Source organism: Panicum virgatum, chromosome 7K (genome assembly GCF_016808335.1).
Source record: "Panicum virgatum strain AP13 chromosome 7K, P.virgatum_v5, whole genome shotgun sequence".
Lineage (NCBI taxonomy): Eukaryota > Viridiplantae > Streptophyta > Magnoliopsida > Poales > Poaceae > Panicum > Panicum virgatum.
The window spans coordinates 43,324,591-43,395,343 of NC_053142.1; the positions used below are offsets into that span (position 1 = coordinate 43,324,591).

The 70,753-nt window shown below is 48.0% G+C and overlaps 4 protein-coding genes and 1 long non-coding RNA gene across 7 annotated transcripts in view; 4 read left to right on the forward strand and 1 right to left on the reverse strand.

Moving 5' to 3' along the window:
* The first annotated feature begins 30,776 nt into the window (after positions 1-30,776).
* LOC120641468 (zinc finger MYM-type protein 1-like) lies at positions 30,777-33,795 on the forward strand. Its single transcript, XM_039917622.1, has 4 exons — positions 30,777-30,915; positions 31,013-31,706; positions 31,796-32,950; positions 33,052-33,795. Exons 2-4 carry the CDS (start codon positions 31,030-31,032, stop codon positions 33,677-33,679), a joined length of 2,460 nt encoding a protein of 819 aa, XP_039773556.1. The 5' UTR covers positions 30,777-30,915; positions 31,013-31,029; the 3' UTR covers positions 33,680-33,795.
* Positions 33,796-42,594: 8,799 nt separating this feature from the next.
* Positions 42,595-48,101, forward strand: LOC120641470 (transcription factor bHLH157-like). Of its 2 annotated transcripts, none has more exons than XM_039917623.1 (10): positions 42,595-42,857; positions 43,659-43,748; positions 44,189-44,294; positions 44,544-44,585; positions 44,725-44,784; positions 45,112-46,701; positions 46,802-46,903; positions 46,988-47,140; positions 47,230-47,355; positions 47,438-48,101. In XM_039917623.1, the coding sequence occupies exons 1-10, from the start codon at positions 42,769-42,771 to the stop codon at positions 47,618-47,620; spliced, it is 2,541 nt and encodes an 846-aa protein (XP_039773557.1). In that variant the 5' UTR covers positions 42,595-42,768; the 3' UTR covers positions 47,621-48,101. The 2 variants fall into 2 exon arrangements, with proteins under 2 accessions (XP_039773557.1, XP_039773558.1); XM_039917624.1 differs by lacking the exon at positions 42,595-42,857 and adding an exon at positions 43,185-43,448 and having other exon boundaries at positions 43,555-43,748; positions 47,438-48,024.
* Positions 48,102-50,631: 2,530 nt separating this feature from the next.
* LOC120641471 (ORM1-like protein 3) lies at positions 50,632-54,233 on the forward strand. The gene is made up of 4 exons (XM_039917625.1): positions 50,632-50,780; positions 50,832-51,132; positions 52,339-52,487; positions 53,770-54,233. The coding sequence occupies exons 2-4, from the start codon at positions 50,947-50,949 to the stop codon at positions 53,906-53,908; spliced, it is 474 nt and encodes a 157-aa protein (XP_039773559.1). The 5' UTR covers positions 50,632-50,780; positions 50,832-50,946; the 3' UTR covers positions 53,909-54,233.
* A 13,369-nt stretch (positions 54,234-67,602) lies between these two features.
* Positions 67,603-70,753, reverse strand: part of LOC120641472 (dof zinc finger protein 1-like) — a 3,162-nt gene continuing 11 nt past the window's right edge. Inside the window, exons 1-2 of one of the 2 annotated variants that reach the window (XM_039917628.1) lie at positions 70,286-70,753; positions 67,603-69,394 (exon numbers count right to left, since the gene is read on the reverse strand). The exon at positions 70,286-70,753 is cut by the window's right edge and continues 11 nt beyond it. In XM_039917628.1, the coding sequence (XP_039773562.1) occupies positions 68,294-69,394; positions 70,286-70,309 (1,125 nt within the window). In that variant the 5' untranslated portion in view covers positions 70,310-70,753 and the 3' untranslated portion in view covers positions 67,603-68,293. Of the gene's footprint in view, positions 69,395-69,728 lie in introns of both variants that reach the window. The other variant, XM_039917627.1, reaches the window with a different exon arrangement.
* LOC120641473 overlaps positions 70,319-70,753 on the forward strand; it is a 774-nt gene continuing 339 nt past the window's right edge. The window contains exons 1-2 of the long non-coding RNA XR_005662278.1: positions 70,319-70,464; positions 70,708-70,753. The exon at positions 70,708-70,753 is cut by the window's right edge and continues 339 nt beyond it. This is a non-coding gene — a long non-coding RNA (uncharacterized LOC120641473). The remainder of the gene's footprint in view (positions 70,465-70,707) is intronic.

Below are 70,753 nucleotides of genomic sequence, written 5' to 3' on the forward strand. Positions count from 1 at the left end.
TCACGTGCGCAGGAGGAGTGGATATGCGAAGCGGTGCAACCCTACGAAGATCAGGTAGCAGATGAAGGCGAGAAGCCAGGGGAGAAGGAGAAGAACCGCCGCCGGGCCATGTGTGGGATCGGATGGCTAATATGCGCGGGATTAGGGGTGGGAATTTTAGACTTGAAATGAAATTATTGGAGGAAGATGGAGGGAAAATATTGGATCCACGGAAAATTAGATTTAGGGGGTCCCACGGTACTGGCTTTAAGAAGATTGCGCTTTTCGTAGCTCTAGAAGGAGGGCTACAGCCGGGTGGCGTAGTGCACCCGCCTAATCCCTGAGGGTGGTTACTCGGGGAAGCGCAAGTAATCCGTCAGATCTACTCATGAAGCAAGAACACAAGAACACTCAGGGATTTAGAGTGGTTCGGGCCACCGGAGCGTAATACCATACGTCCACTGAGAGATGTATTGCTCTTGTGTCTATGGATGAGTCTATCCTCTGCCTCTCAGTCCTCTATTTGGACATGAGTACTTCTCTAACGGGCGTCTCCCTTTTATAGTGCAAGGTAGACGCGTACACAAGCGTTGGACCCCGACAAGTGGGCCCAATGAGGATGTATAGTATACCACGAAAAAGACATTAATGGTGCTACAGTGGTTGAGAATCTCTCCCCGGATATGCTCCATCGCACTGCAGACTCTCTGACCGAGGGGGGTCTTCACTTGTCCCATCGGCGAGGCGCCCATTGAGGCAGTGTAGGTTGCGGCGTAGACTATTGGGTCTACCGCGTAGGCGTCATGATGGGCAAAGATGAGCTATCGTGTCTAACTGGCGTAGCAAACTGACGCGCGTGCCATGGGCGGAGACAGCGGCTGCACTGTGTGCCTTGGTAATGCGCGATCAACAGTACAGCCTGGCAAAAGTCGCCTCGGACTCTGCTGTGGCAAAGCGCACTTACGTCTCCCGCATTGAATGCGGTAGGTGGGCGAGTCTTCCAGTGAAGCCTCATGACCGTGCATGTGTCCATACCTGTGGACACGTGGCGGCTCCGGACCAGCCTCAGGTGGCTCCGTGAGAGGTCCGGGGGCCCCCGGCTGTTTGGACTGAGCGCTCCCTTCTCCGGGGCCGTTGGCCGGGTGAGAAGGGCTCCGGACCACGGGGGGTCCAGTTGCTTAGGTCGCCAGCGCGTAGCCAAGGATAACTACGAGGCTCTTGCCTAGACACAGCAAGAAGGGGTACCCTAGTCCAGGGGTACCGACGGTGGGCCCCGGGCCCACCTCGGGGGAGGTATGAACCAGTAGGTGGGGCCATTATCGTGATGTGTTCTGGCACAACTTGGCTGTGTTGGCGTGCTCTTGTCGCGAGCGGGTGTTCCGGACCCCCTAAAGGCCGGAGCACTTGTTGCCAGATTCAGGTACTAGAGCGCTCTCCGCAGGGGGGCGAAGGTGCAGGCTTAGGGTACGGAACCAAGGTAAGCGGCTGCACGGACCTCGAACCGCCCAGGGAGCGAGCACCACTTCCCCGCACCCGGCTCCAGGCGACCAAGGCGAGTGGTCTCCACCGGAGCGGGCCACCGGAGTGGACATGAGCGACCATGGCGAGCGGTCTCTGCCGGAGCGGGCCACCGGAGTGGACTTGGGCGACCGTGGCGAGCGGTCTCCGCCGGAGCGGGCCACCGGAGTGGACTTGAGCGACCGTGGAGAGCGGTCTCCGCCGGAGCGGGCCACTGGAGTGGACTTGGGCGACCGTGGCGAGCGGTCTCCGCCGGAGCGGGCCACCAGAGTGGACTTGAGCGATCATGGCGAGCGGTCTCCGCCGGAGCGGGCCACCGAAGTGGACTTGGGCGACCGTGGCGAGCGGTCTCCGCCGGAGCGGGCCACCAGAGTGGACTTGAGCGACCGTGGTGAGCAGTCTATGCCGGAGCGGGCCACCGGAGTGGACTTGGGCGACCGTGGCGAGCGGTCTCCGCCGGAGCGGGCCACCGGAGTGGACTTGAGCGACCGTGGCGAGCGGTCTCCGCCGGAGCGGGCCACCGGAGTGGACTTGAGCGACCGTGGCGAGTGGTCTCCGCCGGAGCGGGCCACCGGAGTGGACTTGAGCGACCGTGGAGAGCGGTCTCCGCCGGAGCGGGCCACCGGAGTGGACTTGGGCGACCGTGGCGAGCGGTTTCCGCCGGAGCGGGCCACCGGAGTGGACTTGAGCGATCGTGGTGAGCGGTCTCCGCCGGAGCGGGCCACCAAAGTGGACTTGGGCGACCATGGCGAGCGGTCTCCGCCGGAGCGGGCCACCGGAGTGGACTTGAGCGACCGTGGCGAGCGGTCTATGCCGGAGCGGGCCACCGGAGTGGACTTGGGCGACCGTGGCGAGCGGTCTCCGCCGGAGCGGGCCACCGGAGTGGACTTGAGCGACCGTGGCGAGCGGTCTATGCCGGAGCGGGCCACCGGAGTGGACTTGGGCGACCGTGGCGAGCGGTCTCCGCCGGAGCGGGCCACCGGAGTGGACTTGAGCGACCGTGGCGAGCGGTCTCCGCCGGAGCGGGCCACCGGAGTGGACTTGAGCGACCATGGCGAGGGGTCTCCGCCGGAGCGGGCCACCGGAGTGGACTTGAGCGACCGTGGCGAGCCGTCTCCGCCGGAGCGGGCCACCGGAGTGGACTTGAGCGACTGTGGCGAGCGGTCTCCGCCGGAGCGGCCACCGGAGTGGACTTGGGCTGTCGCCATCGATCCAATGAGATACATCACCGGACCTCGCGGTAAGGCATAGGAAACCACGCCTTATACTAGAAAGGAGTCCGGACCTCTAGGTACGGCAGCCTCGGATACTAGGGTACTCGTTACAGGGCAGTGAAGTGCGTAGGCTTAGGGTACATTACCAGGCTAAGCGGCTACGCAGATCTTCTCTACCCCAGGATACAAGCACCACTTCCCCGGAGCAGGTCCCTAGGAGTTTGGACCGCCTTCCAGCTAGAAGGGGTGTCCCAACCTGACCACCGGCAGCAACTCAATTTGGATCGTTAGCGAAGAGAAGAAAGACTCCGCACGGGAGAAGGAAATAATGCAAGCTGAATGGACGAGTGCAATTAAGTTAATGTAAAGATAAGACTGAGAAGCGAATCTCCTTTATTACTTGATTCGTGGTGTACATCAGAGGTCGGGATTACGAGGGCGGACCTCAACCGCTCTGGACCACTCGCTTGTGTCGCCTGTTTGTGCGATGAAGCCAGAGGTCGGGTTTACAAGGGCGGACCTTTACCGCTCTGGACCACACGTAGGCACCACATCATTACAAAGGAGAAACACGCTCAATCCTATCTAGGAGTAACCTTCAGCCGTCGTCCCGTAAGGCATGCACGTTCCTGGCCGGAGTGGAACTGCCACCTTGGGGGCTCCTCTTAGTTGTTGGAGGCGAACGCGCCCTGGACGTGCCTGTACATCATCATCCAGCATCACCTCGGGACTTTGCAGGGCCCTTCCCAGCACAAGAACTGTTTCATGCTCAGATAGCATGAGAATAATTTCTTTGGCTTTGAATGGGAGTGGCCCAGCCGTCACCGGCCGCCGTCGGAAGCCTGCCTGATGGCCGCTCATAGTGAGTTGAAGCCAGCTTGACACCCTGGCGCAGTGAAAGGACGGGTGCTCGTTTGGACGAGCACAGAGCGTGGAGAAGGGCAGTCGTTCGCCGGCTCCACCTTGGTGCTGGCACAGGGCCCCCGCGCATTGCGGCGGAGGTCGACGCCTGTCTGCAGCAGCTCCAAGGGAGGCTTGAGCCTGGCGAGGGAGAAGGCGACGGACATCCTTCCCGAGTCACAACCGTCGGCTCCAGGCTCCATCTTGAGAGGAAACCTTGAGCCGACGCCATGCCACCGCAGGGGACCCCCGGTGGTTGCTTGAGAGAAAACCTTGAGCCGACGCTAAGGTGTCGTAGGGTGACGCGCAGCATGCGTTGCCGCTACGCGCCACCGCGCCGGCTCTGAGGTGTCGTAGTGGCGACGCACAGCAGGCGCCGCTGCCGTGCGCCACCGCACCGAGGGTACTGCCGCCTCGGTGCCGGGGCATGCGGCGTGGGCGACGCCATGCCTGTCTAAATCTTCTCGTTGTTGTTGCAGAGGATTAGCCCAAACTCAGCAGCCTGGAGGTCAGCGGAGATCTGGCCTACGCCTGCGCGCTCCCCACGGACGGCGCCAAATGTCGTAGCTCTAGAAGGAGGGCTACAGCTAGGTGGCATAGTGCACCCGCCTAATCCCTGAGGGTGGTTACTCAGGGAAGCGCAAGTAATCTGTCAGATCTACTCATGAAGCAAGAACACAAGAACACTTAGGGATTTAGAGTGGTTCGGGCTGCCGGAGCGTAATACCCTACGTCCACTGAGAGATGTATTGCTCTTGTGTCTGTGGATGAGTCTATCCTCTGCCTCTCAGTCCTCTGTTTGGACCTGAGTCCTTCTCTAACGGGTGTCTCCCTTTTATAGCGCAAGGTAGACGCGTACACAGGCATTGGACCCCGACAGGTGGGCCCAACGAGGATGTATAGTATACCACGAAAAAGACATTAATGGTGCTACAGTGGTTGAGAATCTCTCCCCGGATATGCTCCATCGCACTGCAGACTCTCTGACCGAGGGGGGTCTTCACTTGTCCCATCGGCGAGGCGCCCGTTGAGGCAGTATAGGTTGCGGCGTAGACTGTTGGGTCTACCGCGTAGGCGTCATGATGGGCAAAGCTGAGCTGTTATGTCTAACTGGCGTAGCAGACTGACGCGCGTGGCGTGGGCGGCGCCAGCGGCTACACTGTGCGCCTTGGTAATGCGTGATCAATAGTATAGCCTGGCAAAAGTCGCCTCGGGCTCTGCTGTGGCAGAGCGCACTTACGTCTCCCGCATTGAATGTAGTAGGTGGACGAGTCTTCCAGTGAAGCCTCACGACCATGCGTGTGTCCGTACCTGTGGACACATGGCAGCTCCAGACCAGGCTCAGGCGGGGAGTTGGTTCCCTCCCCGCTGAGGGGTCCGGATAGTATATGAGGGTCCGGGGCCCCTGAGGGGGGGGGTCCGGGGCGTCGTAGGACGATCCGGGGCTCCGTGGGAGGACCGGGGCTCCGTGGGAGGTCCGGGGGCTCCCGGCTGTTTGGACTGAGCGCTCCCTTCTCTGGGGCACGTGGAGTCACTGGACCCTTCCCAAGCAAGGAATGGGTCCGGGGCCATTGGCCGGGTGAGAAGGGCTCCGGACCACGGGGGGTCCGGTTGCTTAGGTCGCCAGCGCGTAGTCAAGGATAACTACGAGGCTCTTGCCTAGACACAGTAAGAAGGGGTACCCTTGTCCAGGGGTACCGACAGCGCTTTTATAGGGCGGACACGTAATCACACTGTCGTGGGTCCCGCCTGTCGGTGACAAACAAAATTACGCTTCCATATTGAGAACACGTAAAGCAGCCATTATTATTCAAATGTTTGCCACAGCTTTAATTTTGAACAAGTGTAGTTATAAATTAATTATGTTTTTTGCATCATGCTCCTTAACAAATCCAACCTTATACAACTTAAAACAATTGTTGAGTCCATATTTTCCATGAATGTGTTAGGAAGGATGATTACATCCTTATAGCTCATGTGTTGTTGTGGTACGATACTTGACCATGTATCCAAGTCTTGCTTCTTTGACAAGGTTAATGACAACTAAAATGAGTAGTGGGGTATAAGATGTCCATACTCTCAAAAGGTACTTGTCAATTTTCATCTCTATTGGAGACTATGGTGAGCAAAGATTATGTTTGTCAAAGAATGTTAGAAATCTGACTCATATTCTACTATAAAAACTGGTGCACCTGGTGGATAATGTAATTCTATGAAGTTAGAAAAAAAAACACATGATTTTGGCCTACGTATGGGAAATCTATACTTGTTTAAAGTTTTTACTTTGGATTCAATCCAAAATATAATAAGCGCCGTTAAGAACCAATAAAGAACAGGTGAATAACCGGCGCCGATAGGTGGGACCTGCGTTTCAGTCACAAACACAATATACATTTGTGTCACCGATAGGTAGGACCCACATTTGTGTGCAGAATGTGTATTTTTTAATAGCACATTAAATTAAAATAAATTAAAAACTTGGTGGAGACAGGGTTCGAACCTATATCTCCAAAATGAGAATGTATTGCGCAAACCATTGTGCCACTCGTTGTTTTGATAAACAAGGTCCTATTTTTATCTTTTTATTTGTTGCTTTGCTGATTGGTACTAAAAAAACACGTCTATATTCCGCAATTCTTGACGTAAGTGACACAATGGAAATTCGCAAATGGAGAAAGACACTGGTCCACTGTGGTATAATTCTATTTTCACTCAAAAACTATTGACAGCAATACTTGTATAATTATCACACTCAAGAACACAACCATTCACCAGCGACAAATAGTTAAAAGATATATATTATAACGACAAAAGGAACTAAATTTCATAAGGTGCAACAATAGTGCCAATACAATAGTTGTCCATCAGGCAGAACCACATTTCTAAAATGACGTCTACATCTCCTAGGTATAGAACATAATTATGGACAGTCCATGCACCATCTCGCTTCAAAAGGAGCGGGAGGATGGCGGCGACCCGAAATATTTGCGCTTGAGGAGGACGCAAAGCCTCTCGGCCTCTCGCCTGATCTGTAAATTAACAAAGGGGCAAGTTAGCATATATATAATTGGAATGAAGGGTTTTGTGGTAGGGGCGCCATATCTCACCTCCCTGTTCGACGGCTTCGGCCTTTCGCCAGTCTCCTCATCGCTGTCATGAGAAAATGAGCAATGGACAGTGATGTTTTCATTGAACAGAAAGACATGTTCGTGGTCAGGAATCTTCATTAACAAAATTTGAGTCAGTATTTGAATCTCAAACATAGGATTAATGCAAGTGCTTGTTTAATCTCAAACAGTTCAAAACAGATTTAGAATCCATTTCATGCTACATATAGTCAATATTCAAATAATTTAACATGCAAATGAATGCGAGAGCTAAATTTAACTCGAACAAATCAAAATAGATTTTGAATCCATTTGATGCTATATAAGTCAGTACTCATATAATTGAACATGAATGCTTATATCCACACATTCAACTAGATTGTAATACAAATGCTAATAATTTCCACACAAAAATAAAGAAATCCACTCTGCTAAGTACCATCAACACTAAATTCACTAAAACTGCTACAAACAATAGCATAATATATATAGATCTAAACTACTTCTAGTGATCTGATTTAACAGCAAAACCATAAATCCATAGCTACAGTAGATCCTAACTGGAAGAAGTGGAGGCTGCGCATGGGCGTCGTGTGCCGCGAAGACAGGAGGCATCACATCGAGGATTTCGACGACGACGTACTCGTCATCCTCGGGTCTGGGGATGAGCGGCACCGCCGGTTACTCTGCCGCCTGGCGGCGGCTCTGGTTCGTCATCGTCGTCCTCCTTGGGCGCGCGTTGCTGGTCCTTGAGAACCTTCCTCACCGGTCGCACCTCTGGTGGGTGGAGTGGTGCTCCACTACAGGCGGCGCAACAATAATGTTGGCAGCAGGAGGGGAGGCGGGCACGAGAGGGCGACCCTGGCGCCTGTTGGCCTCTACGCCCGTCGGGGAGTCGGGGTGTAGCTGCGGGAGCAGGTTGCGCCAACCATGTCGCCGATGGAGGAAGCGCGGCGGTGAGAGTGCGACGGCAAGCAGGACTTGATGGGACAGATTGGGGAGAAAGGCGCGGTGAAGGGGCGAGACGTGGGGGTGGATTGGTAGAATCCGCCGGCACCGCTTCTGCAGTGCATGTAAAGGGCCGTGTCTAGTGATCAATCACTGACTCCTTGGGCCCAACATCATTGGACCCACGCGTCATAGAGACACAATTGGGTCTGTTGTGTAACCGGAAGTGGAGGGGGGCAAACTGCGTGCAGGGTTGACCAGTGCCTACCGGCTGTATGACTGACTCATGGATCCCACTTGTGCGTATGCTCGTGTTCATCTCCAATTCATGTCAATTCTTGGCGAAGTTGTTATTTTTGTAATTTGATTCTTAACAAAAACTTTGATCATGATTAAAATGCACATTTTTTGTCCAAATAACGTCATTCTTTTCCATGAATGTGTGAGTCCATATTTTCCATGAATGTATGAGTAAGCATGTGTACATCCTTATGGCTCTTTGTGGTGTTGTGCTAGGATACTTGACCATGCATCCATCCAAGTCTTGCTTCTTTGACAAGGTTAATGACAACTAAAATGTGTAGTGGGATATATAAGATGTCCATATTCCCAAAAGATACTTGTCAATTAACATCTATATTGGAGACTATGGTGAACAAAGATCATGTTTGTCATAGAATGTTAGAAATCAAACTCATATTTTACTATAAAATCTAGTGCACCTGGTGGATAATGTAATTCTATGAAGTTAGAAAAAAACACATGATTTTGGCCTACGTATGGGAAATCTATACTTGTTTAAAGTTTTTGCTTTGGATTCAATCCAAAATATAATAAGCGCCGTTAAGAACTGATAAAGAACCGACGAAGAACAGGTGCAGAACCCGGCGCCGACAGGTGGGACCAGCGTTCAGTCACATAAACGAACGTGCACAGGAGGATTACGCCAATAACCCCGCACCGACAGGTGGGACCAATGTTTCAGTCGCACATATTAACACGCACGCCATGATTACGCCTAGATTCCGGCGCCGACAGGTGGACCCCGCTTTGTAGTCGCACATACCAAAACCGTACGCCAGGATTAGAGTGGGTGGGCGTTCCCACATGTTGGGGACGCAACAGTTTACGTTTTCAAATAGAGAAAACATTTTCAATTGCAAAGTGAAATCTCCATTGTAGCCTCACTGTGTATTTTGCAAACTTTAGGATTTTTCAATCTTATGGTTTGTCATGAAATGAGATTTTAAAAAATTGAGCCTACATACGGCACGTTTAAAATTGAACCTACATTCGTGTAGGATGACTACGTGCATGTGACCTATGCTATATGGTCTTTATAGCCCAAATCCAATGAGAGTGGAGCATGTAGTTTAAATGGTGCATTTAAACAGTCCATCATATAATTCTATATGTACATGTGTGACATATTGGCCTATACACCAAATTTCATTGACAAATACACCTACATTGGAGAGTTATTAGGACTTAGTGTCTGCAATGCTAGTAAGGTACAAAATCAAACTAGAGTTTATGTGCACAGTGGAACCCATGACATAGATATTGATTATATACGAAGTTAGAAAAAAGAACGAACTGAATCGGCCAAGAAATGAGAAATCTAACCACGTTTTAAGTTTTTGTTATGAATCAAAACACAAAATACATTGATCCATGAAGAACTGATGAAGACTTGGCCATGAACCCAGCACCGACAGGTGGGGCCTGCATTTCAGTCACACATACGAAAGCGCACAGGAGGATTACGCCATGAACCTTGCGCCGACAGGTGGGCCCGGCCTGGGACTGTGGGTCCCGTATGTCGGGGACAGAAGGTGTTTCTCTTTTGGATGGAAACAATTAACTGCCGGGGGACGCCTGCCTCTACCTCCTACTCCCCTTTCTCCCCCAAACCATCCCATCACTTCTATTAATTCCCATGCCACGCTTCATCTTCATCGGCAACTTCTCTGCCTTCTCCTCGCTTCGTGTGCACGCTCCACCGCCGTCGACTGACGCCATGGACCCCAAGGGGAAGCGAAAGGAAAGCATCCGTCGGCAAGCTCCCCTCCTCGCTCCTTGTCGTCGGTAATAAGCTTTTGGGAAAAAAAACTGCTGTTAATCTTGATTGGTGAGATCGATTTGGATTTTGTGTTCTTGATTTATGTCCATTGCATGTTGCAGTCAAGCGGTGGTTCTGACGCACCGCCAGTGTCGTCCGTCCGGCGCAGCGGGTATCCCTCGCCGCCGGCGAAGCGGCACTGCCCTGGCATCGACCCGGCGGCCTTGGCGGTTCCACCGCCGCCGCCACCGCCACCGCAGGGTTCCGGTGGCGATGGCCCCAGCCGTCGGGCTCCCTCGCCGCCGCCGCCGCAGGGACATGCCGAGGAGCCCCTGCGGTTCTCTGAAAGGACCGCGGCCAGCGGCAAGGTGTGGTTCCGATGCCCGTTCTGCCCCGACGCCATGGAGACGGACAACATGTATCGCCTGATCGAGCACGCCCTCAACTTCAACCCGGATGACCCCCTCGCCGAGCAGCATCGTAGGCTTGCTCGCCAACACCTTCATGGTGATGAGGAGGAGGCTGCTGAAGCTGAGTACGATGATTTCTCTGATGATACCAGCAAGGAGGGCGACGGCTGATGTTGTTTGGGGTCGTTTCTTCTTCTTTTGGAAATGTTTGAATCTTTTGCTACCCTTTCCTTTGCCACACCGGGCAACAAGAAAGGGTTTGGTTTATGAACTCCTACTTTGGTTTATGTTGTATTGCAGTGACTGTTTATGTTTCAGAATAGCATCCAATTTCCTATGTATATGTATGAACTACTACTTTGGATGGTTCAGAAACTTGTCCCCTTGTCCCCACATCCAATTTCATAAAAGCATCAAACGTAAATTCAGAAATAAATTCACTAATCCCCTTGTCCCCACATCCAATTTTAGAATAGCATCAAACTGCAAAACTTCTAAACGTATGAACACAGTAATACGAGGGACCATATATTTAGTTAATTCAGTAAAGGCGAGGGACAATATATTTACACTGAAGTAATGCCACCTCACAAGGGTCATTACACAAAAGGACTTCCCAATTCATCAAACCTACTTGTTCATTAGTCCATTACACAAAAGCCAGCCATGATTCCTACTTGGTGATTACACAAAAGCTAAAACATGGCTCCTAGCTACGGCTTCAAGCTGACTCGTTTCCTTTGGGCAGAAATAAACCCAACGCTTGATCGCCACGCAAAGGTCCTCCACCATAGCCTCGATCTGACATGTTTTAAGTATGCATTATCAGAGATAAGTACATCAATATGGGCATATGGAACATAGGAAATGAAGCAAATACCTCAGCGTTAGGAGGGGCCCTACGCGTGAGGGGCCGGTAGAGCTCATCATCGCTATCTTCTTTGCATTCAACGAAGAGCCTCACTCGCGGAAAGTTCAGCTCATACGTCACCTTCGACCCACATCCCTGAATTAAGAAATCGAGTCATGAATTAATACTGAATTATGTAATAATTGAAATGAATGAACATAGTTCTACACTGAATAAATGCATAAATTAATTACACTGAATAATCAGGAGAATCAAAAATTGAGTTCTCGATTTGTAAAGGGGGCAATTTGGTAGGAGGAACAAAACTTACCGGACGTAGCCAGTCGAAATCCGGAAATTTCGGCGGGTACTCCTCCTCCTCGTCCGACGAAGCATCCTTGTTCTTGGCCTTCTTGTTGTTGGGGTGCAGAAAACCCTCGTCAGCCTTGCACTTCAGAGCCATCTAGGCGGGGTCAGTGTCCGCTTTCTTGAATCCTGGTGGAACATTGGGGAAGCGCTCCCACTCCGCCGCCGCCACCGCTGGACCCCTCGCAACTGCCGCCGCCACCGTCTCCGGGTGCCTCGATGCTGCCGCCAATGCGGGCTTCGGTGCCCGACTCCTTGCACGACGGCGCGCCGAAACCCTGGACTCCGCCGTCGAGGACGAGTCGGCCATCTTCGATCTGCTGTCCTCCGCTAGATGGGATCACGTGAGGGGCCGGCGGTGGGGTGGTAGTGATCGGAGTCTGCACTGTAGAGAGGCGAATGGGGGAGTGCGAGACGAAGGGGCGGCGGCTGTTCTTTATGTTTTGAGTGGGTTGGGACAGTCCTCCAGAGAATTGAATCCCCTTATGTCCCTGACGCGTGGACCCAGCCACATCTTGGCTCACACATGGCCCACAAATCAGTATACATACGTTGGACAATGGTCAAGCCTTAACGGAAATTTGACAACCGGACCAAGGTTTTCATTATCGGAAATAAAAAATTTATCGGAGGTCATAGATAAATAGGATAAACAAGATATATCGGAAATATCGGACCAAATTCAAAAAAAAATTCAAATTATTTCAAAAAATTTTGTAGAATTTGATTTGAAACTATCACTAAGCTATTAAACATCACTTATTCATAGATAAAAATAAGAATACAATATTATAAGTGCGGATCATTACGCGGCTGAATTTGTGTGGTCACCCTACAACCACATTCATGAACAAAATTTAAAAAATTTGTAGACTCTCTATGAGGACGCCAAACAAATTAAATGGCTCATTGTCTCTTCAGACGCCAAACAAAATCGTGCAATTATCAAATAAAAAAGTCATCATCTTGGCCTTGTAACGCATAAGCAACTGGTGCAACAACTCCATCATCAATGTACGTGTCATCTTCATCATCAACATCAAAGACCGCATCGTCTGGTTCATCAACTGTAACACCCGGTTTATAAAAGAACATAAACCGAGCAATCATATACGTGCCAGGATCAAGTCACACGTATATACAACAGAATGAACAGTATATCATAGCACATATCACGTAAAAAGATATAATAAAGCGAATACGAATGTTATTTATTACAATAATGACAAAATGTCTGATACAGCGGAAGCGAAGTACAAAATACGATAAAGCTCTCCGAAGCTGAAGCAGGGCGCCACAGGGACGTCGACTGGGAGACGAAGCACCTAGAAGTCCTCGTAGTCCTGGTAGCGCTGGACGAACTCCCTCGTGTCGGCAGGAACTGAGCAGCAGTAGCGTAGCCAAGAGGAAAACGTAGAGAAGAGGCAAGAGTGAGTACACAACTTGTACTCAACAAGTATAACACAAACTATGAGGCTCTAGGCTGGCTGACTCAACTGCATTAGCTTTTAAGTGTTGGCAAAATTTTATTAATGCTATTTACTACGAGTTGATGAATTACCATTGACCCAGTTACATAGTAATTAATCAGAATTAATCTTACTATTACTGAGAACCAAACCAAGACCAAGCCACCAAGGTAACCCCGAGAAGCACCTCCCTCGTCGGAAGGAGATAACTTCACTAATCAAAAGGAGGATCTGGGCCGCTCATAACCGTGAGCACGGCTAGTATACCAGTTTTACACTCTGCAGAGGTTGCACATCTTTACCCACAAGCCGTGAGCTATGCCAGTTGTTCATCACACTTCCTTAGGTGAGATGGCCAGCGACTCACTACGAGGCCTTTAAAAAGAATCTCGTTGGTAAGGCGTAACCGCGAGAGTTAGGTCGGCGACGATGGGGCCCACCTCCAGGGGTACAAGCACGTAGCACAGACCAAGCCGGAGGAACAGGGACCATTGAAGCTTACTACTCTTGCCCCGCAGGTAAGTTACTCCAAACCAAAAAGATCTAATTATTACGCCAAGTCTATCCCATTCTAGCCTTGTGGTAGCGCTGTTGTCCTAGGTTGTCGCTCTATGAACCGGTCCTTATGGAGAGTGGCCAACCAAGCACTAAGCACCGTGCTGGCCCCCTAAACCATGTTTCTAACAAAACCAGTTTTAACGAGAAGTGAGTCACTCAAGCCACACAGAGTGCCACTCTCAGAATTAAATTCAAGTAAACCATTAATCAAATTAATTAAAAAGGACCAGAGTGTGTTATAGCGCAGCAACCTAGCACAACTAACCAAAATGCAACCCAAAGGTATATATAAAGGATATAAAGTGGCTAGGAATGTCCTTAAAGGCATACAGTATTAAAATGCAGTATGAAATTGTAATTAAAAGTGATAGGTTGTTCATGTTATACTTGCCTTCCTCGTACTGCTCCTGCTGCTGCTCAAAGTGGTCAGAAGACGGGTGCTCCGGGTACTGGTACTGGGGCTCCTCAGATGGATCAATGTCTACTCACGAACACATGGCCAAAACAATGCACGAAAATAAGCATACAAACAAACACTAACAAAAAGCTAAGAAACAGTACATCAATACATAAAAACAGCACGCTAAACTAGTCTAAAGCTATTCTACGCGTTACAACGATCGCGTGGACATAAAGAACGCTAAAAACGGAGCTAAAACGCATAAACTAGGCCTAAAACAAGGTTCAGGGACTAAACTGCAAGAAATCTAAGGTTCCAGGGGTTTTTCTGCAAAAACCGAGGGCCTAAACATAAATAAACTAAAAATCTAGGGTCTAACTCGCAAAAAGACTAAGTCTGGATGGCGGGTTCTATTCTGAGAAAAGACAGGGGGTCCGTGTAAGTTTCTGGGCCGAACTGTAAAAAGTTTTGAACCTAGCTGGACTGCGGGTTGATTTCCCTAAAACCTAAGGGCTCTTTAGCAAAACTACCAGGGCGAAGCGGTACGGGTGGATCTCAGCCATTGGATCACAATCCGGTGGCTCGGATCTGATCACATCGGGTTCTAATCGGGGGCGTCCACGCGGGATCTAACGGATCAGGAGAGTTTGGGCGCGGGACGGCGGCGGGACTCGCCGGAGCGGCGCTCTCGCGGCGGAGGATCGCCGGAACAGGCCAAAATTGGCGTTCCCGGGCTCGGCTTGGCACGAGATCTGGTCTAGGATGGACTACGCGACACGCTCTACTCACCGGCGATGGGGTACGGCGTGATTCCGGTCGCTGCAGTTGCCGGGGCCGTGCGTGGAGGCGTGGGAGTCGTTCCTGGCGCCAAGGTGAGGCTCCTGCGCGGCTCTGGAGAGGACGCCGTGCAGCGTGGAGGCACGGCCACGGCGGAGCAGGGGAGCGGCGCGGGGCGGAGTTGCGCAGGCGAGGCGAGGTTTCGGGTGGCGGCTAGGGCGGATGACGGGGTACGGGGAATCCGTGGGGTGCTATTTAAAGGCCGGCGGGTGACCTGGGCGTGCGCGCCGGGTAGGGAAAGCGCGGCGAGATCCCAGGCGGGGATCACGTCGTTTAGTTGTGCGGCGGGGGGAAGAAGATGACCCCGACGGGTGGGTCCGGCCGGGCAGTGAGAGAGGAACGGGGCGTGGGCGAGCGGCGCGAGCGCTGACACCTCGGGCCCAGATGGCAGGGAGTCGGCGCGCGTGAGAGAGGGCGCTGGCAGGTGGGCCTGCGGTTCGGGCGCTGATGTGAAGCTGAGCGCGAGACGGGCCGCTGCGGGGGAAAATGCTGCGCCGACAGGTGGGGCCGGGCAGTCGGGGTTGGCGACACGAGCTGGGCCGGGCGCTGGACCGGACTGTCAGCGGGGTGCGCATCGCGCGGGCGAGGCAGGCCGGGCACGGAGGAAATTAGGCCGGCGTGCGTCGGGTGAGGCCGGAGTGGCCGGGCCGGGCTGCTGGCGTGCGAGAGGGAACGGGCTAGCGCGGGCATGAGGAGCGGGCCGTGTGGGCGTGAAAGCGGCGTGCGGGGCAGGCCGTGTGCTGAGGGAGTGGTGGAGCAGGCCCGTGCGGCTTGCTGGGCTGGCAGCGGGGAGAAGAAACGGGCCGGGTGGTGAGGGGAGCGTGCCCACTCGGGAGATGGGGCGCCGACGCGTGGGCCGGGGTGCCACTGGAGTGTGGGGCCGCTGGGTCTGTTGGAGGGCGCTAGCGCGAGCGCGTGACGAGGAGAGGGTGAGGCGGACCGTGCGCGAGGCTAGGCTGAGCGAGCGGACTGAGAGCGGGAAAGGGAGGGAGTGGGAGCGGGCTGGGCCAAGGCGGGGTGAGGGAAGAAGTGGGCCGGGTTGCTAGAGGGTTTGGGCTACTGGGTTGGGCTGGGGTTTCTCCTTTCTCTATTTCTTGTTTTCACTCTTCTTTTTCTTTTCTCTCTTTCTATTTCCAACTTAAACTCAAGCCAAATGAATTCAAATTTGAATTTGAATTCACTCTAGCACTCAAACAAATAAAGAAATGCTCCAGCATGATGCAACAATGAAATTTAACCTAAGATAAAATTTTAATTATTTAAGGAACAAAAATTGGATTAAATGCAAGACTAGCACAAAAATCCCTAGAAAAATTAAATAAACCAATTAAATTTATTATTAAACATTGAAATTTAATTTAGGGTGTTACATCAACTGCTTGGGCCTGCACCTGTGTAATAACTGAGACATCCCCAGTTGTGCCTTCCTTGTCCGATCTTGTCCAATTCGTCAAATCCTGCTGTCCACCGAGTAAATTAATGCCTTCGATACCCACATCAATTGACTCCTCAAGTTCTAATTCAGGCATGCCAAACAAGTCCCTTGGTTTCAACGCAATAACACTGCTCCAACCAGGTTTGTTTACCAGATTCACATAAAACACCAGTTCTGCCTGTGCCGCCAGAATATTGGGTTCATTCTTATACCTGTATCGAGTAGTATCGATATCAATAACCCCAAATTGATCCTTATTGTATCCTCTGCCTCTGTTGGTAGTGGCAGCAGGTGCATCAAACCAGTCACACTGGAACAAAATAACTTCTTTTTGTCCAGGAAATTCTAGTGAGATCATTCTTTTAATCACCCCATACCAGTTCATGTTGCCACTAGTACCGTCTTCCTTGACAAGCACACCACTGTTTTGTGTTACGAGGCTTTTCTCATTGTCAGCGGTTCGAAACAGCCAATTATTGATATGACATCTATGCAATGTACGAGCTCGACTGTCCGGTCCTTGAGCAAGTGCAAACATCTCTGAACTTACTTCCCCTTTCGCATATAGATCTCTGATCTTGCCTTCGGACCATCTTACAAATTGATCCTCGTGCCGCTTATTAAGATTTCGTGATCCATATTTCTTCAGTTCTTCCAAATGCGTACTGCATAGAAATGAATATTACTATTAGTTTAAAATATAAAATTTAAAAGTAATGATGTTGATTAACGTATCTTACTCGATCCATGGTCTAGCTTCATCACAATTTGAAATTATGTAGTGCCTCATCTTCAGCATCTCATTTGCTTCGATGATCTTGATAGTCTGTCCTCTCCTCTTGTAATCCATTTCAGCAAATATGCTCAGACCAGATGGTGGTTCATTCACGGCAATTCTTTCATGTCGATCAACACGATTCAGTTTGGTGCCCATGTGCAAGAATTTTGAGCAGAATGTAAGGCACTCCTCGAGTATGTATCCCTCGGCTATTGAACCTTTAGGGTACGCCTTGTTCCTCACATATCCTTTCGCAGTACGTAGGTACTGCTCCCCTGGATACATCCATCTGTAACACACGGGCCCACCAAGTTTAGCTTCTTCAGCTAGATGAACAGGCAAATGCATCATGATATCAAAAAATGAAGGTGGGAATAGCATCTCAAGTCAACAAACAGCCTCCCTAATTGAACTGCTAAGTCTGTTCAAGTCTGCTTCCACCAGCTCCTTGGAACATAGTGCATCGAAGAAATTACTAAGCTGAATCAATGCGATGACAACAGCTTCTGGCAAAATCCTACACACCACTAAGGGTAACAGTTTCTGTAGAATTAGATGGTAATCATAAGTTTTCAAGCCAGACACCTTACATGACTTTACGTCAACACATCTTCTTATATTGGAGGAAACCCCATCAGGCATCTTCACTCCATATAGAAATGCGCACAAACTTTCCTTGTCCTCCTTATCTAACTTGTACAAGGATGGTGGCAAGGTATACTCATCATTATTAATCACAGGATGCTGATCTGGTCGTATCCTTAGATGCTCCATGTCAAGCCGGGCCTTCTCCCTGTCCTTACATTTACCTTCCAATTCAAGCAGAGTGCCTAATATGCTCTCGTATATATTTTTCTCAATGTGCATGACATCCAAATTATGCCTGATGAGCAAAGAAGACCAGTAAGGGAGCTCAAAAAAATTACTCTTCTTCCTCCAGTTGTGCCATCTTTTGTCTTCGTCGCTCTTCCTTTTTTTTGATGATGTCGTCTTTCCAAATTTCACTTGTTCAAAACTTTCAAACTGCTCAAGTACCTGTGCACCAGTCAGTGGTACTGGTGCCTTCCTGGTTTTGACCTTGTTGTTGAAGCTGACCTTGTTATTGCGCCATGGATGGTCCGGGGGCAAGAAACGTCGATGTCCCATGTAGCAGTGCTTCCTCCCATGTTTCAACCACAAATACTCAGTATCTTTGTGGCAGTATGGACATGCAAACTTTCCTTTCGTACTCCAACCAGAAAGTATAGCATAAGCTGGGAAGTCATTAATTGTCCAAAAAAGAAGAGCATGCAATTTAAAATTCTTCCTAGTCCCTACATCCCATGTTGTAACACCCTTTTCCCAAAGCTCCTTGAGCTCCAATATAAGGGGCCTCAAATATACATCAATATCCATTCCAGGAGATTTTGGACCAGGTATCAGCATTGACAACAACTAGTTAGATTGTTTCTGACACAACCAAGGAGGCAAATTGTAAGGTATTAGGATAACAGGCCATATGGAGTATGTAACATTTTGCATCCCAAAGGGATTGAAGCCATCAGAAGCAAGACCCAGCCTAATATTACGACCTTCCTCTGCAAACCAGCTATATTCTTTATCCATGTGCTTCCATGCCAATGAGTCAGCAGGGTAACGCATTTTTCCATCATTGACTAATTCTTTCTTGTGCCACTGCAATTCCTCTGATGTGCGCTTCGACATATACATTCTCTGCAGCCGAGGAATAAGAGGAAAGTAGCGTAGGATCTTAACTGGTAACTGCTTCTTAACAGTAGTAGCACCACCTGCACTGTCATTATCACAGGTTTTCTCTACAACTCTCCACCTTGACTCCTTATAAATGGGACATATCTCCAGACTTGCGTATTCCTCAAAAAATAACACACAATCATTCTTACATGCGTGTATCTTAACATAGGCCAAGCCTAGGTCTCGAACCACCCTTTGCACTTTATCCAAGGAGTCAGGAAGACAATGGCCTTCAGGGAGAATCTTTGAAAACAGATTAGGTATGGCCTCCAATGCTGCGTTACTAATTCCATATAGGCACTTTATCTGAAAAAGTTCCACGATAAAAGAAACCTTAGTTGCATTTTTACATCCTGGATACAATTCCTTCTTTGCTTGCTCTAATAGTTTCAAAAATATCTCTGCATTCTTATTTGGCTCCTCAGCATCTATGATTTGTCCATGTATAGAGTCACTGATAATGTTTCTAATTAGAGTATTAGTGGCAGCACAGTCATCATATGCGTCTTCTTCGTCGTCTTCTCCAAAATAAGGTGCTGTATCAGCTGTAGGTTGTGCATCTTCAGGTTCAGCATTATTGAGATCGGGACTGACATCATGATTCACACGACCCTCAGCTGATGAACTAGTTTGGCCTTCGATTTCATTATTGATGAAACAATCAGCAAACCCTCTATTCACTAAATGAAGTTGAATCTCAAACAAGTTATGCCTGATCATGCATTGACATGAAGTACATGGGCACGCGATAGATGCAAGACCTCGCGATGATGTGCCAAAGGTTTGAATAAAAGATCGGAAATTCCTCTTCCACACCTCTGAATGTTGAGGCAAGCACATCCAACTCCTATCTTCGTGTGATGCCATTAATCTGCATGCATGTTTGAAACGACCTAGAGATCATGATCTAGCAATATGCATATATATGCAGGGGAGATATATACGAGATCAAGACAACCGTACCGGTGGCACCGCATATGTTGATTGATGTCGTGGGTATACACCTTCCGATCTAGATGGAGATCTAGATGTCGTGGAGGACATGCGCTGCCCCCCGATGAGTCTATGCAATTATATATGACATCTATATGCAATTGTATCAGACTTGGAATTCAATCGGGTCTCGATCAAGGATGAGTCCCGATCTGATCGTTGCTCTCCTATAGGAACAAAAAGCGTGGCGATAGACAAATTTAAGTGCAACCAAGGAAGACCTCGTTGCAATAAGTCTGATACAATTGCAACGACTACGACAGCTAGTGCAACCACAAAATTTCGTGGCAATACGTACATGATATTGCATCTTGAGGCAAGAAAGGAAGCAATAGCCCCCCATGTATTGCAACAACGCACCAAGAAATTTGCAACCCAAATCAGATATTGCTATATTGCCGTTCAAAAGTAACCAATGCTAGTATGGTTGCCATAGCACCTTTCTATTGCAACACACGACATGCTAATGCAACTCAGAAAAGATGTAGCAGAATTTCCAACCAATTGCAACACAAAACCTAAAAATGGCTGCATTAGCGTCACCCTGTTGCAACACAAAAAATAAATATCGCAACACAATTTATGTGTAGTAATAGGCACGCATATTACAACCGAATCACTGTTTCGGTGCCATAGAACCCCCCTATTGCACCCAAATTAGTGGTGATTCCTAAATGTTTCGTGGCTATAGGGGGAAAACCACGTAGTGTGAGGAAGCAGATCGCAGCTCCGAGCTCCTCCTTGTCCCGCCGATCAGCACCACAGCAATGCAGCGTCGCCTCCTCGAAGTCCACACGTACGGGGTGGGAACGCCGATCACCGGCGGCGAATTTCCCGAATTCGGTCTCACCTGCGGCAGCGAATCCGAGATCAATTCTGGCGCATGTGGGGCTGGGGTCGGTGAAGGCATCCTTGGGGAGGTTCCTGTTGCACAGGTGAAGCTCCTGCAAGGTTGGCCAGGGTTGCGGCGTAGCGGAGCAACGAGTCCACGGCGGCGCAGGGGCGGAGCAGAGGCGGAGCAGCATAGGTGTGCGAGCTAGGGTTAGGGCGGCGGCTGTGGTGAAGGTGAGACGCGGGGAGGGTCATGGGGTGTTTAAAGGAGGTGACCGAGGATCTCGGCGTGCGGGAGCGGCGTGATCCCGGCGAGATTAGCGGGCGGGTCGTTGCTGCACGGCCGGGACCGGTGGGTCAGCGAGCGTGGCGGCTAACAAACGCGCGCACGGCTGACGCGTGGGCCGGGGCTGTCAGCGAGAGGGCGGTGAACGCGGCTGCTGGATGGTGGGCGCCGACAGGTGGGGCCCCAAGCGGTCGGTCAGGGGAGAGAGCACGCGGGCAACCAGCTGGCTGAGGGCGCGGGGAGACTGACAAGCGGGGTCTGGGATGTCAGCGGCGGGGCGAGCGCGTTGCGCGGGCAGAGCGGTGCTGGCGCGTGGCGGGAGCTGGGCTTGGGCTGGTCATGGGGTGTGTGGGGCTGGGCCGCGGGAAAAGAAGAAAAAGAAAACGGGCCGCAGGGAAAGGAACGGGCCGGCTGGGTTGGGTCTCCGTTTTACTGTTCTTCCTATTTCTCTTCCCTTTTCTTTTTCAAACTCAACTCAAACTAATTTGAATTCAAACCAAAATTTGAATTCAAACCCTATGCACTCAACCAAATAAAACTTATGCACCAGCATGAATGCACAAACATGTTTAACCTAAATAAATTTTAATTACTTGTGAAAGAAAATTAAATTAAATGCAAGGCTAAGCATATGAAACCTTAGAAAATTAAACAAAGCCAATTAAATTTATTATTAAATACTAAAATTTAAATTAGGGTGTTACAAATCCTACCCCCTTATAGGAATCTCGTCTCGAGATTCTGGGCTGGCTAGCAAAGAGAAACAAGGATGGGATTAAGCTCTACGCACACCCGAGTCGGGTTCTCATACCCACATGCCTTGAGTTGGAAGTATGTCGAATCTCATGTTCAATTTGCTCTCCTGACAAGGTCTGGACCTTTACCACTCTTTCGATAGGCTGCATCACCAGTTTGTATTGAATTGACCAATTTTGACCAAGAATAATGTCGATTCCTGCTGACTCCATCACAATAAGGCTCTCAGGGAAGGTTGCCTCACCTATCCTCATGCCGACTCGAGGACATATGTAACTGGAGATCTGTTCTTTCCCTGATGATTTGATGACCATTTTCTTCCTCATGGGGAGCTTCAATATCCCATGCTTAGCAGCAAACTGCATGCTGATGAATGAATGTGTAGCACGAGGATCTATCAACACAGAGGCTGGAAATGAGTTGGCTAGAAGCATACCAAGAATGACTGGACTATCATCCCGAATGGTTTCTGCTGACACATGGTTAACTCTACCCTGGAGGTACTCTTTTGGTCCCTTCTTGGTTCGCTCACGCTTTGTACGATCATTGCACACTGGTATCACCTACTGCTGATCCTGATCATTCTGGGCACTCTGCTTGGAGCAGTTCCCGGAAACAAGGTGGGTCTCGTCACCACTGGTACGCGGGACTGGTGAAAGGTCCTGGACTGGTGCTACCGGTGACATGCGCTTCTGTGGACAACTTTTGGCATAATGACCTTTTCGCCCGCATTGGAAGCACATGCGGCGGTGGTGAATGGCGCTACTTGGTTGACCTCCCTGTGAACTTAACATCCCATCTTGCATTATTTCTGCTGCTTGCTTTTTGGACTCCTTGCGACCGCGTGGCTGAATCACCTTCATAGTGATAGTCAACCCATCAACATAATCATAGAGGGCTTGGTTCTTGACCTGTGTATCTGTAGAGCACTCAGGATCCTTTCTCTTCTGGATGGTCTGTAGCTCATCGACCGATGGAAAGTCAAGGAAAAGGGAATTCTCTGCTAGCTGCTCTTGATGAGACATCTCTCCCTTTGTACTGGAGAACAACCTCTGGTTCCTCCTAGTTGTGGCTTCATCTTCAGTCGCACGAACTTGACGACAAGGAACGCCATAGAATTGGCAACACGGGCAACCTTTCTCACCATTCTTCGGGTGGTATGTTGTTTGCGAAGACTGATCTTGTACCATTATCGGCAAGCATTCTAGGCGGAGTCAATTGTGGAATAATTCCACATTGTTTCAGATGATCACCGAATTCGTGGCTCAAATATTCACCCCCTCAATCAGATCGCAGAAATTTAATTGTCTTGCCCAATTGATTTTGTACTTCATTCTGAAATTCTTTGAACTTTTCAAATGATTCAGACTTGTGCCTCATTAAGTAGATATATCCATATCTACTAAAGTCATCAGTAAAAGTGATGAAGTACTAAAAACCACCTCTGGCCATTGAGCTTATTGGTCCACATACATCGGTATGTACAAGTCCCAACAAGTCACTTGCCCTCTCACTTTGACCAGTAAAGGGCGCTTTAGTCATCTTCCCAAGTAAACAAGACTCGCACGTGTCAAATGATTCAAAATCAAATGAGCTCAATAAACCATCTTTATGGAGTATTTCTATGTGTTTCTCATTTATATGACCTAAGAGACAATGCCAAATAAAAGTGGGATTCAAATCATTCGATCGAAGCCATTTTGCATTAATGTTATAAATAGGTTTATCCTCAAGATCAAGAACATACAATCCATTCATCAATGGACAATGAGCATAAAGAATACCATTAAAGTAAATGGAACAACGCTTGTTCTTTATTACAATCTCATAACCATCAACTTCCTCCAAACATGAAGATGAGATAATGTTCTTACTCAAAGTAGGAATGCAATAACAATTATTTAATTCCAAAACTAAGCCTGAGGGTAACAACAAGTGATAAGTGCCGACCGCCATGACTGCAACCTTTGCTCCATTGCCGACACGAACATCCAACTCGCCTCTTGCAAATCTTCTAGTCCTTTGAAGGCCATGCAACGATTTGCAAGTGTGAATCATCGACCTAGTATCAAATACCCTTGATTCACTAGAAGACATAGCAATATTAATTTCTGTAATGTTTATAACATTCATACCTGAGGCGGAAGTCTCACTTCCCTTCTTCTTTTTCAGATCCTCCAAATATTTCTTGCAGTTCCTTGACCAGTGCCCCTTGCCCTTGCAGTGGAAGCATTCATCATTGGGAGAAGGGCCAGATTTGGCCTTAGCCTTAGAGCCCTGGGGATCTTTGGAAACCTTTTCCTTGCCCTTGCCTTTTGGAGGCGTCCAACGCTTCCTCTTTTTGCTCTCCTTTTGTACCACCATCACATGATTGGTACTTTTCTTGATGCTTTCTTCTGCGGTTTTAAGCATGCCATGCAATTCAGACAACGATTTATCCATACCATTCATTTGAAAATTCATAATGAAGGGCTCGTAGCTTGGCGGGAGCGACTGGAGAATGACGTCAACAGCAAGATCATCATGGAGCTCAGAGCCAAGTCTATCCAAAGTCTCAATGTAACCAATCATTTTGATCACATGAGGACTAACCGGGCTACCTTCTGCTAGCTTGCATGAGAACAAGGATTTTGAGATGTTGTACCTCTCAACCCTAGCTTGGTTCTAAAACATTCCACGCAATCCTCCAATCATATTGTAAGCATCCGTATGCTCATACTGCTTCTGCAGATCATGTGACATGGTAGCAAGCATGAGACAGCTCACGTTGAATGCATCATCGCAGTGCTTCTCATAAGCAGTGCGATCGACATTAGTGGCATTATCAGGGAGATCGTTGGGGTATGGCTGCTCAAGAACATACTCCTTTCTCTCTTGCCTGAGAACAATTCTCAGGTTGTGGTACCAATCAATAAAGTTGGTTCCATTCAACTTTTCTTTCTCAAGAACAGATCGCAAATTGAATGCAGAATTGTTACTGGCAGACATGATCAACAACATTAAAGTAAAACAAGGTTTCAACACTAAGTTCATATAATTCTTCTATTAAAAATTAATAAAAGACTCCCACTACAACATCGCCTTCCCTCTAATGACATATAGGGGACCAAGATGCATATTCACTAAAATTCTTGTGAGCTTTGGCTTCACTGCTAGAAAACTAGTGACATAGGTAAACAACACTTGTTAATCATATCTCTATATGACTCTTGTTTGTTGGGTGGCATCCAATGCCCCGGCTCCAACTCCATATCCTAAAGCCCAAAACCATTTTGATAGCTTTGTTGAGAAAACCAATACTATGCTAGTGAGTGTCCGACACTCACCCTATTCATGATGATGGTTGAAGGTACTCTACTTTGATAAACCTACCACACAACGATCAAAATTTTAATAGGTGCAACTATTGGTAAAAGGATATCAAAGTTCTCAACTTTACTGAGAGAAGCTATTCTATCATGATAAAAACATATCGCTCATATGAAAAATATGAAAGAACAGTATGATAGGAAAATAAACATCACAGGCATATAATCATATCATATTGTGAATAGAATGGCCTTTTGCATCACAATGGGCTCCACCTCCATGGATCCATGGTGACCTCTGTTATTATCCATCCTGTCTTGTGGTGATCGTCATCGCCATTCATGCTTGAAGCCTCCAAGAATAAGTACTAAGCTATTACATCTAATAGCACTAGTAAAGTAAATTACATGAGAGAATCAAGCATCACATGTCGACACGCAGGTCGTTATACAATAATGGGACAACCTCAACCCGGTTGTTTTAACTGTTGACACGCATGTCACACAACTTTTTACACACATATCATCACATGATTTTGAGGCCATACCATTCGCATCATACCCTGCAAAAATGAGTTAAGCGTAGAACGGATTCTACCTAGGGGTATGAAGAGGCCGCTATCTATAGATTCTCTATGAAAATCTCTTTGGATTGATCCAATCAAGCCGATTCAGGGTCATTCATAATGTCCCTAATTTTCACTAGATCAATCACATTGACCATTGCGACTGGTACATCGGAGAAGACCGCAACACATGACTCGGATCCATCAGTTCAATCTCTTCTCGTTTGCACAGTTAGCCCAGATGGTGATTCCAGCCGGTATGGGCAAGTCGTGCACACAAGAGAAAGACCACGAACCAATCTGCAGTCACCGCGATGCTATCAACTCGTACCGATTCCACGCCATGCACCAAACACTAGACAAAAGTATATCTCTATATGCGCATTCAGACCAAAAGCTAAACATGATCGCTCTGGTACCACTGTAAGGAAATGGGGACACTACGCTAGCTACTGCGATCAACAAGGATCTCATGTAAGCAAGTGATCATGGATCGTTACCACTAGACGCGCAGGTGCAGCGGAAGATGCGTTGGAGTAGACTTGATCCAACGTAGATACGCGTCGGTGATGAGGAAGCAGATCGCATCTCCGAGCTCCTGCTTGTCCTGCCGATCAGCACCACAGCAACACAGCGGCGCCTCCTCGAAGTCCACACGTATGTGCTAGCACCGCGTGCTCGGCTAGGGTTTGGCGGGAAGGAGAGGCAACGACAGCTAGGGTTTCTGGCGCGAGAGAGAATATCCTCCTCCCACAGCCCCGCCCCTCATTATATAGACCCCACTAATGGGCTGTCATACCAGAGGCCCATTGGGGTTCTATTCCTTCTTGGATCATATCCGGCCCAAGCATGATTGCCTCTTAGGCATATTACCAACACTTTTTGATTATGTCAACAAGGAAGCATAAGAGAGATTAGTTGTGATGAAGACCACTAAACTCTCTCTTAACATTAAATTGACAAACATACTGACATGTTCCGCCGGAAATGATGTGTGTGAAGCGAACAAAATTGTAATGACCCGGCCCGGGATAATGGCTAAGATCTACTCTACACTTTGAGTAAACCACACCTGCTAAATAACTCTCTTGCGCTTTCGTCCTCGCTTCGCGCAAAAGGTTCGAACCGGAGTTACAAGCTTCCCAGGAACCGGCTATTTAAGCTGGTTCGGCTCCCTCTCTGTTTTCAGTTCGGGACTAAGGAGCTGAGCCCCGCAGCGCTACAGTAGCCATGTGCTACAGTAACCCACGCGGCCCAATCGGCCCGTGGGCCATGACAATCTCCCCCTGTTAGGATTCGACGTCCTCGTCGAACCAGCTTACCCATACGGGACAAAGGAGCAGGATCTCCTCTCTTGATCACGCGCCATACGCCTAGTGCTAACGATTCCATGTGCCACGTCCGTGAGTTCACTGCCAGCAGCCCATGTGTGTCTGTCCACATGCTGGTGGCATCTGTGTTCCCACGCGCACAACGTGCTCATGTACGTGCACTTCTGCCCGTACGTGGCGTGAAACCGCAAGAGTATGGCTATGATACCCCTGTAACGACCCGGCCCGGGATAACGGCTAAGATCTACTCTATACTTTGAGTAAACCACACCTGCTAAATAACTTTTTTGCGCTTTCGTCCTCGCTTCGCGCAAAAGGGTCGAACCGGAGTTACTAGCTTCCCAGAGACCGGCTATTTAAGCTGGTTCGGCTACCTCTCTGTTTTCAGTTCGGGACTAAGGAGCTGAGACCCGCGGCGCTACAGTAGCCATGCTGCACACTCATTTAGAATCCTCAAGAAATGAGTCCATGCATTAGGTTATCAGATTATCTTAGTTCGGTAAGCGCACAAGCTTTGAATATTTGCGTTTGGCTGTATCGTCATTCAATCTAGAGAAAAGGAAGACCCACGCACACTAATCTTTTAGGTTAGGCACACTACTGACAAAAAACCTTCTTATCATAAACCATATACCCCAACCTAGAGATAACATCACACGTACATGCCGACAGCTCACCGACCTGACACGTGTCATTAGCTCGGGAACTGGACTAGGCCTACGTGGAGCAACACAAGTGACGACACAATGACAAGTCATGTGCCAGTGCCACATCATTTGCTCTTCGCGTACTCAGCATACGTATGTACTCTGCCAGCAAACGGTTAGGACGCATAGACGCCTTGGAGCTTTACAGTAGTGCCGAAAAATGGTTTACCTAGCTTTTCCCCTTTTGATTATGTCATGTTTTTGGTAAGCGCACAACACAGAGAATAGCTAGAAAAGAAAAAGAAGCTTTAGCGCACACATTCATCTGTCTTGGCCTCTTGGGGCTGCTTGGCTTCCTTGTTTAAGAAAATTTTGGTAATCGATCAAATTTGAATGTAGCAAGTCAGTGGGTCGCTTACGTGTCGTGTGTGGTTAGTACAAATTTCATTTTTAAAAATGTGACATTTAGCATGACAAACTTACTAGTTTCTTTTGAACTAATAAGCTTGTTCTAAATATCAATATATTAAAAACTGAGGAATGAAGTAAGAGCACGCGCAACGCTATTAAATGCAATAAGAACAAATGGGACACAAAAAATTGAAACTATGCATTGCATAAGATTAATTGATTCATCAACCATCAATTAGTTGTTACTAGTCTATCAACCCGTGCTCCCGCACGGGCTAATTAGATATATCTAATAATTATCTATCTCACGGTCTCTTTAACCAATTTAATATGCTAATTAGAACTGTAAAAAAATTTATTTATCATTATGTAATTAAACATTAACAATTTTTTCTCACTTTACATCACACATTCATATATGTTTGATATGTATTTAATTAAACATTTTATTTAAGCTATTTAAATAATATGAAAATTGATATTATCATCTCTTCTCTTATACATGAATATACAGTGCCACACACATTATGGTTAATATTTTTATGTAAATAATAACATAAATAATATATTAGTAATGATAGAAATAGTAATTTAGAAATGATAGAAATAGTAATTTAGAATTTATTTTGATGTGCTTTAAGATTTCATTATAATGATATAATTTTGATTTAGATTTCGGTTTATTTTAACTTTTATTATGTTATCATTGGATAATATATATAAAATTTTAGGATGTTATTTGATATTATTTTATCATGGCATAAGTGGGTAATTTACATGAAGATTAGCAGAGGTGGGTAATTTAGATACATATTTAGGGAGTTATTTTAGTCTATTTTTATAATGACAAAGGTGGGTAATTTATTAGAAAAAATAATAAATCCAATGGCTATTATGATTAGAGTTGTCGAATTGATGACCGGATGTTTCTGATTTTTATAAGAATTTATAGAATTTCTCTATTTTTTTAGACTGGCGATTTAGGATCCTAGATGACTTCACCTGGAGGCTTCAAAAGGAGCCTCCAATTAGTAATAGTAAGATTCATTTATGTAGCATTTCTAGAAACTACAAAAATAAACTCTCATTGGACGAGCCTAATCTGTATTTAACCAGGGAACTCCCTGACGCGTTCAGGCTTGACAGAGAAAGAGAAATGTTCGATTCAAAGCACTCCTATAACGAAAAATCGGGGAACAGCACATTAATGAGGTTGCACCTCATTTTAATTTAGAAGAAACTTCCTCCGAATCCCAATGGAACGAGGCACTTCATAGGAATTTGACAAGTTCATTCGTCCGTTCCAAAACAAGCTCTTGTAGGAAAATTTCCTAAGGATTAGGGTCATCCCATAAATTACTGATTGAGAATAATCCTTCGACCCAGAGCTGTCTTAATTCAAATTCTGAACAACGGTTGGGGCCTTTTGGGGCGCACCTCTGCTGTTTTACCTCCCCTGTTTTACTCCAGACTTTGAGGGTCCTCCTCTACTGTCAAATGTCAATCATCTGAAAAATCAAGGATCTGCCAGTTCCGCACGCCGTCTACTCGAAGCCGGGCCGGCGAGGGACACGAGCGAGCGAGCCTCCGCCTCCTGTTGTGCCTGTCTCCTCGTCTATGGCAGTGCTGTTGCAACTGAGAGCAGCACCGTTTTCTGAACGGAACAATACCAGAATTAGGTCATCTGATCGCCATCTCAAAGATCCTGCGCTTTGTTTAAAGAGGCAACGGACTACGACTTCTCCATCGCCTTTTGCCTGCGAATTACCACCAGCAGTAACTTGACTTAGCTATGGTTGGGGTTGAGCTCTGCAAGCACTTATCGACCTATACACTGACACTACATCACGGTGTATCGTGAATTCGTGACGTGAACATGAACACATGCTATAGGCGACCCATCGCCGATCGGCCGGCTCTCAAGCTGAAACGCAAAGCCTCCTATATATATCACTATCAGGTTAAAAAGCGGCAGAGCATAGCTGCTGTGCAAAGCATTTTGTCTGGCCCTATTGGCCCTCCGGCTTGTGATGCGCTCTTAACAGCTAGCTCTGTCCTGCGCAATCAGAAACAAAGATGCTGGTTACATCCACTGGAGAGTGACGTCCAAAAGATCTGGTTGGGCGTGTTTAGGAGCACTCCACTCCCAAAATAGCCACTCCCAAAACAGTCACTCCACTTCAGCAACTCCACTCCACTGGTCCTGGTCCAATCTATTTGTATATTCTATGGCTTCACTCCACAAGTCTAAAAGGCTAGCTCAGCACATTGTCTCGGCCCATCTAAACTCCTCTCACTTCCAAGCGGGCCCCACTTGTCAGGCACTTCTTCTACCTCCACTCCACCTTTCCTCTTCCTCCCCCTAGGAGGCCCTTGCAGGCGGCGGCGCCGGGCGAGTGGCCGCGAGCCCGCGCGGAGGCCTCGAGCCTCGGCGGCGCGGCGGCGCCGGCAATCCCGCAGCGGCAGCAGCGAGCCCGTGGGGGGCGGAGGCCCGGCGGCGAGCTACGGGCCCGCGGGGACGGAAGCGGTGGTCGCAAGCGCCGGCGCGAGCTGCACGTCCGCGGGGCTGGAGGCCCGGCGGCGAGCTCCGCGCCCGCGGGGTGCGTGCTACGCGTCCGCGGGGGCGGAGGCCCGGCGGCGAGCTGCGGGCCAGCGAGGGAGGCGGCGGCCGCGAGCTCGAACCCCGGCGGCGAGCTCCGAGCAGGGGCGGAGACAAGGGGGGGCGGGCAGGGGCCAGGCCCCCCCCAACGTTGGTGCAATTCCACGTAATACCTCTTAATCTCAGTGCTAATATTCTCATTATTAATATGTGGCCCCCCCTGATTTGAAGAGGATCCGTCGCAGCGGCTGCAGTGCACACAAGCCTGGCTGCACATCGCGAGCGACGAGGACAACGCTTCGTAATCGACGTCGAGTTAATTCACTTCCTCGTTTACTGGCTGCCGCTTCGGCTTCGCATAATGGCATCACCAACCACCTGCAGTAAGCCAGCAAGCAGCAAGGACGGGAGCACCTCGCCAAGACGCCAATCGTCACCTCCCTCTCCCTCCTTGCCTCCACTGCTCCAGCCTCCGGCCTGCCGGCCGCTGCAGACCTGCAACAGAAGCGCCGCCGCCGCAAACGCTGAAGCCTCCTGCCGGCTGCCGCTGCGGCGCTGCCGAGTGCCGAAGTGCCGCATCAAGTCGAGACTCGAGAGTCATCAGGTATTAATCTATCCCTAATATAGTCTTGTCCTTTTTAACATTTTAATGTCGTTTTTTATAGCTATTAGCTGAATCTAATAGAGTATATCTCTTATAGTTACCTGCTTAGCCAACATGAAGAGGAAAAAGACCATTGATAGTTTTTTTAAGCCGATTGTTTCCAGCTCTCGTGTCCCTGAAAATCCTAATGCAACAAATGATCAAGCTACGCCAATTGATGTGCAAGTTCCAGAGCAAAATGCTACGCCACCATCAGAAGCTCAACAAGCTAGAAATGTAACCACAGCATTTGAGAGAGACCCTGGTAAACGCACTCAAATTTGGCAGCTCTCGCCTACAGAACAAGATGAAGCTATAAGGTTTTATATATCTGAAGGGCCATATCAACCGAAGTTTGAACCGGATGAATATCCCTATAATGATGCAATTCACCGTCGTCGATTCTGTAGAAATTGGTATGCAGATTTCTGGTGGCTAGAGTATTCACCTCACACCAAACGTGCATATTGCTTCCCTTGTTTTCTCTTTTCAAAAAAGCCAATTGGGAAGGCTGGCTCAGATGCATTCACTGTGAAGGGATTTCAAAATTGGAAGAAGGTCCACAGTTCAGATAAGTGTGCATTTCTAACTCACATGGGTCAGGATCCTAGCTCAGCTCATAACTATTCAGTTCAGTGTTACAACAACCTCAAAAATAGAATTGCTCACATTGACCAAGTGGTTCTTAAACAAAAGGAGAAGAGAGTAGCAGATGCCAGACTTAGACTTAAAACCACAATTGATTCCATTCGGTAATAAGAATTTCCTTTTTATGTTTTTACAAATAAATAATATATCTACACTTGTACTATCTGACAATCTGTTTTGTTGATATTGTTAGGTGGTTAACATTTCAAGCATGTCCATTTAGAGGCCATGATGAGTCTCCAGATTCCATAAATCAAGGCAATTTTTTGGAAATGGTCAAACTTTTGGCCTCTTATAACAAGGAGGTGAATGATGTTGTGTTACAAAATGCTCCAAAAAATGCAAAGTACACATCACCTGATGTCCAGAAGGAAATTCTAAACATATATGCTCGGAAAGTGCAGATTTCAATCAGAGAAGAAATTGGCAATAGCAAGTTTTGCATAATGGTCGATGAATCTCGAGATGAATCAAAAAAAGAGCAAATGGCAATCGTTGTTCGGTTTGTCAACAAAGAAGGTATCATAAAGGAGCGTTTCCTTGACCTCATTCACGTTAAGGACACTGCCGCATTGACTCTTAAGGACTCAATTTGTGCTGTCCTATCAGATAATAACTTGAGTGTGAGAGATATTAGAGGTCAAGGCTATGATGGGGCAAGTAATATGCGAGGAGAGTGGAATGGGTTGAAGGCTTTAATTCTCAGTGAGTGTCCTTATGCATATTACATCCATTGCATGGCTCATCAGCTCCAATTAGCTTTAGTTGCAGCATCAAGGGAGGCACATGAGGTGCACAATTTTTTTCAGCATGCCATTTCCATCATTAATGTCGTTAGTGCTTCTTCTAAGCGTAATGATGAGTTATTAGCAAAGCAAGCTGAACAAATTGCACATGAAATTGAATTGGGAGAGCTTGATACAGGAAGGGGTGCTAATCAGATGGGCTCTTTACAGAGGCCAGGGGACACTAGATGGAGTTCTCATTACAAGTCGATTCAGAGTTTGAAAAAGATGTTTGGTGCCACAATTTCAGTGCTGCGCAACATTGCAAATGATCGTTCCATTAAAAGGTTTTCTCGGGGTGATGCTGCAGGTGCCCTTCACATTATTCTCACATTTGATTTTGTCTTTGTTCTACTGTTGATGGAGAAAATAATGAAAATCACAGAGGTGTTATGCCAAACACTACAAAAGAAATCTATAGATATCTTAAATGCAATGGATTCAGTTTCTAACACAAAGGTGTTACTTCGTGACCTGCGCAATGATGGTTGGGAACCTCTTCTGAATGAGGTCATGGACTTTTGTGGGAAGCATGAGGTTGAAATCCCAGATCTAAATCGCAGGTATGTTCCTTCACCTATACTCGTAACCGTTACTAGTAATATTTTTGTTGTTATTTTTATAGGGATCTCAAACTTATTTCTGTTTAAAATGCAATTTGCAGATATGCTGATGTGACAAAATCTCGGAACAAGCATGACAACACTACAACTCTTCACCATTATAAAATAGATGTGTTTAATGTGGCAATTGATCAACAACTAATTGAATTGGAGGACAGATTTAGCTCTCAAGCTACAGAACTTCTATCACTTTGTGCCTCTTTGGATCCAAGACTGGACAGCTTTGATAGGTCAAAGATATCTACCCTAGTAGAAAAATATTATCCGGCTGATTTTTCTAATCAAGAAAGAGCCCAATTAGAATGCCAACTGCCGCATTTTCAACTTGATGTGTGCAACAATCCAGAGCTAAGTAGTCTCCCATCACTTGCTGATCTGACAAATGGGCTTGTTAAATTGGGCAAAAATTCTCATTATCCAATGGTTGATAGATTGTTAAGATTAGTCATGACTCTTCCGGTGTCAACTGCAACCACGGAGAGAGCATTCTCAGCTATGAAACTTGCCAAGACTCGTCCACGCAACAAAATGGGAGATGATTTTCTACGTAGTTACATGATAATTTATATTGAAAAGGAATTGGCAGCAAAGATTACTTCTGAAGATATCATCAATTCTTATGATCTAGTTGGTTCTCGTAGAGGTAAATTAAAGTTAATAGAGATGTAAATTCAAGGACGCTACCTTCTACCTTATCCTGCTGCCCTGCATTGGATGATTGGAGCTAATTATTAATAGTAAGTAAATTTATTCTTATATATTACATACATGTTTGATTTTTGTTATTTTTTCTCTAGTTAAGTTGGTACAAATGTGTTTGTGTGTGTGTGTCTTACATATTTTTTTTTTCTAAAAACACATGTCGATTGTCGGCATTAGTAAATTGGCCCCCCCTATGTTTCAATCCTGGCTCCGCCCCTGGGAGTAGCCAATAGCCATGGCTATATATCTAGCTGTAGGCGCCGACTGTTCAATGCCTACGGAGGCTGCCAGTTCAGTCGGTGCGTGTAGCTAGTCATGTTCATGTACAGATACATGCCGACCTCTGCTACTTCGTCCAAATGCAACAAGCGACGATCGCGATCATCCCGCCGATCCCTTTCGCCCTCGAGATCTGACATAGCCGGCCTTATCATTGTGTCAGTCAGACGACACGTACGGGCTGATCCGCCGATAAGATCGATGGAGATCTATGGATGGAGCCGACATGTTTGAAACGACTGCTACGAGTTAGCACACATACAGCCACCACACCAACTAGCTTGGTTCGACGTGAGCGGCACGGCACAGGGACACGCAACTAGCCACTAGCTTAGCGCCGGTCGTCGTTCGTGTGTGCCTGCAAGGAGCCGGCGGTCGATGTGTCTAGCTACCTTGCAGCTTGGAGCTGCCTGCCCATCGAGCCGGCCGGCGACAGCTGCAAGCCCTATCGCTGTACACTCCCCCCGCACGGCTACACCACTAGTAGTGCTACGAGCTCTGAATGGATCGGTCGATCACCATTTCACCATCCAGCGGCGGCGGCGGCGGCGGCGTCAGACACCGGAGTCGCGTCGGAGGAGATATTCTGGCGAGTCAGACGAATATTATTCGACTGTATTATTGGCCTACTGTACGACTCAGCCATCAAGATCAGTTTGTTGCTGTCTGTCTGAATGATCACTGTGATGTCACGATTCTATCACGCCTGACGACGATCCAATTGGCACCAGCAGGAATCCACGATTTCAAAAAAAAAAAAGAAGAAACGGCCCTGATCTCTAGTGTTTGTGAAAGCTGGATCTTCAGTAGTGACCATATCAAGGATTGGATTAGTAGGTAGGCATTGTACTAGCTAATGGTGCGCGGTCACTCGGAATATACTAGTTGTATCATGCGATTATTGTATATCCAATCAAGCATGTGTGATTCACCAAAGGGCCGGGATGGAACGGCAGTGGCAGTGTGGCACGTATCTATAAAACATATCTATATATCTTATATAAGTGTAACCCACTAAGAGTCATTAATAGTTATTTCTCTCACTTGTGGTGAAGCCACATCATCATTTTATTTCAACCATTGGATCTGAATGAAAGCTCATATCTTGGTCTTCCGCAACCCACTAAGATTTCTTACCTTTTTACTTGGTTTTATATTGCCATATGAACAATTTTTATGACAGAATTAGCAACAAAATGTTAACAAAATAATGTAAGTGCTGACATCCCTCATGCATTTTTGTCACACCCATTCCTAACATCCTATTATAATACAGTAATACAGATCACGATGGTGGAGAATCCATAACCAATTCAAAATATCTACATTGGTCCAATGAAACATAGGTACTAATAAAACTATTAAACAAAATATATTTTTTTCGATTATCAACATTTCACACAATTGCGTTGCTCACACTTAATTTTTTTAAAAAAAATTCCAGAAACTTCAGTTATCCAAGAGAGTCAATACAAAGTCCAATCTCTTGCTTCACAAAATGATGCAGATATTTCCATTTCCTCCCGGAATAAAATTTATGTATCCTTATCATAACTATTATGGTTCCTCTTTTTATCGGTTTATGCAACTAGAACTTCTTATATGTACATCGACTTCCATATTTAAGCATTTCTTATATACAAACATGCCATATATCTGCAATGCTAAAATTGGCTGCAACTTCATAACTCTATCTTTTCAACACACTCAACTTCAACATTTTTGTCCTGAAATCCCGCAGCAACGCGCGGGGTATTCAACTAGTAAAACATATATAGTAGGTCCCCACTAGAGATTTCTCTCAACATGCAAGATGTCCACCTCAGCAATGCACAATAACATACAATTAAAACCCACTGCACTAGAATTTTGTTATCCACGTCAACATATCATGCAATCCACTAGCATTAATTTATAATAGTTTATTTTTATTTATTTATAAAAGTAATTAAAATATATCTAATTACTTCGTTCAGCTACATCAACATGTGCATCACTATTGGGATCCATAAGGATTTATTACTATTTCTCCGCTCTCTGAATCAGCCACATCACCTTCATTATTATTATAACCATCCAATCAACTTCATGCACGTCTTATATCCATAAAATTTATATCTTATTGGTTTCTTTCTTCTCTAACAAAGAATAACTCAAAAATCTATTATTTTTCATCCAAGAAATTTCTCATATGGCTTTCAACGTATAATCTCTACAAATTCACCATTTATACGACCTTTAAAAAAAATCTATCATTTTTTTAGCAAACTCCATCTAAATGTTTATTTGTATTACTACATGCTCTTCATAACATTTTATTCAAAGAATTATTGTATATTTTATTATAGTTATCAAAAAGTTCTCTCAATCCCGCAGCAACGCGGGTAATCAACTAGTATACAATAAGCGAGTGGACCGGGCAACAAATTCATTGCTGCTACCTGTTTGTACAGGTGCAAGTGTGCCACTGCCACCAAAGTAGTCCCAGCGATGACTTTCTAGGTGGCAGCAGCTACAGAGATACGGCAAACTAAAGCTGCTGCAGCTGTTGAGGGAGTCCCTGAAGTTGCAGTATTCTTTTTTTTTCTTTAACCGATCACCACCATGTCAGCTGCGAAATCATCTTGCTTTCAGTATCCGTCCAATTGTTTCGCTGTGAGGGAAGAATGATCGAAAGCTCAACCGGGAAAGGGTAAACTAGGCTGTGATTGGGACATTGACCTTGCCTGGAAATACTAGGAAAGCTTCCATGAGACAAAATTATAGGCATAATGGCTAGATCTAGCCTGGTTAGTGCCAAAAATGATGGGGGATATGTGTGCTTGGTCCAGGATGGTTGACTGATCAGTACTAGCTGCCCCTAACCACATATACAGAGTTGGTTGGCAGCTACAATTAATCTCCACTGACACTACCATGGAAGAATTGAACTTTTACGAGATCATCACACCCCTTATTACTTGCATTCGAATAGCACATACTCTGATCAAATGTGAAAACAGGTTTAAATTCTGTTGGGGGGAAAGTGAAAAGTTCTGTTTATGTAAATATCACCGTCGTCCACTCGTCGTCCTCCTGTCCTGATCTTCTCCAAGTTGGCAAGTTCTCATCCCTGTTTTGCCATTACCGATGTGCACCAAGAGTTAGTGGACCTGTAGCTAGGCTATAGCTAGGGGCAACGGGGCATGTCGATCGATGACACATCAAGGGTGACCATCATCTATCAGCAAGTGGCAGACATCCCCTGCAAAAGGGGTAAGGAAACCCTAGAAATATTCCTTTGGTAGGCTCTCAACCATAGGTGACCACACATGATTGGGTTAGCAGCAGCACTTTCACATGATGGCCCTCTGGCCATCGCTAAACGAAGCACAGCACAGAACGAAAGGCATCGGTGATCGTCGGTCGACTCTCTCTCCGGCGTCCGTACACCCCATGAGCTTTGGGTTCAGAAAGAGCTATACTACACAGTAACACAGAGACAGCTCGATCGATCATGGCCAGCCTTTGGCCCGATCAATGGAATGTCTGGGAATCTCGGCGCACGCATCATGCGCTTGCGTGGGGTCTTGCTCCGTCTCTGTCGATCTCGCTCTCCACTCCCGGGCTGATGGGGCAGTGGGCCTGTGCCGCCACACGGCTGCCATTGCGCTCACACATGCCCGATGTCCGATGTGAACAGGTCCCCGGTCACATGCTTCTGGCCTTCTGGGAGGCTGTAGCCGGGATGGTGGGAAGGTTAGGTTAACCCCCACGGGAAAGGTATTAGAGATCACACTGATCGGAGGGTCATCGATCGGGAAAGCTGATGATGCGCTCACATGCTTGCACATTGGTGTGCACTCCTGCGCTCCAGGGTTGGAGCTAGCTAGGGCACTTGTGCAGAGATAGTTACTACTAGTTCTCTGACAAGTCTTTTTTTAAAAAAAGTCTGACAAGTCATGTATACTTGTTTCGGTTTTACAAGTTTACTTCTATGCTCTTCTGAACATTGGCTTCTAGTTGATACTAGAGGTCAGGTGAGTAAGAGCCAATCAAGGCAGCCAGAGCTCGATGAATGTACCAGAAAAACGGCAAAGAAGATCCATGGAGAAAATCTGGCTGGAGGGGGATGATGTTTAGTACTACGTGACGGTTGAAACGGGAAGGAGTATACTAGAAAACACGCTAAAAGTCCACCCAAAAATATCGGAATGAAAATGAACCGGTACCTATGCCAGTTTTGGGATTGATGGAACCTATAGATAAGCTTTAGGTACCGGGTGGTAACTTTTCCATTAGTACCGGGTGGTACCACCAACCGGTACCTAAGGATGAGCTTTAGGTACCGGTTAGTGTTACCAACCGGTACCTTAGGGTCCTTCACAGGCTATTTCAAAAGGAAAATATCTCTTTTTCTATCACATGTGTTGTGTAGATGAGATGGTAAGAGATGTACGTGCGAGACAAGAGATCGCTGGTTCGAATCCTAGCTACACCGCGTTAATATTTTTGTTTGACGAGAACCTTATGCACCAGTTGTTTTACCCGATGCCTAAGGCCCAGACTTTTGGTCTCGGCTACGGAGTACCGGTTTGAAAAACTAATACCCAAGAACCTCAACAACCGGTACAATAAGCCTATTTTCCAGTAGTGATGCAACTGACAGCATCCCATTCTCTGGGACAAAAAGAAAAGGCGCTACCATCTCTATCTGTATGAATATTTAGACAGCTAAGGCACGTAGAAATGATTTACCATAAAAGTGCTTTTGTAATATTATAAATTTACCATCAGATTGTACTCATGCCGTGCGTTGAGCTTGGTGGCCAAATAAATTTTCTGTCAACGTCCACTAGAATTTGCGAAGCAAGAACGCAAATGACTAGCACAACAACAACAATATAGTCTTTTTTCCCAAGCAAGTTGGGATGGGGTAGAGATGAAACCCGAAATAAATAAGTTCAAGGTTCAGGCACATTGATAGCTAGTCTCCAAGCGCTCCTATCCAAAGTTATCTCTTTAGAGATATTCCAATCTTTAAGGTCTTTCTTAACCGACTCATCCCACGTCAGTTTAGGTCTACCTCTACCCCTCTTTACATTATCGACCCGCTCAAGAACCCCACTACACACCGGCGCCTCAGGAGGCCTTCGTTGGACATGTCCAAACCATCTCAGCCGATGCTGGGTAAGTTTCTCCTCAATTGGTGCCACCCGACCCTATCCCGAATAACTTCGTTCCGGACTCTATCCCTCCTTGTGTGCCCGCAAAATCACTGCAACATCCGCATCTCTGCTACACTCAGTTGCTAGATATGTCGCCTTTTTGTAGGCCAACATTCAGTACCGTATAACATCGCCGGACGAATTGCTGTCCTATAGAACTTGCATTTTAGTTTTTGTGGCACCGTCTTGTCACAAAGGATGCTAGAAGCTTGCCGCCATTTCAATCAGCCAGCTGAAATTCTATGCCTAACATCTTCATTAATGTCGCCATCCTTTTGTAGCACCGATCCTAAATACCGAAAAGTATCCTTCTAGACCACCACTTGCCCATCTAGACTAACGTCTCCCCCTCATGTCTAGTCGCGCTGAAATCGCACATTATGTACTCGGTCTTGGTCCTACTAAGTCTGAACCCTTTCGACTCTAACATGCGTCTCCACAGCTCTAACTTCCTATTAACCCCTGCCCTACTCTCGTCAACTAGCACCACATCATCAGCAAAGAGCATACACCAAGGGATCTCACCTTGTATATCTCTTGTGACCTCATCCATCACTAAAATAAATAAATAAGGGCTCAATGCTGACCCCTGGTGTAGGCCTATGTTAATAGGAAAGTCAGTGGTGTTGCCATCACATGTCCGGACAAACGTCGTCGCATCCTTGTACATATCCTCAATGAGGGTAATATATTTAGTTGGGACTTTATGCTTCTCCAAGGCCCACCACATGACGTTTCTCGGCACTTTGTCATATGCCTTCTCAAGGTCAATGAAGATCATGTGCAAGTCCTTCTTTTGCTCCCTATATCTCTCCATCAATTGTCGTATTAAGAAAATCGCTTCCATGGTTGACCTTCCAGGCATGAACCCAAATTGATTTTGGCTCACACTTATCACTCTTCTTAGGCGATGCTCGATAACCCTCTCCCAAAACTTCATCGTATGGCTCATCAGTTTAATCCCACGGTAGTTAGTACAACTTTGAACATCGCCCTTGTTTTTGAAGATAGGTACTAATATACTTCTCCTCCATTCTTCCCGGATCTTGTTTGACCGAAAAATGAGATTAAAAAGCTTAGTTAACCATATTATTGCTCTATCTCATAGGCATCTCCACACCTCAATGGGGATACCATCAGGGCCCATCGCTTTACCTCCCTTCATCCTCTTCAAAGCCTCCCCGATCTCTACCTCCTGAATTCTCCTCACAAAACACCTATTGGTATCATCAAAAGAGTCATCTAACTCAAGAGTAGGGCCCTCACTCTCCCCATTAAACAACTTGTCGAAGTACTCTCTCCATCTATCCATGATCTACTCATCCTTCACTAGCAGTCGATCTGTCCCATCCTTAATGTATTTGATTTGGTTGATGTCCCTTGTCTTCCGCTCGCAGATCCTAGCCATCCTATAAATGTCCTTCTCCCCTTTTTTCGTGCCTAGCCGCTGATACAGGTCATCATACGCCTTACCCTTTGTTACACTCATAGCTCGCTTTACAACCATCTTCGCTAATTTATAGCCCTCGATGTTGGTAGCACTCTTGTCAAGGTGGAGGCGCTTGAAACACTCCTTTTTCTCCTTAATAGCCCTTTGCACCTCATCGTTCCACCACCAGGTATCTTGCCCCTCCTGTTTGCTTCCCCTACTCACGCCAAACACCTCTGAGGCCACCTTTCGAACACATGTTGCCATCTTTAGCCACATGTCATCTGCGTCTTCTCCTTCTTCCCAAGGCCCCTCACCTAGCATCATTTCCTTAAACGCTTGTGCCGCTTCCCCTCTAAGCTTCCACCACTTTGTTCTCGCAATCTTGGCACGTTTGTCCCGGTGGACACGTACCCGAAGATGAAAGTCCGCCACCACAAGCTTGTGTGAAGGGACAACACACTCCCCAGGTATCACCTTACAATCTAAGCAATTACGTCTATCCTCCCTCCTAGCAAGGATAAAGTCGATCTGGCTCGAGTGTTGTCCACTACGAAACGTCACAAGATGGGATTCCCTCTTCTTAAACACGGTATTCGCTATCAACAAGTCGTAGGCTAACGCGAAGCTCAACACATCCTCCACCTCTTGACTCCTGCTACCATACCCAAAATCCACGTGCACTCGCTCGAACCCTACATTAGTCGCACCCACATGGCCGTTGAGATCTCCTCCTATGAAGAATTTCTCGCTGGTAGGCACGGTACTAACCATGCTATCTAGATCTTCCCAGAACTGCATCTTGGTGCTCTCACTAAGGCCTACCTGAAGGGCATAGGCACTGATCACATTCAAAACCGAATCTCCAACTACCAACCGGATTAGGATAATCCGCTCGTCTTGCCTTCTAACCTCTACGACTCCATCCTTAAGGCTCCTTTCAATCAAGATGCCTACACCATTCCTACCCGGAGTTGCCCCCGTGTACCAAAGCTTGAAGCCAGTATCCTCAACCTCCTTCGCCTTCTGGCCCTTCCATTTAGTCTCCTGAACGCATAGAATATTTACACGCCTCCTAATTGCTGCATCAACTAGCTCTCGCAACGTACCCGTTAGGGACCCTACGTTCCAGTTACCTATATGAATCCTAGTTGGCTCGGCTAGCTTCCTTACCCTTCGCACCCGTCGAGGGAAGTGCGAAGACCCTTACTCATTTTTCACTACACCCGGGCGTAGATGTAGCGCGCCATTCAGGTGACGACCCGACCCTTGCTCACTTATCATCGTACCCAGGTCACGATACGACGCGCCCTTGGGGGGATGGCGACCCGGTCCTTGCCCATTTATCACCACACCCGGGTTCCAATGTAGCGCGTCGCTAAGAGGGTTACGCCCCAACTAGTTTCTTGTGGGTTTCAAATCCATTAGAGTGGTTATTTTTTATGCTGGTTTGCCAAAACCTAACGCAACCCTCCTCTTTTACCCGGTATTTTTTTTAAAGGAGAACTAGCACTTTCATTTGTACTACAAAGCTGTAGAAGACTAGTTTGACCTGCCAATGAAATAGTTATTCGTGTAAAATAGCAATAATAGTCAGAGAGTCCGGACGGAAAACATAGGTATGAATCAGTGGTCTGGTCTTTTTAGGAAAAGGTTGCTGCTTTAGACCTTTACTAGTTACAACCTTGGTGCCCGCCGGAAGATTTTGCAATCCATTTCACTATGCATACATACATGTCATTTTCTCCTTTTCTTCCTCTTTACTTAACAGTCCCATCTGATTTTGGTTGGCTGTGTGCTTTTTGTCCTAGATTTCTCTGTATTTTTGGTGCAAGCCACCTTCACCCTATGTGGTCAGAATCAGAGCCGGTTGCATTCATCACCCACACGACACGGCCTTCGTTTTCCCAGTAGAACAGTTGAAGAAGCCGGGCAAAGCAGCCTGCTTTCCCCCCAACGCGCCAGTGCCGTCGCCGTACTGGACGTCTCTTTCCCAAAATTCTCTCTCCGCAGCCTCCAACTCGGCCGTATCCATCCGTCCCCAAGTATTTATCAGGCTCCTCCCCGGCGCCTCAACGCCCTTCGCTTCCATTCGCGCGTCATCGTCGCTCGCGTCGTCCCCGTCCGGCGTCCGGAACCCGATGGAGATGGAGGCGGCGCTGGGGGCGCTGTGCCGCGCCGGAGGGTGGTCGTACGCCGCCGTCTGGCGCTTCCATCCCCACGACCCTCGGTGAGCCGTCTGAGTTGATTGGATACTGTGTTTGGTGGCGGTGCATTTGGATAGGTCATTTCTCTTGCTAGCTTCCGGTTGGTTGGGAATTTGTAAGATTTCCTTGTTCTTGGTTCTTACGGTTGCCTGTTTTCGTTAAGGTTTACCCTGTTTCTCTCTCCCGACAGACCACGTGATTTTACGGGCTGAAAGTTCAATCCTTAGCACACTCATAAAGAAGTAGCTAGTGGTAATCGAAGTTCATAGACCTAGCGTATCATGCGTAGAATCACGAACAGAAACATTTCAAGAACGTAGAAGTACTCATTTGCATCAAAATCCCATTCCAAGAGCACACACAGCGAACATTCCCTCAACAAAAAGAAAAAGAGCACACAGCGAACACAAGCTACACCTATTGCTAATCGAGAGTCTGAAAGGGTTCAGACGATCGCAAATAGCTATTCTCATTTTTAGGAAGCGAGATATGACTGAGTTCTCCCTCTGTTCCTTTGAACTTTGCCGAGTGACAGGATATGGCTGCAGAAAACTGCGTCCATTCCTCAACTTTTTTGAGCAAAACATTGTGATCCCATCAAATTTGACAGGAAGGTGTGTCTCCTCTTTTTGGATGTCTCTTTTCCTTCGGATATGATGCATCGTGTCACTCGTTGCCCAACATTTTGCTTTTTTATTCCTATTTTGTTTTGTTTTGTAGCTTCCTGAGGTGGCGTGTGTACTGTGCAGTAAGGGGGACGTTTCTTTCTAGAGACTTGGTCCGACATGTTTGAGAATACTGACTTGTACCGTATTTGATGCCAGGTTGCTTACATTGGGGGAGAGCTACTGTGAAGATGAGGCTAAAACACTGGTTGAGAAGATGCTCAATCAAGTCCATATTGTTGGGGAAGGGTACGACTGTCTGGTTATGTTCGGCATTTTATTCTGATATTTCAATTGGACAGGCGATATGCCATGTGGGCGTGTTAACGTAATATTCAGTCTTGATAAGACCTTTTTCCACCCTGATGTCTGTACTGGTAATTGGCAATAGGATATGTTTATCTCTGTAAAGTGTAAAGGTTCCATCGCCATGCTTCCTATCTGACTGCTTCTCTAATTTCAGCCAAGCTTCAGTTTAACACTTTTTAAATTGCTGAGAATACAGGTCTCTTTTAAAAAAAAAGTTGAACAAGGCTTCTCTATCTCGTTTAGCTAGTTTGATTTGTCTAATATCTTTTCATCTATAACAAATGTTTCTGTTATTGCTTTTGAAGCTAGTTACTTTTACAAGCATTTTTTCTTTTTCCACTACTGATATACTGTTTAAAACATATGTTCTCTGGTTTCAGCATCATAGGAGAAGCTCTAGGAAGCGGAGAGTGTCAATGGATTTACGATACTACTTGCCATCCGTTGAATCAGACAAGTCACACAGATAGCCAAGACTTATTGGAGGTATAAATCTGTTCTCTTGTTTTGACATGATCAGCATAACAAAATTTAAAGAATGTTAAACAACCTTTAGTCTTTGCTTTTACTGTGTCTGGAAAGGTATAGATAAATAACTGAAAAATCCTCTAGAGCAGTCAGAATAATATCAATTTCTTCTGCCCTCCTTACATTCATTACCACTTGTGTTGCCATTTCTTTTAACACTTATAGCAGATACTTGATTTTAACAAATGGAAAGCTTCCCTTCTTCAGGATTATACGTGGTGGCAACATCAGTTCCTGAATGGAATAAAGGTTGGTGTTTATTGTATCCTTGTTTCTTGTCTGAAAATTTATACAACCATTGACTATTGCATAACGAGACCAGCTTAGAGTGTTTGCTTATCTTGTATAATGTAAACTTGGATACTGAAGAGTGGCACCTTATATGCAGACTATCGCAGTACTGCCTCTTCGGTTGCAGGGACTGTTGCAATTTGGGTCCGCTCAGAAGGTTAGTGTCTTAAAGACTCCCATACAATCTTGTGGCCTCATGTCAGTGTTCTCTTTATCAGTTGTCAACAGAAAAGTTGTTAAATTGCCTCATGTGATTGTGCCGAGCAAACATCCGACAGTATCATAGTGCAATGTTCAATATGCATTTCTTAATTGGTCTCGCAATTCTTAATAAAGTTCGTAACAATAACCCATCACTGGAGAGCATAAGGAACCGCTAACTTTAGAATTACATTATTGATAAGCGTACAGAATATGGCTTTGTCATGGTACAAACATATCATTTTTTTAAAAAAAACTTGACTCTAATTTAACATCTCACCAGGTTCCCAGGAACTCAGATTTTCTGAATCAGGTCAGAAATATATTTGATCAGATGAAGAACACTTCAAGGGATGCTTCAATGGAGTATACCCGAAGCAATTCTCTTGCATGTGTTCAGCAACCTATCCTCACTTCCTTGAGATCTGCAGATGACATTCTCGCACATAACAAGGTCAACCCGTTGAAAAGTGAGAAGCTTGAGGAGAAAATAGAGAGAACAGAATCTATAAGGAGTTCGATCTGTTCTCCAAGCAATTCACAGAGATCTTTAAATGATTTTACCCCGCATGGTACTGGTAACAGCAGTATGGATACTCATACATTGGCCATGCCTGTTAACTCCAAGTCTATATATGAGCTCGAAGGATTTGATAAGGTCACTGACTTCTTTCATCAAAATGCTGATGTCAGAACTCAAGTTCAACTCAACTCTAGCAAACTGCCTGATTCTATTATTGCCAGTATAATGTCAGCATACCAAAGTTCGAACAATCTTCATAGGATAACAAAGGAATCATCTGGTCAGAACATGCCAGAATATCCCCCATACCTTTACACTACAACCAACTCTCCAAATTCCGGCCTTGATGAACTTTGTTACTCCAGTGCTGGTTTCTCATCATCGCTTACGATCGTATCCGGAAAATCCACAAACTACCTCCAGAATGAGAGTGACAAATTGCTGTATAAATCCGTATCATTGAGCAGCAACCCTTGTGTTTCTGAAATCCAAGGAAATTGCTTCACGCCACATCATGTCCTCGTGCATAAACAATCTCTGATACCTGGCCCTGGAGAATGTGGGAAGCTCCTCTCACCTGAAGAATCTTTTATTGTTCAAAGTGACTCAATGCCATTGAAGCATACCACCCATTCTACATGCCAGACTAATAGTACCTGTCCTGAATTACCAAATAGACCGCATGAGGAAGCTACTGCTGGAACATCAGATAATAACATGAAGGAATGTAGTGGAAACAATGGTCTGCTAGAAAGTATGATGCTTGACCCAAGAACTAACAGCTTTGTGCAAGATTGGTGGGATGATAGTGTTCTACTGGCAGGAAACCTTCCAAATTTAGGCAACATACACTCAGATTCTGCTATAGAATTGGCCAGTAATCATCCATTTTCAAGTGGGGAGAGAGGCCTGCCTTCCATATCTGCCATCGAACAATTATTTGGTGTTGGTGCGCCTCGATCTGCAGGACATGGTCCACTTGGGGCTGAAGCTAATCCTTTATCTGGCTGTGTTTCAGATAATCAGCTACCTAAGTTTCCTTTTCGAGACTGCATAACAGCATACAATGCACAAGTCCCGTCATTGACCTCCAGCAGCTATACATCTGGAAATGTCCAAAATAGCTCTTCAAAGGCAACTTCAGTGCCACCAGGAAACATATCTGTGGATGACACCTGCAGTTTCAACACAACAAATTCTAAGGGCAGTCAGTCGAACAATCCTGAGGGAACGAAGGTTGCCAAGAAAAGAGCTAAAGCCGGTGAGAGCACCCGGCCTAGACCAAAAGACCGACAACTGATACAAGATCGTGTCAAAGAATTACGAGAGATTGTCCCTAATGGTGCAAAGGTAATACTTAATCACACATTGTTTTTTCAGTTCATCATGTTTCCTTTGATTGAGACCGAGTGGCAGACCCCCTCACTTCCCATCATTTTTGACATAACAGTGTAGCATTGATGCTCTGTTGGAGCGAACAATTAAGCATATGCTATTCCTACAAAGTGTAACCAAGTATGCAGAGAAAATTAAGCAAGCTGATGAACCAAAGGTAGACTCTCTTCTATGCACACACATAATCTTGTATTGCTGAAATACCTTGTTATAAATATGCTGACTTGTCATGGTTGTTAAGTTGATCGACAAAGAGAGTGGCATCGTCTTGAAAGACAACCCAGATGGTGGCAAAAATAGTGGTGCCACATGGGCCTACGAAGTTGCTGGGAAAACTATGGTTTGCCCTATAATCATTGAGGATCTTTCGCCACCTGGTCAGATGCTTATTGAGGTGAAAAACCAGACTTTCATTAGTGTTATATGCTTTCTTCTGCTAAATGCACAATTTGAAGATATCCACTGGTCTATAAAAATCTACAGATGCTCTGCGAGGAACGGGGGCTGTTTTTGGAGATAGCTGACAACATACGTGGATTTGGTCTGACGATCTTAAAAGGGCTGATGGAACTCCGCGATGGCAAGATATGGGCCCGGTTTCTTGTCGAGGTAGAGAAGAAGCCGTCGGTTTATGTATCTCATCTCTTATTTCATTAGTTGCTGAACTGTATGCCGGTTTTTGTTTTTTCAGACAAGCAGAGAAGTCACAAGGATGGATATATTTTTGTCACTTGTTCAGTTATTGGAGCAAAACAACCTCGTTCAATCAACCGAGCAGATGGCAAAGGTCATGAACAATGGGGTTCCATCCTTCACAGACCATCAGCTGTCTCCGTTACCGATTGCAGTAGGCATTGCTGAGAGACTGCAGTGACTGCAGATGCTCGGATTAGATAGGATTAGGCGGCTCGATTGATAGCAAAATTGGTAGCCAGAACTCCATGCCTTTGACAGAGCCTAGCGTCGAGACCTGACAGCCTCACTGCTGTTAGAAATGCTAGTATCAAGAATAAGACTGATGCAAACACGAGGTTCTAGTGCAGAAATTATGAACTTCCCCAGACCATGACTGGCGGGTGGTCAATGATGTCTATCTCTTTCTATCTAGCCTAGTTAGAAATCCTATGCTGCTGCCTTGCACCTGCTGGGTAGCTGGGTTCTTGATACTGGTGTTTCTGTATGCAGTGATGGCAGTGCTGTATCGCTCACCTGCAGTGGTGGAGCCTCAAGGAGACAAGGAGTAATAAAGGGCTATGCCCCCCCCCCCCATTTTCATTTTGTGATTATGTAATGCATAGTGAGCCAACTAATTATGCAATATCAAAGCTTAATATATACTGACAGATCCATTCGACTCCTCGAAACCCTAAAGTTTCATGTTAGAACCTATTCTTATATTGAGCTTTTTTTTTCGAGAATACGTAGGAGAGCTGCGTACCATTGCATTAAGAAGAAATAGATTGTTTAAAGTTTACAATGCAGGCCAAAAGGGGCACACGCACACCTCAACCTGCGTTAGCACCATCCATCTATTACAAGAAGAGCAAATGCAGATATACTATGGGTGGCCAGCGCAAGTAATGATTCTGAGCACCACATTTGCTTACACATTTGCTTAGAAGCTCAACAAAAGAGAATGGTAACATTCTGCTTAAACTATCCTAAACAGTAATTGAAGAGTCATGCACCCCCTTCCTCTTGGGTCTAGTATCTGATTACCAAGACTACCAATGAGACCAAACCAATCAGTAATTGAAGTTAGCACAAGCGAACACCATCTGCTTAAACTATCCTAAACATGAGCCACAGACAATTAAGCCATATCAATACCAACTAGTATCTCGTGAATGCATGTTGGAGCTTAGGGTGTAGTTTGTAGAATCGTGAAAGGAATTTCTTACAGAAATCAAAATAATGGTTACAGAAAAGATGCGTAGGCAAATAATTTGTTCTGCTGGTACCTTTAGGCACCAACTTGGACAATCAAAAGCAAAACAGAGGGCTACTTTCTCTTTGTCTATCTGATGCAAACAGCAAGTTAAAGATCACACCAGATCTTTGATTTAAGATGGGAACCCACACTACCACATCACCAACCATTCAATCAGTACCCATCCAAATTTAATTTCTATTGCTACGAAGCATGCTGCATGCAACCTTAACTACAGAATCTGTTCGATTGTGGGTAGAGGCTCACCAGGAACGCATCCATCAGCAGGGACATCTGCGGGGAAGGTCGATCTGCTGTGGGGCATGGGCATTGGTACGATGCGAACGGAGAACGAGTTCGCGTCGTCGCAGCAAGTGACGTTGCCGGACCGCCGGATAAGGGGAGCAGACGGCCGATGAGGTCGACGGAGAAGATGCAGAGGCAGAGTGGGAGGACCTCTACGGTGGACATCCAAGAGGGATGGTGGCTGGTGAGGGAAGACCCAGAGGAGCCGAGGAAGCCAGGCGGCTGTCGCTGTGGTCAGTCGACCTGTCGCCACTGCCGGACGGGAAGGGGACGGGAGGAGAGCAGAAGTTCAGGATACTTAGCAGATGAAGGGGCTATCTGAAAAATAACGGATCGGTTTTTATGCTGAAATCACTGGCTAATCATGAGTACTCTCTCATCAAATTATAGATTTTTTGATTTTTTTAATTTTAAATTTGACCAATCCTCTTATTAAAAATTTTTGTACCGAGCATCGTACCGAGCCTCCGCTGGTAACTTGGTCGACACCTCGTGCTGACCGCGAGACCGTACACACTCCATGCGTGCTTGGCCTTGTTTGGTTCTCATTCCACCATCCTTAGCACACGATTCTCGAAAAAAAATCTCGCATTCATGAAGTACTAAATAAAGTCTATTTACAAAATATTTTCAAAAATAGGTGTAACTTTTCACAACGAATCTAATGACGATAATTAATCGATGATCGATCACGCAGTCAAAGGTCTCATTAGATTATTCAGGGTTCCTAACACAAAGATTCTGAAATTGATTTTAAAAACTATCTTAATTTAATACATCTAATTAGCGGTCAAAATTGATACAATTTCTAGCATAACACAAATCAAACAGGACGCTTCTAGATGCAGCGATTCGCTGGGATTCGTTGCCTCGTTGGTACCAAATGCGCGTCCATTTGAAGGCCGCAAGCCTGCATGATTGATCCAGTGGCGCCATCCATGACCATCATAAAGATTGCGAGGATAAGCGGTGCGTAACCAACGCCACAAACTGCCATAAAAAAAAGGGAAAATTCGATTCATGCCACTACAACTCCGTGAAATTGGGTGTCATGTTGAAAATCATGCCACTCAATGACATGATTTTTAACATGAGATCCAATTTCAAAAAATTGTAGTGGCATGGATCCAACTGACCCTAAAAAAATCCAACGCCACAAACTCGTGGAGATTGGAGATCATGGTCCGTGGAAAAGGAAAATGGATCGATGGGCCGGAAAAGAAGGTGCCCTGATTAGATGCTGCTGTGCCGCGGGATCACGCGCCAATCATGCACGCTGCGGACAGTCGCAATTAACGAAACGGTGTGTGACGCTTCGTGTCTGCTCTTCTGGTTACAGTGTTACGTACGGTTGCTTTTGTTTTTCCCACTCCACGAACGTGCCGTGTTCGTGTTTGCTGTGCTTTCATCATCAGCATTCAGAAATCAGAAATGAACAACCAGAATTTTCACCTCAGCTCGAAGGTAAAAAAAAAAAGGAAAAAAAGAAAACGGAGAAACCAAAGGGAGGAAACAGCGCAGAGCAAAGCGACGACGGGCTCGCAGCGCGCTCGGCCCGCTAGCAGCCCATGAGCTGCTCTAAGCGCGCACGGCCCACCGCCCCGTCCGTCGCGTTTGATCCGATCGGCGATCGCTGCCGGCGGTCGCGGTCGCGTTTCCACCGTCTCCTCCTGCCAGCGGCCAACCGTCTCGTCGTCGCCTCCCTCCCCGTCCGCTCACCCCCTGTCCCTCCCCGTCGGTCGCCCGCCAGCCACCGCATCGCAATACTTTTTCCGCCACCATCTTTGAACCTTCCTCCTCCCTCGCTCTGACCAGCGCGGCGAGGGCGGCGAGGCGCTTCCCCGTCCCATCCTTATAAATCGAGCCGGAGGCGGGCTGCCTCCCTCCCAGGCCGCAGCAGCACGCAGCCGACGAGGGGCCCGAGCCGTGCCGGCGAAGTGGAAGGGGAGGGGGCGATTGGCTCGATGGCGAAGCTGTACGTGCAGGCGGTGCCACCCCCGGATCTGAACAGGAACACGGAGTGGTTCATGTACCCCGGGGTCTGGACCACCTACATCCTCATCCTCTTCTTCTCCTGGATCCTCGTCCTCTCCGTCTTCGGGTGCGCCCCCGGCACGGCGTGGACGCTCGTCAACCTCGGCCACTTCGCGGTACGTGCCGGCACCCGTCTGTTGCCGCCCTTGTTAGTATCCTGCTTCTGGCTGCAATTAGGATAGGGGGTTGCTTTGGATTGGGCGCACCCGTGGATCTTAGGCCCGGCGGCCGTTCTAGTTGCTAGGTTACTTCGATTGTTCTGCTCGGGAGGTTGGAATGGACGCTGCCCTGTGCCGGCTATGAAATGGTACCACGCTTGGTCCTATGCGTCCTGAGTTCAAACTGGTGCTATCTAAAGCTTGGTTGGATAGGATTACAAACCTTTTATGCTTACCTTCATTTCGTCCCCTTTGCCATGTTAGCTTCAGATTCCTAAATTGCTAAATACTGGCCCAGGTTTCTGCGTCACTGAAGGTAATTGAGGCTGAGGTTTGCTCCCTCCAGGTCAATCGCATGCAAATAGGACTAGGATGCATAGCAGTTATGTGGGTCAGTAGACAGGGTTTCTTCTCGTCCTAGTGCTAGTCTAGAGCTCCATAGAGGTAGTGGCTGGAACAGGATTGTGTGTTGTAAAGTTTCAGCTCTTGATCTATTTAGCCACATGTCCTAGATGCTTTGGTTGAGAGCTCAAGGTTCATACAGCTGTCCATTGTTCCTTTCATTATGTTCTGTGGGAGTGAGTTTTTATGAGTTATATGGATATACAGTGCTCATGTTTGTCAGGGTAGTAGAACGGCAATGTCTTGTTTCCAAGCTTAATGAGTTGCCTTCTGCACGCATAAAGTGACAGTGCGCGCAACATATTTCTTATTACTATTGAGCTGCAAGTCAGAAGGTGATATTAGGGTATAATTTGGACTTGGGATATGCAATGGTGCTGAAACTAACCTTGCCCTGAAGGTCTGAAGCATGCTTAGTTTTGATAGTTTTTCGTAACAACAGACATAAATAGCTTACATTATTGATTAGTGTTTTATGAGTCCAAATAAGGAAATAGTTGTGTTTAAGGCCACAGAATACTCTTATATTCTGTAAAAGCGGCTCATATTGTTATTGGCTTTGCTATGAAGACAGAAGTACATTTCAATTTTCTTAGCAGTGTGAGATCACAACATTTTGATTTTCTTAGCAGTGTAAGATTACAGTAGAATACATTTCTTTTTTTTTTCCCTTAAAGCAGTGTAGATGTATTTTTCTTGATCCATACTTCAGCCATAATCTTTTCCATTTCTGTTGCTTGCCTCATTGAATATTTGTTCCAGATCACATACCACTTTTTCCACTGGAAGAAGGGGACACCGTTTGCTGACGATCAAGGGATGTATAACACATTGACATGGTGGGAACAAATGGACAATGGCAAACAGCTTACTCGCAACAGAAAGTTTTTGACTGCTGTCCCTGTTGTTCTGTAAGTGTTTATCTCTTGCTAATGTATTTCTGTTTATACATGAAAACTCTATAATGCCGTTATTGCATGGAATTATAGCATGGATAGATATATGCGTGAAACATATTCTTTGTAGCCAATAAATAGTATTTTTAAAAAATTATAGGTCAGCGCTTCACAATTGTCACTTGTGTTGATGTTTTTTTTAATGACAGTGTTGCGTTATACGTTCGTATGGATGGATCATACACTTTTAAGTTGATTGTGCTATGCAAGTGCATTTTCTTCAAATCTTGATTTCCACTTTCCAGTCTTCAGGGCATAATTTTCCCTAAAGGGGTGCCATTCTCATTAGATAATTGGTTTCAAACTTCGACACATGGATATCAGAAAAGGTCGCTTTCTGAAGAACATATCTTTTGGGGCAAAATCTATTTATGTTTGACCTGGGAGAGTAACTTGCTTAAAAATAGGGTGCCACAAACTGGTTGTGCCATCTACCTGAATCTTGGACAAAATCAATGAACGTGTGCTGTCTGCCGTGTTGTTAGTGTAGTTCAGCAGTTCAGCTACCAACCCCTAATGCACGTCTGTTATTAGTGTAGATATGCCTTGTTTCTCTTCACTTTCTACTAAACAACAGGCCTTGCAGTAATTTGTTCATTAAAAGAGGTTTAGCTCCTTAGCTTCAATTCAACAATGGGTTTTGGGATGGCCAAAGTGTATTGTATCCGCCATATGGAAGACCGTTAAGGCTCATGATTCTCTGCTAGAAGACAAATATCGGCTTCCTGTCAACTCTAGCCTGTTTTGAAAAATGTGATAGCATGCATTTCATTTCAATCGCATAAATGCCTTCGCCACTGCAGTGATATACTGTTTCTTTTATGTCCGATTGTGATGTGTGTTGCACTCAAATATTGTGTAGAGATAAGATCCGCATGTGTTCCCTTAAGTTAGGAGATTTGAGGAGCTTAGGACACTAACTAGAGTGGCAATTCGGAATTTGACATTGTCTCTGTTATTGGAGACATAAGAGTGTCAAGTTCAACATAGTGCAGAATTTTTCTGAAGAAATTCCCTTGCTCGAGTGATTCAACCTGCTTGTGAAAGTTATTAACTATAAAAGAATGTTAATTAACTTTAAATAATACATGAACCAGCAGTTTCCCACTTTCCATCATGTTCCAGTCATTTGATTGGCTGGCCAACCCTTTAATTTCCCCCCTACCTATTGCCTAATTTCATATGTCATTGTGGACTGCAGCACTAATATAGGGATAATTGCTCTGTTCTTTGGCAGGTACTTGATAGCTTCCCATACCACGGACTATCAACATTCTATGCTCTTCCTCAACACCCTAGCAGTCACTGTGCTGTTTGTTGCCAAGCTACCAAACATGCACAAGGTTCGGATTTTTGGGATCAATGCCGGCAGCTAAGGAGCAGCGTCCCATGGTAGACACCTATACATGTCATGTTTGATTTGGATTACGGGATGTTTTGAGCCTAGCTCTGAATTGAATCGCGGGAGTACCAGTGAGTAGTGCTCGAGAGCTGTTCGTAGATGACGTGTAATCATTGTACAGAGAAATGCTAAGGCTGGAACGATTATGCTTTCTGCAACTAGTGAACAAAGGTTCTGTAGACTCGTAATCTTGCTATATACGTTCTCTAGCAAGAATTTGGCAATTGATACATGTACAGCTTTGCTCTTTTGTCAAGAGGCAATAATCATTCGTTATATGACAAGATAATGAAGTGCTAGATTTGTTTCTTCCAGTCAAATTTCATAAATATCGACCACCAGTTAGTTAATCATTGGATGCTTACTATATAAAAGTTAAATACATAAATCTGTATAAGAGAAATTAATGGTCAAAGTATACATGTAAAGCAGATTCTAGTACGTCTTTGTAAAAAAATTAGTGAGCAAAGTACTCCCTCCGTTTCAAATTATAATTTGTTTAATTTTTTAATACTAAGTTTGATTACTTATTTTATTCAAACGGATTGAGGTTAAAAAAGTTAAATGAATTATAATTTGGAATGGAAGGAGTACATGGCAGATCGCCAATTCAGAGCAGCCTCCTGGTCAAAAAGGGAAAAAAAATCAGAGTAGCCTTAGCCATGTCTTTGCAGGTACAATCATCATTGAACACGAATCCCTGCTCCATGCATCCATGGCCATCTATCTGCCTGCCAGACACGTCGTGGACGCGAATGCTTCCTGTACCAAATGCAACACATCCTTTTCCCAACCTTGTCTTCCACACGAAGAAAAGTGGCGACGCCTGCCGGGCTCGACGACGGTGACGATGACACCCGATATCACCAGGACAGGAGGAAAGCCAGAGAGGCCCACAGGTGTGGAGACTAGTCCCTGTTCCCCGTCTGGATTTGGAGAGCCCGGGCTACTGTTCCAGCGTGTGGCCGGCTTCAGCTTCGTTCCCATTCCTGCTGTTTCGTCGTCGTCGTCGTCTGCTGAAGCTGAACCGTCCGCGAAGCAAACTCGAACAGTTGCTGTGTGCTCGCCAGGAGAAGGCCCCCCGTCGACCTTTTAATGGACAGACAGCTTTAGTGGACTGGTCACGTTGGGTGATGATCCGCGCGTGGATGGTGAAAAAGGCAGGCACTGCAGCTCAACACGTACCAGATGGAGAGACTAGGCTAGAGCAGCTCTCTGGTCACCGGGTACTCTATCTCCGGCCAGATCGTCCTTCACTCCAGCGAAAGCGTGTCCGACGGAATTTAAACTCAGACTGCTTATTACTTCAAAACTGTTGCATCTAGCCACCCAGATCTCCTCTTGTTCCCCAACAGGTACAAGATCACCAACAACAAGTCTGATGACGAAACAAGTTGATGATGGAGTCAGTCGCGACGAGTCCACGATCGTGGCTGTAGCTTTTCGGCGTTGGGGTGGGTCCTCGCGCAGATTGGTGTGACATGAGCATGGTGCGCGCATAGATACGCAGGTTGAAAACGCTGCCCCAGCCTCCCAGGTGCCCAGCTGCTTTTCTCACCACGACGAGAGCACATCGTGGCTCCCCTGCTGGTTTCTGCGGGCGAGTCCATGCCTGTCGTAAGCGTGGGATTGCGTAAACAGGTGATGCGAGCGCGGCGAGATAGGGATCGAAACCCGCCGATCCAATCTTTAAAAAAAAAAACCCCGCCGATCCGGCATGCGGCGAAAGTCCACATCGATCAGATCCATCATCTACTCTGATCTCGTGATCGACGTGTGCTAGTGAAACACGGTGGAGCTGAATTGGTTGGTCGTGTACGTCGCAATGCAAGCTAGACAGATCGGAGCAGGACGACGTCGCCGGAGTCAGTTAAGGCGCCTCTGCTCCGTCCGAGCCGCAGCCGCGAGCGTACTTTCGCCCCGCCAGTTCGTTATGGCTGCTCGCCGGCGGGCATTGATGGCGAGCGGAGGCCGCGACCATGCGCCGCCGTACCGAATCGTAACCATCGGCTGCCCGCATTGAATTCGGCCGACATGCCGGAATGGAGCTCGGAACATTCCTGCCCCTCTCCCCGTCCGTCTCCCTCCCACGACGGGGAATGGAATTGAATGGCCATAGACCTACGCCGCACCCGCGGCTGGGTGAGAAATCTTGGGCCATGACGGGGGGCCGATGCCGAACACTGCTGCACATGATGACATGACTGGCCGCGCGCAGCCGGCTCGTGTGACGCTGCCACGGTAGAGACACGCACGACTGCCGGCCGGCGCCGCTGCCCTCTCGCGTTCGCTCGGAGCCCAAGAAGATCAGACAGGTGAGCTCGGCCGTCTGCATCTCGTCCCGTCCTGCCAGCGAATCAGGGCTGTGTTTAGTTTCAAAATTTCTGTCTCCAAAATTCACTATTTATTTATCACATCAAATCTCTTGTCTTATACATAGAGCATTAAATGTAGGCAAATAAAAAATCTAATTATATAGTTTTGATGTACACGACGAGACGAATCTTTTGAGCCTAGTTAGGTCATGATAGTAGGACAACAATAACCACAAACAAGCGAAAAGTGCTACAGTGTGCTACAGTATCCGATGTGATCTTTTTACCACCATTTTACAGATATAAACATAGCCCAGATGTGTAGTACTAGATCCTGACCCAGCTGCCACACCCCCGGCAGGCCGGCATCCCTCCGCCTCCTACCGTGTGTTTGGTTGGGAGAAGGAGAGCAACCCGGATGGGTCGGACCTTTTTTGGAGTGTTTGGATGGAGGCATTAGGGGACGGAGCGGACATAGAGAGGTATATTCGGTGGAGATGCGGGTTGGCTCTACCCCACGAAATTTGACGGACGAGTTGGCTCCGCTCCGCTCTGACGCGGCGTCTCTCTCCCGTCACTGCCCCATCTCTCTCCCGTCTCTCCTCTGCTGCCCCATGCCCCCACTCTCTCCCGTCTCTCCCGCGGCTCGCTCGCCCAGCGCCGCCCCCAGTCCGCCGTGGCACGCGCGCCCGCCGTGGCCGCCGTGCACGGGCCCCGCCACGCCGTGCCGCGCTCGCCGGCAGTGGATTGGGCCCGCCACGCCGCGCTCGCGCCTGCGGGCGAGGCCGAGCCTCTGCGCCGCCGGGGGAGGAGGGCGCCGCTGCCGGGGAGGGCCGAGGCCGCGCCCCCTCCACGACGAGGGCCAAGGCCGGCAGCGGCGGATCCGGACCCGCCCCGCCGTGCTCCCTCCACGCCAAGGCTCGGGGCAACGCCGAGAAGGCCGCCAGCGGCGGATTCGGCCCCGCCCCGGCGCCCCTCCTCCACGCCGAGGCCCGCGGCCGCGCCGGAGGAGGCCGCCGGCGGCACCAGGCCATGCCGCGGTTGGGGCCGGCGGGCCGAGCTCGCGGCGGCCGGCGGCAGCTCGGCCCCGTGGCGGCGAGCTTCGCGGAGGGGCCTGCACACGGCCGGCGGCAGCTCGGCCCCGTGGCTCGCGCCTTCCTGGAGGAAGAAGAAAGGAGGAAACGGAGAGAGAGAGGAGAATGACACGTGGTGTCGTGGGATTTCTAGGGTACCCACAGCCGGGTGGCGGAACGCACCCGCCTATTCCCAGTGAGGGAGAACTCGGGGAAGTACTAGGCAGTAAGGCTAATCTAACACTGAAGCAGGCACGCAAGAACACACGATCTAGAGTGGTTCGGGCCGCCGGAGCGTAATACCCTACATCCACTAGGTGTAGTATTGTTCTTGGTTGGAGATGAACCTATCCTCTGCCGGGTCTTAGCCTTCACCCAGCCTGGCTTTCTTCTAGCGGACGCCCCCCTTTTATAGACCAAGGGGGTGCGGATACATAGGGTGTTGATGCCCCGACAAGTGGGCCCAACGCGACTCTGTGCAGCGCACTGCGCAGAGTAATTAAACAGCTACAGTGGTTGCGAATCTTTCCTCCGATATGCTTCCATGCCCTGCACACCCTCTGACGAAGGGAGGTCTTCTCTTGTCGTGTCAGCAAGGTGCCCGTTGGGGGAACGTAACTTGCGGCGTGACCTGTGGAGGCAATTATGTAGGCGTCATAATGGGTGAAGCCGAGCCGTCGTATCCATCTGTTATGGCAGACTGGCAGGCGCGGCGTGGGCGGCGCCAGCAGCCCCACTACCTTGGTAATACGCGATCAATAGTGCCCCCTGGTCAAAGAATCGCCTCGGCTTCTGCTACATCAATGCGGACGTCTTCCTGTCGCAATGAATGCAGTGGTAGGTGAGCCTTAATATGGAGACCAAGCGGCCTTATTTACGTGTCTGGGCCTGCTGACACGTGGCGGCCCCGGACCACCCCGAGGCGGGGTGTCGAGTCCTTCCCTTGGAGAGGGGTCCGGTCACTATACAGGGGTCCCGGCCCCATGGGGGGCCCGGGATTCCCTGGGGGTCCGGACCCCTTCGGGAGGTCCGGAGCTTCCGGCCGTTCGGGTTGAGCGCCAGCTTTTCCCGGAACACGTGGCGCTCCCGGACCTTTCCCAACCAGGGGACGGGTCCGGGACCGCTGTCTGGTGAGCAGGGCTCCGAACCGCAGGGGTCCGGCTGCTGGATTGTAGTTAAGGATAACTACAAGACTCTTGCCTAGACACAGCAAGAGGGGGTACCCCATTCCTGGGGTACCGACAGTGGCCCCCGGGCCCACCTCGGGAGAGGCACGAACCCGCGGGTGGGGCCACTAACGAGATGTGTTTCCACGCAGACTTGATTGCGTCGGTGTGCTCATGCAAAGAGCGGGTGCTCCGGACCCCTGAGGCCGGTACACCGGTTGCCAGGTTCAGGCTCTAGAGCGCTCTCCACAGGGCGACGAAGGTGTAGGCTTAGGGTGCGGAACCAAGCTAAGCGGCTACACAGACCTCGGACCGCTCAGGGAGCAAACACCACTTCCTGGACCTGGCTCTTGTCGACCGTGGCGAGCGGTCTCCGCCGGAGTGGGCCACCAGAGTGGACTTGAGGCGACCGTGGCGAGCGGTCTCCGCCGGAGCGGGCCACCGGAGTGGACTTGAGCCGACCGTGGCGAGCGGTCTCCGCTGGAGCGGGCCACCGGAGTGGACTTGAGTCGACCGTGGCGAGCGGTCTCCGCCGGAGCGGGCCACCGGAGTGGACTTGAGTCGACCGTGGCGAGCGGTCTCCGCCGGAGCGGGCCACCGGAGTGGACTTGAGTCGACCGTGGCGAGCGGTCTCCGCCGGAGCGGGCCACCGGAGTGGACTTGAGTCGACCGTGGCGAGCGGTCTCCGTCGGAGCGGGCCACCGGAGTGGTCTTGAGTCGACCGTGGCGAGCGGTCTCCGCCGGAGCGGGCCACCGGAGTGGTCTTGAGTCGACCGTGGCGAGCGGTCTCCGCCGGAGCGGGCCACCGGAGTGGACTTGAGCTATTGCTGACGAACCAAAGGAATATTTCACCGGACCTCACAGTAAGGTGCAGGAAACCAAGCCTTATACTAGAAGGGAGCCCGGGACCTCTAAAGACAGCAGTCTCGGTTACTAGAGTACTTGTAACAAGGTAGCGAAGTACGTAAACTTAGGGTACATTACCAGGCTAAGCTGCGCGGAGCTCCTCTACCCCAGGATACGAGTACCACTTCTCCAGAGCAGGTCCTTAGGGGTCCAGACTGCCTTCCAGCTAGGAGGGGTGTCCTCACCTGAGTTCAAGCCGGCAACTTAACTTGGATTGCTAACAGCAAAAGAAAAGACTCTGTTTTGGGGGAAAAGATGGTTAACCAAGAAATAGCCAATCAGAACAAATGAATGTAATCAGGGTGGCGCCGAGATATGACTAAGAAAATAAATCTCCTTTATTATTGTGGTTATCACGGTATACATCAGAGGTCGGGATTACGAGGTCGGACCTCCACCGCTCCGGACCGCTTTTTGCCTGTTGCGTGATAGGGCCAGAGGTCGGGTTTACAAGGTCGGACCTTGACCGCTCTGGACACACACGTAGGCGCCACGTTTTTACAAAGGAGGAACTCTCTTAATCTTTTCTTAGGAGTAACCTACGGCTGCATGCTATACAGCGTGTTCTTCTCCGGCTGGAAGTGGTACGGCCACTCCTGAATTCTTCATAGTCGTCGGAGGCGAAGGCGCCCTAGATGTGCCTGAACTGCATCATCTAGCATCACCTCGGGAGCCCGGGGGCCACTCCTTGCCTAAGAGCTGTCATATGCTTAGGTAGCATGAGACAAATTCTTTGGCTTTGAATGGAAGAGGCCCCCTGCTGCCGCCGTCGTCTGCCGATGGAAGTCAGACGCCCTTGCGCAGCAGAAGGACCGGTGCAAAGCGCGGAGAGGTGCGGTCGTTCGCCGGCTTGTCCTTGGTGCTAGCGCCAGGGGCCCCCGCGCCTGGCGGCGGGGCCCTGTCTGCAGCAGCACCAAGCTCCTCGGGCGGTGCTGGCGGCGACAAGACGACACGGCCAACTTCCTCCGGGATGGCCGTCGGCTCCAGGCTCCATGTTGAGAGAAAGCCTTGAGCCGACGTCATGCCGCCGGGGAGGAAGCATGTGCGTTGCTTGAGAGAAAACCTTGAATCGACGTAGGGGTAGCAGCGCCCAGCGGCGCCTCCACTGTGCGTTGCTGCGCCGGCTCCGAGGTGTCGCAGTGGCGACGCACAACAAACGCCGCTGTCGTGCGCCGCCGCACCGTGGGCGTTGGCGCCCCAGTGCCACGGCAGGTGGCGTGGGCAACGCCCTGCCTTCCTTCATCTTCTCGTTCGCCGTTGCAGAGGATGAACACAGCCCCAGAAGCCTGAAGATCCAGCCAGCGCCTGACCTCCCCACGGACGGCGCCAAATGTCGTGGGATTTCTAGGGTACCCACAGCCGGGTGGCGGAACGCACCCGCCTATTCCCAGTAAGGGAGAACTCGGGGGAGTACTAGGCAGTAAGGCTAATCTAACACTGAAGCAGGCACGCAAGAACACACGATCTAGAATGGTTCGGGCCGCCGGAGCGTAATACCCTACATCCACTGGGTGTAGTATTGTTCTTGGTTGGAGATGAACCTATCCTCTGCCGGGTCTTAGCCTTCACCCAGCCTGGCTTTCTTCTAGCGGACGCCCCCCTTTTATAGACCAAGGGGGTGCGGATACATAGGGTGTTGATGCCCCGACAAGTGGGCCCAACGCGACTCTGTGCAGCGCACTGCGCAGAGTAATTAAACAGCTACAGTGGTTGCGAATCTTTCATCCGATATGCTTCCATGCCCTGCACACCCTCTGACGAAGGGAGGTCTTCTCTTGTCGTGTCAGCAAGGTGCCCGTTGGGGGAACGTAACTTGCGGCGTGACCTGTGGAGGCAATTATGTAGGCGTCATAATGGGTGAAGCCGAGCCGTCGTATCCATCTGTTATGGCAGACTGGCAGGCGCGGCGTGGGCGGCGCCAGCAGCCCCACTACCTTGGTAATACGCGATCAATAGTGCCCCCTGGTCAAAGAATCGCCTCGGCTTCTGCTACATCAATGCGGACGTCTTCCTGTCGCAATGAATGCAGTGGTAGGTGAGCCTTAATATGGAGACCAAGCGGCCTTATTTACGTGTCTGGGCCTGCTAACACGTGGCGGCCCCGGACCATCCCGAGGCGGGGTGTCGAGTCCTTCCCTTGGAGAGGGGTCCGGTCACTATACAGGGGTCCCGAACCCCATGGGGGGCCCGGGATTCCCTGGGGTCCGGACCCCTTCGGGAGGTCCGGAGCTTCCGGCCGTTCGGGTTGAGCGCCAGCTTTTCCCGGAACACGTGGCGCTCCCGGACCTTTCCCAACCAGGGGACGGGTCCGGGACCGCTGTCTGGTGAGCAGGGCTCCGGACCGCAGGGGTCCGGCTGCTGGATTGTAGTTAAGGATAACTACAAGACTCTTGCCTAGATACAGCAAGAGGGGGTACCCCATTCCTGGGTTACCGACACGTGGGACCCTCTAACGGAGTGAATCTCACATCCATTTCATATCCCAATTCCTCCAACCAAACAAAAATTAAGAGTTGGAGCCAATCCATTCCAACAAAGACAACCAAATATAAAGAGAGTTGAAGTCATCCCTAAAATCTGGGATGGAGTGGCTCCAACCGCCCAACCCGCAACCAAACACACGGCTAGCGGAGCAGCCTGAGCAGCAGCGGCCACTCCCCTCGGTCGGACAGTTTATCCGAGAATCTAGCTGCTAGGCACTCCATTGCATGTACGGCAGTAGTAGGCCGGCCTGTACAGGGGCACGTAGGCACTCGGGCTTGGGGCGTCTAGGCACCGAGCACCGGCGGCGTGGCTTTCCGATGGGAGATGGCGATCGAGGTCGAGAGCGGGCGGGAGCAGCCAGCCGGGTACGCTGGCACGTGCTGCTAGGCTAGCTGCAGCGGCCTGCAGGGACGACGACTCCACGCACTCCCTCGATCGCGATCCTGATCCGAGGGAGAGCTACACGCCGCGCGCTGCTATAGCGCGCTGGTTGGCAAAATTTCGCGTCCGGGGGTGGTGGTCAACCACGCCACCACCCGAACGGCAAGCTTCGACACCAAGGCAAGGCACGCCGGGGCCGGGGCCGGGGCCCGGCCCCTGCGTCCGCGCGCAGCGTGCCTCGCTCTCGCTAGACCTCTACCACCGTGCAGTGGGGTTCCAATCCATTGCAAACGTAACAGTAGAGCTGGTGCTGCGCACCGGCCGCGATGCACCAACCCGGCCGGCCAACCGCGCAGGCGAGCAGTTAAACGTGGCCGGCCGGCGTGCCGATGATCCAACCATTGTTCATCCGCCGTCGATCTGCCTGTGTAATAAGCATCGGACGTTAGAATTCCAATCCAAACCAGTTCCGGCCAATCTTGGGGCAAGAAGCGCACCGTGGTTGGAGGAGGGTTGAAATCTGAAAGTCAAGGCCGTCCAGTGGCGCGGCTGGCCCTGATTGACTTCACTGAATTGATGATCTCCCCATGACACTGTCTTGCGTTTTAATCAACCCCCACTTCCCTGCACAGTTCTGTGGACTAATGGATCGACAGAGATGGTTCTCCTCCTGCTGACCTTTTTTTCGGTCAGTATGTAGGATCTTGCATGTGTGTTCCCTGTCGGGTGGCTCGTCGTGCATGTTAACATTACACACAAGTTAGCACTTAGCCGTCAGTGTGTTATTTTGGTTTGAAGGATTGGATGGCGGTGGACCATACCACTCTAGCTCTGAATCTAATCAATATGTTTATTTTCATGAATATAGTTTAGTTGATGCATCACCACCCTAGCTACTTCCCCCACAGCCACATAAGCTTTTAAATTACCACCTTTGTCATTATGCTTCTAATTTGCATGCCCTCTGCTATTATAAAACAATTAACCAAAGTAATTTGACTATCCAATTAGAAATTACATGCATTTACTATTAATAAATAATCTAAAATATCCCTAAAATTAGTTTATGGGGTCTCACTTGATCTCCCGCTCTCTCAATTACATGGTGGAGTATGCAGATCAAATTAAAGAAAAAAACTAGTTCAATAGAGGAATATAGTAAATAAATACGACCAATATGCGCAAACCAGATCTCTAAATCTTAGGCTCTGTTTGTTTGAGTTGCAGCTTTTGGACCTTTTCTGAAAAGTTCCTGCTAGCCTTTTTTCCTTTTGAAAATCTGATAATAGGTTTTAGATAATACTTTTAACTTTTTAGGCTCAAAGCTTTTTAGCTTTCCATATAAGCTCAACTTTTTTGAACTTTTAGCTTTCTGGAAACTACACGAGAAGTTCATTGTTTGGTTGAGTTTATAGCTTTTCATGCTGAAAAGTTGTCCTGAAGCTCAAACAAACATGCCCTTAAATTATATAAACATTTCATTCAATTTCATTATACATATAAGTACAAAATCTTCACATATCTGCCCCAATTGATGGGTTGGACTAGTAAATATAATAGCGACCAATCTAATGATACATTGTATGGTAGATATAGGGTTATCAATGTATATAATGGCATCGTTTTGTGTTATACCTGCATTAATCAGCTTACTCAAAAGCCTCAAGCTTCTTAATCTTAGTAGCTTGAGCCCTATCACAAAAATATAGGAATGGGCACAGAAACATCCAATTGGTGATGAGCCTATGACATATTCATCGTTTGTTCTTTTATATTATTTTTCATTGGAAAATATATTGTATATGTAAAATTCATCTTAAATTATACATGATTATGTATTTTGGAGATTTTTTTCCATACAATAAAACTTCAAGATTCTGCCAGGACAACTGTGTCAGTGTTGAAAGTGTAGCTTTTTAAGAATTTATTTAAGTTGGTGCAACATTTGCCTTGCTACATAATTGTGTAACATTATTTTAGATATATGTCATGCCCTGGAATCATCGGGCATTTAAGTTGTTCAATAAATATCAATTATATGGAGGCAAGTAAAGTAATATGTTTATTTTTAAAACGAATCAAGAGTATATTTCTATCCATGAACTAATATTCCTAGCCAAGAAATAGTATCCGTGAATAGTTATACAAACCATGATTAAATATAAAGATGTGTAATCTTTGTTTTTTTTAAAAAAGAGCCAGATAAATATTTTTGGTAGTTCCGAAGGGAAAATCTATTTATCGCATATGCGATTTTCCGTCGACCTATCGCAGAACCGCCCCCGCGGCGCCCGCCACTGCCCCTGTTCATCTTCTACCTCGAGCCAGGGGAGGGGGCGCAGCAGCTAGCGAGCTAGGGGAGGGGGCCGGGAAGGGGTGGTAGGTGGGGGGAGCGGCCGCCGGCGAGGTCGCCGACGGCCGGGGTGGTGGAGGGCGGCGGCGGCCTTATGATTTCGGGTTGCTGGGGGGTGGGGCGGCTCCATGGCCGCGGGCCATAGAGGAGGGGGTCGGGGGGGGGGGCGGCCAGGCGGTGGCGGCAGTTTGGCTGGCGGAGGGCGCGGCGGCGCGGGAGCGCCGCCGGCTGGGCGGGGCTGGATAACCGGTGGGCGGTGCCGGCGGCGGGGGCGAGGAAAAGGCAACGGCGCGCGGCGGCGAGCTCGGTTAGGGAGGGCGGCGGCGGAGGCGCCGGAGCCCGGGAGGCGGGGGAACAAGCGCGGGGCGGAGCACGGCCGCCCTTCTGCGATGGGAATCCCATCGCAGAATGCGATGAATAGACATCCCCGTTCCGAACGAACGAACTTCTGAGCTACAAATCTTCTATTATCTTATTATTTTGCCAACAAACGGAGCCTCCACGTTCGCTCTCAAATCCTAGAAATTTTCACGTTAATCGGAGAAAAATAGAAAAATAAAAATTATCCAGCACTGCCATTACGATAAAAATTAGCCTAAAATACCCCTGTACCTAATTAAAAATCACCCATCAATGTCATTATGAAAAAATTAAATATAAAATACCATTTAGCTATGTATCAGTTACAAATATATACTATTAATAAAAACTAAAGCTAACAACAATCGATCAAAATAAAATGAAAATAAGAATAATTGTCTGCATAATATTATTAAAGCTCAACAAATCACATTGTTATTATAGGTAGATCATAGTTGAATTGTTTCAATCAACAATAAGACATAATTTACGATAATGAACAGGATGATGTATGGTAAAAAAATAGTATAACCTTTAAGTAATGATACAACGACATGCAAATTTTTGAATTTTCAATACTAGCCGCGCAAATGCGCGGGCTATACGCCTAGTTACACTTAATTGGTGTGTTAATTTCGTGTCTACGTTTTGAAGCTATCTACTAGCAGGGAAAAACTTTGTTTTACTCTAAATAAACTCACTGCAACCCTGTATACCCAGATACTTCTAGAAACTGCAATTTTTTCCACGACTAGAAAGCACTGACATGCAGAGGACTAGCTAATAACTTCAAGCTAGGATGCATGAAAGGGGTATGCCATACATGTAAAGGAACATCCGTAAAGTGAACCGAGATGTAAACTAAGTATAGTATGTAGTGCGTCGTAGTTAAGATGCATATATATGTGCATATACGCTTAGTGCTGATCTCTTCCCCTAGCTGCATGCCTCACCTCGATCACCACCATCACACAAATGAGCAGGTGCAAGGATGAGCTGCAAGTTTAGGTAGAGAGGCTGCTATATATGGAGTAACTTGAAAGGTCAAGCCTTGGACATCCCCAACCGTATCCATGCATTTGTAGCATGTATGAAAGAGATGCGCACGCAGAAATCAAGGAGCCCATTCCACCACGAGGTATGTATAATGATAGGATGCACAGCGACTACACTCCCATGCAACTAACAATGAGGTACCCCCCTTGCAGTGCCATGAAGGCGATGCTAGGACAGCATGCAGACAAAGTTGAGACCACAGCACAGAAATTGGATAAGAAAACATGGCAGATTGAGACATCTTGGCGATGAGTAGTTACAAAAAGGGGAATCAAGCAAGCAACTTGAGAAAGACTCGGCATAAACTAGCGTTTAATTAGTAGCCTCTGTATAGGTTAGACCAGCAGAACGTAGTCATAGTGATCTACTACTCCGTGATTATACAGTATAGAAATCTGACAGAACTTTCCTTAAATTTTGTGTGTTAACCTTATATTCATAGTTAAAGGTCGAAGCAATGATGTGCATCATGGGAACAAGAGCATGCATGCATCATCCTCATCCACAAATTGTTAGGTTCATACTGCTATCAGGGAGCTTACAACTATACTAATTCTTTGCATTGGCATTTGGTGAAGCAGAGACCCCAATGCAATATCATAACACTACTCCCTTCAGCACATTGAGGCGGTGCATAGTTTGTTTAATACTGTTGGCCAATGCATCAACAGGGTGATGAAGCAAATATTCCTCCTGCACGCATCCCTAGGAGAATGTTTTTTGTGGACCCCGCTTACTCATCTCTCCAGGAGAAGAGAAGGATTGGCACGGTCAGTGAAGAGCCTGTGTGCCATTGCAGTACAGTACTATGAAGAAGAGACACACAGCACAGGCCATGTGGACAAGGAAGCGCATGGGACGTACAGGCTGGTTGGAAGTATCATTGGATGGCAACTTTTTGGTGTGGGCAGGTGAACCGAGCAAAGTGTGAATGCCTAACAACAAACAAAAACAAATGACTAAAAAGTTGCATTCTTTACCCACTTGGACATGAAAGCGGGCATGAAGGACGGCGAGAGATCTCAGGGATCGGAGATGCAATGCAAGAAGAAGCACTATGATGGGCAGGAGGAAGGAGGGGGTAGCATTGTACCTTTTGGCTTACAAAAACGTTAAAGGTGGTACAAATGGCCTGCCCAGGCACTTACAGATGGCCAAGCATATGATATAATAATACCATGTGAGGAGAGAGAGAAAGGGTAAAGTTTCTTTAGGCAGTGGGGTGTTTGTCATACGTACATATTCTCTCCTGCTCCATGCGGCCATGCCTTCTGATCTCTCTCGCTCCTCCATCCTCATTCTCTCTCCCCTCCCCTCCTCTCTCGCTAGTGCTTTTCATGGCTGGAAGATTCTTGGTTTGGGAAGATGGTGAGACATGACATCTCAGAGCTAGCCCTGCTACACGGAAAAGGAGCGCAGGAAGAGGTGACAGATAGAAAGACAAGCTTGCAAAAAAAAGTAGAGGAACAATGCATAGAGCTAGAAACAGATACACATTAGTTTATAACACTCGGAATAACAATAAAATAAACATTACATGCGCTCGAAAACCTTTGTTCTGAAATAAAAGGTGCTAGAAATTAAACTAGTGTATATGAGTCTACACATCATGATTATAGTAGCAAGTTCAAAAAACATCTGATATTCTTTGGAACAATATAATACAAACTTGCAAATCCCCTTGAAATTAAGATCTATTTCTACAACCAGTAGCTTCAAATAAAGTTCACGCACTGTTGTTACCAACCAAACACACTGATCCACTAAACCTCGTGTCAGTGTGTGGCGTGAAGAACGCACTGGCCTTGTGCCATTCAGCCATTCATTCTCACACACAAAATGTACTAGTACTATTACGATGTACCATCTAACTCGAAGCCAGCCTAAAAAAGAAGCTTCCCAAATCCCAATTGCCCAGTGCTACAGTGAAGCAGCTACCATGGCAGATCAAGTGGAAGATCGGAAATGAGAGAGAACGTGTCGATCATGCTACTACTATGTATCATGACCCCTGAATTTTGTACGATACTCTTTGATGTGTTAGAGCCCCAATAATTAAGTCGATGGTCAGCAAAAACACACATGAACTCGCGACCAAGAACACCAAGAACCAACTCCAGCCAGGAAAGAGACGACGGCGATCACCACCAATGCCAACCTCTTATTGAACCCTTGTCTCTCTCTACTGCATGCCTGCCTATGTCTCCAGTCGCACATGCACGCTCGCACGGAGCCTCTGCATGAGCCATGCATGGCGCCGCCGCGTTACCAAGAAGCGCCGCTGCCGCCGATCATGCCGTTCCAGAATCCCGGCGTGTCGTGCCCAGCACTGGGTGGGCCTCCGCCGCCTTGCTCCTTGTTGTGGTCAAATTGATGATGGCCGCTGTTTCCGTCGCCGGCGCCACCGCTTGCACCGGCGGCCACGCCGCCGCCTCCAGAACTGACCGGCGGCTTCAAGTCCTCGAACGGGAACAATAACCTGCCCGCGTTCTCCGGCAACCCCGCGCTGGACCCATACCCGGCCGCGGCAGCACCGGGCCCCGGGCCGTGCGCGTCCAGCGAGAACCCGAGCACGCTCTGGGACGGTGGAGGCGGCGGCGGCGGCGCGCGGAACTCCCCGAGCGCGAACCCTGCCGCCGCGTAGTCTCCCGGCATCGGCATCGGCACCTGCAGCGGCATGTAGCAGCCGGAGCTCCGCAGCAGTTCCATGGCCGAGAAAGCGCCTACCGCGGGCCCTGCGCCGCCGCCGCCGCCCCGGCCGTTGCCCGCCATTGCGCCGCCGGAGTTGCACACGTTGCTGCTCTCCAGGCTCGGGAACGCCGCGAACTCGGGCACGTGCAGGCCGCCGTGGTGCGGGAACGCCAGATTGAGGTCCTGCGCGCCCTCGTGCGCCAGCTTCGGGTTCTTGGACGCCGCCCCCGCTGTGGTGACCATAGACGAGCTCGTGACCGAGGCGGAGGTGGAGGCGGACGCGGACGCGGACGAGGAGGTGGAGCGCTTGTTCTTCCGCGAGCCGCCGCCGACGGGCACGTTCCGGAGGGAGCCGCCCTCCGTCCAGTAGCGGCGGCACGTCTTGCAGAAGTAGCGCGGCTGCTGGAGGCTGTAGTTGTTGTAGTAGCAGAACTTGGTATTGGTGGAGTTGCACCGCGGGCAGTTGAGCGCCTTCTCCTTCTGCGGCCGCGCGCGCCGCTCCGTGCTACCCACGCCCGCCACGGCCGGCGGTGCGGGGGCGCGCAGGGCGGCGCCGCCCCCAGCCGCCGACGACGGCGCCGGCGGGTTCGGATTGGAGCCCTGGCTCGTGTTCGCGGCGGCGCCCGCGTTGGCCGCCATCAGCATCTCCTCCATGGGCTTCACCAGCCCTAGGCTCTGTTGATGACACGCACATGGTGCAGTAGCACACCATCATGAGAACGCAGACGATCAGCACCAAGTTAGTTAACAACCAGAGCAGCAAGAAGCAAGAACAAGTGAACAAAAATAGCATGTGGGTATGCAGATGCTGCAGGGAAGAGGGGGGGAGGGAGAGCTGGATGTGGGGATGCTAGAATCTTTATGGTGCAACTAAGAACCAAGCAAAAGGATACAAAGGCAGATTAGAGAGAGGAAAAAAGGAAAAGGGAGAAGAAAGGAAAAGGTGATGAGGCCGGCCGGGGAAGAAAAGATGAAAGAGAAACACAAGACACCACAGCACAAAACACACCTTTGCTTGTGCTCTTGTAGGGTTGTGTGTTGCAGTAGTACTGCCGCCGCTGCTTCTGCTACACATCACCAGGACATGGCTGCTCTTTTGATGCAAGGGGTGGTGAGCCGAGGAGAGAGAAGGAGAAAAGTCATGGAGAAAAAAAGAGGATAAAAAGGATGATAGAGAGGAAAGGGGGATTAGAAAGGGAGGAAAAGAAAGGTGGTGGTGTGTGTGCTGCTTTCAAGGATTAAAGGTCGAGGGGCAGCAGAGGATTAAAACCACAAAGGCCTTACCCCCCAAAGCCTATGGATGAGAGATGCTGATGATGGTGTGCATAGATCTACACGAAGGATATAAGGAAGAACAGGACCCAAGAAGAAACGGAAGGGATCAGGAGAGATCATGGTCTCATCAAATAAAGCGCAGCACGCACCAAGAACAAGGGCACAGAGAGGAAGATGAACAGCAACAGGATCGAGAAGAACAAGGGCCAAATTCTCACAGACGATGCATGACCCGGATTGTTAGATGCACGTGGTAAAAAATTGATCTTTGATTTGCAAGAAAAAATTTACCTGCTGCCAGTGGGCTGCATCCATGCAAGATCTCCTCCAATTCCTTCGCTACCCCCACAATTCTTGCTTGTTGGATGTCGGAGGAGTTTGAGGAGAGATGGGAGGAAGAAGATGAGGAGGAGCTTCTGCTTGAGCAAAGAGGAGGGAGGGAGAGAGAGAATGTCCTGTGGTTGGCCAGTGTGAGTGGAATTATGCCTCTCTCTCTCTCTCTCTCTCTCTCTGCGCTCCTCTCTCTCCCTATCAGCTGCCCTCCTCTCTTCCCCAATAGCTATAATCTAGTAGTGGAGGATTCTTTTTTAAAATATTTTTATGCACCTCTCAGCTGAACCTCTCATCACCAGTGATGGAGATGAGGGAAAAATTTGGAGCACTGTGTTTGGCCCGTAATTGTGGCAAATTTTAATCCTGGTGTTGATAAGTAGGCAGCTGCTGAGAGGAGTATGCGTTCTTGCTCATGACTCATGAGGT

Coding starts and splice junctions, on each gene's coding strand:
- LOC120641471 (XM_039917625.1), top strand. CDS start 50,947: ATGGCGAAGCTGTACGTGCAGGCGGTGCCACCCCCGGATCTGAACAGG. Junction 51,133..52,338: donor TCAACCTCGGCCACTTCGCG/GTACGTGCCGGC, acceptor TATTTGTTCCAG/ATCACATACCACTTTTTCCA. Junction 52,488..53,769: donor ACTGCTGTCCCTGTTGTTCT/GTAAGTGTTTAT, acceptor GTTCTTTGGCAG/GTACTTGATAGCTTCCCATA.
- LOC120641470 (XM_039917623.1), top strand. CDS start 42,769: ATGGAGATGGAGGCGGCGCTGGGGGCGCTGTGCCGCGCCGGAGGGTGG. Junction 43,749..44,188: donor GTCCATATTGTTGGGGAAGG/GTACGACTGTCT, acceptor CTCTGGTTTCAG/CATCATAGGAGAAGCTCTAG. Junction 44,586..44,724: donor AGTTCCTGAATGGAATAAAG/GTTGGTGTTTAT, acceptor CCTTATATGCAG/ACTATCGCAGTACTGCCTCT.
- LOC120641468 (XM_039917622.1), top strand. CDS start 31,030: ATGAAGAGGAAAAAGACCATTGATAGTTTTTTTAAGCCGATTGTTTCC. Junction 31,707..31,795: donor ACCACAATTGATTCCATTCG/GTAATAAGAATT, acceptor TGATATTGTTAG/GTGGTTAACATTTCAAGCAT. Junction 32,951..33,051: donor ATCCCAGATCTAAATCGCAG/GTATGTTCCTTC, acceptor TGCAATTTGCAG/ATATGCTGATGTGACAAAAT.